The sequence below is a fragment of the Kryptolebias marmoratus genome, linkage group LG16 (genome assembly GCF_001649575.2).
Source record: "Kryptolebias marmoratus isolate JLee-2015 linkage group LG16, ASM164957v2, whole genome shotgun sequence".
Taxonomy (NCBI): domain Eukaryota; kingdom Metazoa; phylum Chordata; class Actinopteri; order Cyprinodontiformes; family Rivulidae; genus Kryptolebias; species Kryptolebias marmoratus.
Window position 1 is genome coordinate 5323513 of NC_051445.1, and position 70097 is coordinate 5393609.

Here is a 70097-nt window from a genome sequence, read left to right on the forward strand (position 1 = left end):
GGTTTTCTCCCAAACAACAGGATGACTTTGAGTTGTAGTGAGTTTACTGACAGTTCTGACAGGGTGTCGATCTGCTCTGTGTGGCTGAGAACATACATGTGTTGCAACAGTTAAGCCAAAAATTACAAAAAAAACCCCAAAAACTCTTGAAATGCACCCATCTTAAAGTTAATCTTGTCTCTGCTTCTTGGTCTGATGCAATATCACTGTGGAGAAAACAAAACAGACTAAAACCAAGTTCTTGCACTCTTAGCAATTGTTTTTGTGCTTTTAACTAGTCCACATTTTACCTATACAGGGTATCAAGGAAAACTGAATGGAAGCCCATCTTTATTCCCATAATACTTTAGGGTAGGGTGGAAGCTGCTTTATATCCCACTCAACAAACAAATATAGAAGAAATGGCAAAGTTCAGCTGGTAAACACGGTTTTGTTTGTTTCTTGTTAAAATATTGAATATGTTTATCTGTTTGAGCTGATCTCTTAAGGCATAGAAAGTATACCTTTGTGCTGTAAACAAAACATTGTTTTGATCCAAGTGGACTTTTCTTACTGTCACCTTATGGAAAGTGTTGAGTGGGAAACAGGCTTTGGAACAATGATAAGCCTTGATTTTACCGAAGCACCTTTTAAAACTCATAACCTTCTGCATCTTTACCAGATATGAAGCCGAGCTGAAGCACAACAAAGAGGAGAACGAGGGCGACTCCTAATCTGCACCCTTTAATAACATTTGGTTTTGTGTTCGCAGGGAAACGGTTTGTCGTACAGGGAGCTCCAGGATGGAAAAGGTGTACCTAATATTTCTAAGGCCAAGTGATTTGTTCTTTAGAAGATAAAAATATAAAATATATTTTTGAAAAGCAAGCCCAGCTGACACATAAAAGTGGAACAAAAAACATCACAGTATATGGAAATCTGCAAGCAAAGCGGATAAAAGAAGAAGAGGTTTCACAGAGGAGATAGTCTAATAAATAAGGGCTTTAATATGTTTTACAAAGAATTTGAAGGCATTTTAAAAATGAATGAACATATTTCAGGCTACAGTCATGGTAACATTATCCCCCATATTTTCCCCTATCAGTGTGATTCTAAGAGGTTGATCAGACCCGTCGTTAAAACAACTTAGCTTAAACTGCATTCAGATAGCATCAAAGACAAGTCTGAACTGCATCAATGTGCACTAATTTTTCCCTCAGATGACCTTTATAGGGCTGTACCCCTTTTATCCACATACTATTCTTTAGTCTGAACACAATCCGTCCTGAGCCAAGCTGTAGGACCTCCTGAACTTCTATGACCCCATGCAAGCAGCAGAGTGAAGGGCAGTTTACAGAAGAGACAGCTGTTTTGATTTTGTTTATAGTTTTTTCAGCTAAAAGTTCTAACGAACTATTTATCAAAACCCTTCTCAGTATATATGTCCATATTATCCGGATTTTATTAATCAAAATGAATTGCAGGGCACTGGGTGGATTTATCTTTGGTTTAAAGTTTATTCTGATTGTTTTCAGACCCACTGTGGTCACTGTAAGCTTTAATGGTTGTGTCAATCAGATGAGAACAGTCTGAGCAGCATTATAATCACCTAAATAAAAACTCTGTCTATAGGTTAAAATCATCAGTCTTTGCTCTGACACAGAATTAGGTCATTAACCTTAAGAGATGGCTCTGAACCAAGTTAAAATAATAACATAGTTCTGATTTGTGTTGTGACTTTTACAGAAGCACGAGCAGGTCTGCTCGGTCACACTGTTATGACAGCCCAGTGTGACGTGGCTGCATGTTTATCTGCATACAGAACAGGAAAATGACATCCAGTCACAGGGACGTTTTGGGGTCTGGATTAACTGCAACGTGTAAATTCACTCAATCAGAGATGACCAATTACAATCAGATAACTCAAAACAACATAACATCTGAACAGAACTCTGTTAGGTTTATATAAGTTTGTGAACACACCATGTGTCTTAGTTGAGACAAATGTTGATTCACTGACTGTAACGTCCACAGGGAGACCGGTCTGACTGTACTGGTGCATTTCTGCAGACGGCTCATCGAAGGTGCATAATGTATTGAATGTGTTCAAATATGAAATGTTTTGTTGATTTGATACTGTGTGAAGCCTGCACCTATATCATTTTATTATTTCCAGGTTTTGTTCTTCTTACTGAATGTCCTTCTTTCCAGCATGACTACATTTTTAATCAAAGCTCTCGGTCATTTTGTCCTCTGCAGCCTCAAAGGATCTGTGTGCAGAAGAGGAAAGAAAACAGAGAATACTTTGGAATGTAAACTAACAAAAATAAATTAAAAAATCCTACAATTTGTAGAATTTACAATCAGAATAAACTTTGATGAAACCTAATAAGCTGTAACAAAGGTTTGTCAGCAGAAAAAAAAGCAGAATTCAGTAATGACTAAAACCCTCATGTTACCATGACAACCACGACAGCAGTTTTTCCCTTATGGAAAAACCACACATTTCATATGTGATAAAACTCAAAATAACATGATTTCTACATGTGACACATTAAGACACATTTTGCACGTTTCCTGTGTGAAATTAGAAATCATGTTTCACATGTGACACATAATCACTAATAACCAAGACAAAATGTGTTTCACATGTGACACATAATCACTAATAACCAAGACAAAACACGTGTTTCACAAGTGACATCTGAAAATCCCACCGTTTCACGTGATGTTCGTGTGGTTTTTCTGTAAGAGTTCCCAAAGAGCTTTACATGTTGATCCATTTTTTCCCCCAATCCTTTAATCACCAAAACTGTCAAACTTAAGAGTTTGTTGCAGCGTAGCTTTCGTTTTAGTTGTTTTTCAGTGACGAGCATTAAGACAGTGAGTATGGACAGTTTATTCAGTTTGTGAAACTCATTAAGACCTGAAGTTTTAGAAAACCTTTTGAAGAGCAGTACTTCATTTATTGTTTCTCCTCCTCATCTTCTGGACAACAACTAGGTATACAACAGTTGGAAAAAATAAAAGTTAAATTAATGGCATGAACTGTAATAGCTCTGACATTGTCACTGTAATAAATGCAAAAGGGCAAGAGGTTGATTTGTGTTATAAGAAGCTCATTAAACTGGTTTTGAACAAAACATTCACAGGGTTTTTACTCAAATCCAATGTAAATTTTACAAAAAGAAAAACTGGAAAAAAAAAAATACTGAAAAATGGAAACTAATCTTTTATGTATTCAGGAATCATTTTTTCATTTAGGTCAGGCAATTCACCATGCAAAACAGAAAGGGGAGAATATCAGGTAAATCTCAAGTAAAAGAAAATAAATTGTGAACTTAACACAATAAAAAGCTGAACAGAGAACTTAGTTGGCATAAAATTGACACTTTGGAACATTTAATACAACATTTACTGTAAGAGCTCTTTGGAGACTTTAGTATCAGCCTGACTTCAATAATCATGGTTTCTGTACCCCACGCTACATTTACTGAATGTTTTACAACTAACACAATCATTCCTAATCTGTAAATCAAGTTTAACATCTCTGTCAGGAGTAAAGTTGCAAAGGATTAAAAAAAAAGACCCAGGTTCCAAATAAAAATAAGTTTTATAACCACACAAGACAAGATTTGTACAGTTTTGCTCCTTAACACATGAAAATCTTTTAATGGAAATTTAAACTAAATCAGGTGTGAAATCCAAAGGCTTAGAAAACGACAGTAAATAAAATTGTGGTTTTCACTGAAACGTTGAACTTGAATATATTTATAGACCTGATTCTGTCAGCAGAACCCAAAGAGGTAAAGACTCTCGCCTCTGGTTTTTCAGGTCATGGAGGCTCGGTCATCACACCGTAATGAAACGACGGGGAAGGTAACTGAATTCAGTAAGTCTTCTTCCAGGACCGCAGGTACAGCTGAAAGGGGAGCAGTGGGTTCCTGTTCTGCATGCTCTTATGGAAAACATCAAAATCAGCTTTCCTGATTCTCTGCAGATAGTCTTCTAACACCACCTGCAACACACAACAAAACAGATGGAGAGGCTGTTTTCATTTGCATCGGGTTACACTACGGGGAGTTCATCCTGGGCTGTTTTTATTTATTGTAGAAGAAGACAGTTCTTCAGTTTCAGACATGATGAGATTTAATCCTACCTTATATATATATATATATATATATATATATATATATATATATATATATATATATATATATATATATATAAGTATATATATATATACTTCTAAGCACATTTTCAAAGCAATTGCAAGTATGGATGACAAGAGAAAATCAGAAATTATGCATTATTTAATAATGCCATCCCTAAAGTGAAACATGGTGATGAAAACATTATTTTCTGGAGATTTTTTTCTACCAGAAACCAAAGAAGTAAACATTATAAAAGGGAAGATTAAGGTAAAAAATAATCAGAGTGAAAACAAAATCCCAAGATCTCAATTTCTAGCTAAAAAATATTTTTTTATGACTGATATATTTTCCTATACATATTGTGCAAAAATCGAAGCAGTGGTTTCGAGCAACAGTTCATGTAATATTTGTCCGGAGGCAGAGAATTTAAAGATCTTTTATGTTTTTAGCCACAGTTTGGAACAGAAAAAATGCTGCAAGAACAGAACTTTAATTAAAATAAAACTTACAGGAGAGTATTTTCATGTTGCCACAAGTAAATGAGCTAAATTAAGATTTTTTAGATGGTGTCTGTAGCTGCCTCATGAAATTCAATATTCAAACAAGATTTAGACTCCTTAAGTTCTGTGGCTGTAAAGTGACAGTCAACAACCTGCCTCGAAATAAACAAACAAACAAAACATTTTGTTTTTAAACTGGAAAATTTTGTTACTGGTAATCCAGCAGTGTGTTGGCCTGTGGTTATATCTGTAAGACGACTCGCTGCAGCTGTCTAACCCACATTATTCTCTGTTCTCATTTCATTTAGCTGAACAGTGAGCACGCAGAAAAAGAAACATGGTGATGACATTCTTTACGCTGCCTGCAAAGCCCTCTGATTAGATGCCTGTTTTTCCATCCCCATATCTCAGTGAAAAAAAATTGCTGGCAAATCAGAACAAATGTGATTTTCAAACGCTATACTGGATGTCTGGAGGCTTTTCCATTTGGGCACAAAGATCAAAATTCCACCTACACTGCTTAGGGAAAGTGAAGTTTTGTTGCCAAATAATCCTCCCTGCAGCAGACGCTGCTGTTTTATTCTGTACAATTAGAAAACTTGGTGAGATGACAGTTAAAGGCGATATATCATCAAAAAGGTCATACAGAACTTCACACTGATTGTGAATTTTCCTGAAAGCTTTGATATGTATCAACCGCTCTAATGGTATTACCATTCAGGAAGGTGTAAATAAGCCTTTAGTGTTAGAATGAAAGCGGCGCAGAGGCGAGTCGGTGTGACTCATGTCCCTCAAGCTTCACTGGGATCGCTCTGTCTTTTATCCAAACCTGCGATTCATCTGAACAACGTTTCCAGCATTCAAGTTGTATCTGCTTTCCCATGTGGACCAACATCACACACACACACGTGCACAAAGCCTGCACGGTCCACTGCAGCGTGAAAATCATTTTAATACTCCATTCATGGGAGAGAGTCTTTTATTGGTGCACTGACTGCAGGAGGGCTACGGCGCTTCTTGGGTCTCTATCGTAGTTGCAGCAGGTCAGTGTGGCATCGTGGATATAAATTCTAAAGAAGTGTTCGTCTTGCAGCAGAAACCAACCTCTGTGTTTGTGCAGAGACATGTTCTTCGTCACATTCTATTTAAATAACTGATTATAATGAACCTACGTTTGATTAAAGATCAATCTTGATTGGCTTTCTCCTAATTTCTGCAGTGACGAAATGCAGCCCTAAATATCCGGATGTGTCGTATCAGTTCTGTGAGCGAGATTTTTAAATGACACTTGCCCAAAACGTATGGTAATAAAAGCAGATATTTCTGCTTTTAACATTATTTCTGTTTCTGGTGATATTTCAGACAGCAAAATTAGACTCAAGAAAGCTTTCACATTTCTGAAGTGTTACATTGAAAAAGATTTCTGACACTGTAATTAAGCTTTGACTGCTGCTGGATTGACAGAAAAACCCAATAATTCAACTTTCATCTTCAAAGTTGATAAAGAGTTCTGCTTTTAAACGCTCCAATTTAAACTTAGATGATTTTTATGTCAAATTAACAAAGATTAGATCAGTTGAGGTATTTATAATATTACAGGAACATCTGTTGATGTCCCGTTTGTTGTTCAGGTGACAGATCGTGCCACAACTGTGTGTTTATCTGCATGTGGAGGGAGTAACTGAGATCTGATCACACATGTAGACAGGCACACACTGGGATGCCAGCTGTGATCTTAGAGCTGATAAAAAATGTCTTCAAGTAAAAATGAAGCTTTGAAAGTATCCTAACCAGAAAAGTTTCTTTTATTATTATTCAAGCTGCATATAGTATAAACAAAAGGAGAACTCGATGTGAGTAAGTTAACGTTTCAAGCTCAAAATTTTTATTTTATTAATGCTTTTTTATGAGAGCCCAAATTAAAGTTTTAGTCATTGTACGACATTAGATTTTTGGGTGTTTTCGTTCTGAAAACAACAGTGAAATGATGCATAGATAAATGTCATGTTTTATCCTTTAAAATAATAAAATATTACTCTTACTGTCTGAAGGAAGGCCGGCGTGGCAGCAGCTGGAACGTTGTGGTTAAATGATCGCGCCTAAAAGGAGAGAGAAAAATAAACCCCAAATTAAAAACAAACAAACAAACAAAAAAAGAGAACCATGAATAATCCTTCTTTCACAATATATTTTTAAAAAGGACCAACAACAAACTTTTGAGTTTGATTTCGGGTGTTTTCTGCATCTAGTCTGGTTAAACTCTTACTGTAATGTTTTTGACAAGGACGTATTTTCAGTTTTTTATTAAAAATAAACATAAATCACAATTCTGTTTTTAATGGAGTGGGACACTGTATAACTAACACCGTGTGTGACTAAAAATTGATTTAAAATTCTTAAATTTGATTGGCAACAAAAGAAACGTTTGAAACAAAATTAAATTCAATCTAAAAAAATAGTTTTAAAGATTGATAATTGGGTATTTTCTGAGACCAACATGGCAAAACACTTTAAGGCCTTTTACCTTCCTTTTTTCTGTTAAACCTCGTAACTGTGACCTATGAGTCACTCAAATATAAATAAAAATAGAAACAGAACAGATAAACCAGTGTTTTGTCAATACGTAACTGACAATTTAGCAAACATCTAATTCTGAATTGGCTCTCTTGGCACTTTAGGTACTCTCCTGCAGTTTGTAGCAAAAACACATAATTTGTTTTGATTTCTTCAGTTGAACCAAAAAAAAATGCCAAAGACAAAACAGTTTGAGAGACAATAAATAGTAGTTTTGCTTCAGCAAAGTGATACTCAGAAAGCTATAAGCTTAAACCGTGGCACACCTTGGCATGGTGGCAGAGTGACCTAAAAATGAGAACAATAAACATGTGGAGGATAAAAAAAGTATATAAAAATATCTAGAGTAGATGAACAATATCTGAAAGCTATGTCCTGAAAAAGAAAAAAAACTCTTGAATCTGGCTCCTTTAATTATACTTTTTTAGTTGACCAAAGCTTCATCACAAATACTCTCAACAGACACAGAAAAACATAGAGAAAAGATTTAAATATGGCAAATTACACAGAAACTGGGCTAAAAAGCAGAAACAGATCATATTCAAAATTTACTGTTCAAATTGTCAACATGTACGAAGCAACGCTGTGGAAGGTGTCCACACAGATGAAGATATAAACAAATAAAAGTTCAGTTAGATGATATTCTGACCTGTAGTACTACTCAGAAAGGGTCTAAAAGGGACAACTTTTATTTCTCAGCAATGGTCAACTATCCTATTTGCAAAGTTTATGTATTAATAGCAAATGAAAAGTGCACAAATGGAAACAATCAGTCATGAATTAGTTTTTACAGAAGGCAGTTATCAACATGACTGAAGTACTGTGGTATGATAATAAACACAGTATTCAAGGAAGAAATACTCCAATAGACTACTCAAGTCAATAACATGAAAGTCATGCTAAAAGATAAAGGCAATCATACCAAATCCACTGTATTTTCTTTTTATTTGCATATTTAAATAAATAGCTTTAACTGTTTTTATTTTTTCTGGAGCTAAAAAGGAACAACAGAAGGCTTAAAAGTGTTGCACAGCACTGTAGTAAAAGAGAAAAAATATAAAAGGTCAATAAATGATCTTGTTTACATAAAGAGCCTAAATGCTCAGAGATGAGTGGTTTCATCAAAAGTGCAAACGGACTTTAAGCAGAACAGGTTTTCTCCATTAACTATGAGAGGGAGATTTGTCCCAGCAGAAGGAAAACTCGGAGATGATTTACCTTGTTTCACTAAGTGGTCTCAAGATGGCGTCAACAGGATTCTGGATTCAGGTCAATAAACTGGAGAGCCGTCGAGAGCGTGTGTGCTTTTCTTGTTGTGATGAGTCAAAAAGTCTCCAGTAGAGAATAAATATTCAAATACAGGAAAAAGAATCTTATCATCCGCAGCAGATGGATAACAAGGATCAGGCTTCCACTTTTCCAGCTCTCTTCAAATGAAGCAAATTAGCTAATTAATTAGCAATGCTTTTTCTTTTAGTATTGTCATGCTTGTATACTTTGATGTGTACTTTGATGAATACAGTTGTTAAGTAAATGTTTCTCTCACTTTTATCTTTATTGAAATGAATTGATGAAAAAGTACCCTCTGATACTGTAGTGGTTGGTGGTCTGGATTATTCTGACAGGTTTGAATAATTTCTCTCTTCTAGATGTCAATAACGTGTTAAATTTTAATAATGTTGTGTGGCATGTACACACTGAATATGGTATACCAATCAAAATCAACACAGTCATCTTAAACAGTAAACAGGATAATAACAGAAGCCGTCTGCGGTCTGAAGTAGAGGCGCCTATCAGTTGCAGGTTTGGTTGTTTTGCAGATCGAATCTGTTCTTACACATTCACAATTGGATTTGGGATTTGGGGAGTTTGAAAGAAGAATAAACCTTTTGGGGTCTTTTATGTTTGCCGAGCTGCTCCTGAAAATCCTGGAAAATAGAGTGGTTTAACACTTCAGGGGAGGCGCTGCAAGGGTTCAGTGTTTAAGAGGGAGAAACGTCGACATGAGCACCGGAAAATAAAGTCTCTGTACAAGAAGCCACTGGGCCACCTGAGGATTTATTTAGTAATCCATCTGCTTTTGTACCTTATTGTTACAATAAAGTACAAACTTAAAGCAGAATAATCCATCCTCTCAACTTTAAACTCCACCTAGTTTTAAATCACGCTTCATTTGTTGCACCCTGGAGGTGGGAAATATAAACAGCTTTGTTGTTTTTTTTCTGTTACTATTAACAACTAATCATCAGCAGGTTTCCAGCTGACTGGACGTAAACTTGTAGATTAAACACTAAATGGATTTTCTCGTATGACTCTCCCAACAAAAATGTTAAAGTGATCACAATATTAATGAAACTGGTTGAAAAAAAAACAAGAAGTTCCAGTTATATTTTTTAACAACTACACTTGTTAGTATTTCCTTTCAGCTTGTAGTTTCTGTGCAGCAGCAGCATGTCTGACTCAGAAGCGTTCTCCTGCATAGAAAGACATCACCAACCCTGCCATACGGCTAACTGCAGGAAGCTAATGAGCTCCATGCACTTTAGAGCAAACAAAAAAAAAGGCCAAATAATTCTGTGATTTCTGGCTTAATATTGCATCCTTGTTCAAACAAAAGCTTTCTTTAACAAATTATCCTTTAAGTCTTTATCTTTACTAACAGCTTTTAGAAACCAAAGGGTTTATGAGTCGGACAAAACATCTGATGACTCAACATGTGCTCCATAAAATGTATTATTTTAACCCAGTTCCATAAACAGTGTAGTTACAGTAAGATTTTATTCAGAATGGGACTTACTAAGCTTTAAAAATGATTTAGTGTTAACAAATGAGATAATAATTTGCTACCAACATTTATTCAATACTTTATAAGCGAAGAATAACAAATGAAACATTTTACAAGCTAACAAACACAGAGGAACGACACGAGCATTGCTTGGAGGAATGCATATCACCCGCTTTCTTGCATGCCAAAGTTTAAATCGAACTTTAAAGCTTTGGCTGTCTTTTAACCTAGACAGCGTTAAAAAGGGATGCTATGGTTCTGTAATCCTTCGGTATTTTAACCAAATAATGTCCCAGATTTCATTAGGATCTGAGTAAAAGGAGACATTCACCTTGAGGTTTAACAGAGTAGCACTCTTCTAACTGATCCATGGCAAGGAGAGAAAAATCATCTAATGTATGCTGGACAATGAAACCTTCATTTATATTCCACTGTTGTTTTATTCAGTGTAATCGGATTTGATTTAGCTTTTGGCAACAGCTCTAACTGGTATAAACAGGGAGTAAACAAAAACATAAACACTGATGAGAGTTTGAATAGCTGCTTAATGAAAAAGTCTTCATAAGGACAAAAATCAATGACGCATGTAAGTGGAGACTAATAAATCTCCAAACAAATTAGATGCAGACTCTGAGGAGATGCATTAGTGAGTTAATGGTAACACATAAGACATTTGCAGGACACTTTCAATTACTCACAATGGTGCAGGTGCAGGCAGTAAATCACAGCATGCCAAAGCATTAACCATCAGTGGTGCTCATTTGCATTTTACAAATAGAAAACCTTTTTGTACCTGCTGTTTGAGTGGCTTAAAAAGTGTTCAAGAGTCTGAAAAACAACCGCTGTGGCTGTGAGTTTTCACCACACCTCACCGATGAGTGGGGTCATAATTTTAGCTGCAAAGGCATCGCACTCGAGTGAAATCAGTGATTTGAGATCATGCATCCAGAGCTTAGTCTAAACTTATTCATGAATGAGCCAAAGTTTGAATAGGTGTTGATTTTATAAATAGTTTTTATTTGACCAGGTTCCCTTAGACTGGAAATGAAAAAAGTGACAAAAGTCTGAAAAACATTGCACTGTAGAAGATAAAGAAAAAAAATAAACTACTTATTTTTTCCTAAATTGCTATGCTCTAAATGTTTTATAACTTCTCTCAGTAATAAATGTTGAATTCTTGTTTTTGCTGTTGTAGCAATTAAATAGTTAACTAAATTCAATATGGCAGCTGCAGCCAACTGCCCTTAAAAAACACAAAAATAGCTTTAACTCAGTCACATTTACAAACACTGACCTAAAATAAAAAGAAAATGTTAGCTGAGACTTTTCTTCAACACATATTTTGAGTGGAACAGGATCCACAACATCTTTGTTTAACATGTTGCCATGAAAACAGCTATAACTCTGTGGTTTCTCAAAATAAGATGATTATAATCTAAAAGGCGGCAGGAAATATGTTTCCCTTCTAGGAATACAAGGCCTTTGATTATAAATCTAAATTTGGAATGTTTTAAATTATTTTGTGTTGACTGACTTTATGAAAACAGATGCATTCACAATCTAACTGTGATCCATATACTGTGCAGATGTTTGCTCCTCAGATGTTTCATTTTCCCAGGACTTACCTAATTATAATAAAACATGCATTCAAGTGTTCTGTGCTCCAGCACTCATAATAACATTAAGCGTGTAAGTGAGTGACCCGGTCAGCGTTTATGATTTTAGATTCCCATGACAAACGAACATGAACAGATCAGCTGGTAGTTTCATCAACATTAGCGCTCTCATTTATCTGATCCTGAGGGCAGACAGGTTCCATGATGGAGACGGAGCGAATTTCAGGCTAATGATCCCTCAAGAGATGAAATATCTGGGAGTCATGACCAGTCACTTAGACCTGAAGCAGCCTCTTGGATCTTAGGTCAAATAGTGTTTAAGAATAAAATAAGTCATCTTCCTTTTCACTCATCCTCTTGAGGACACTTAAAATAGCTCCCAATAAAAGGCCTATTAATATTTTAAAGTATGCTTGAGCTCTTTTACATTCCCTCTGTGGTAAAACTGATTAACTTCAGAAGACCCACTTTGTTATCATAAGTACCTAATCTGTTACATTTCTCAAGTTTTAACTTAGAAATGCTTTCATGAAACTACAAGATGATAATGTTATTCTCGTATTTATCTCGCTGTGCCTTGATTTAGACAAAAGCATCAAGTGAATAAATTTCATTATGTTTGCAATTTCCTGGTTGTGGTACATAAGGAGTCTGTGGTTTTGTAATCCCGTAAAAGCAAGGGTCAGCCTCATTTTAACTGTTACCGTGCGAGTGCAGTACATACATGCTGCAGGTGTACATGAGTCTGACTAGCGATGTTGTACACGACATCCCGGACATTCTGCTCCCGGCTTCCACGGATAAAGTCCTCCTGAGAAGCACTGTGCTGGAGAAAGACACAAAAACACAACCCATGTTGAGGTTTTCATTTTGAGGCTACAGATGATGAGTCAGTTTAACAAGCAAGCCTGTCGCTGCAGTTCAGCTGGGTCCAATTTAGCTCCACTTCACACTGCGGTTGAGTCGTCCCTTTAATTTGTTGAAAAGGAAAGGAGAAAAAGTCGGTTCCTGATATGTTAGGAATGGACTGTGGCTCCTCTGCACTGATATACAACCAGCTCAGAATTTACATACACTTCATTTAACTAAGTCACCAAGATCAACCACATCTTTCATGTGCATCATCGTCACACTCATGCACTTTTATAAACTATCAAGTTTAACTCTTCTCTGGTGCCACTGTGTAAACAGTAAATTGTGTGAAAGTACATATTCTCAACAGGACTTAAGTTCAATCTAAAAAAATTGCACTGAGCTCCAAAATACACACAGCATATCTACAGCTTGTAAAAGTCATTTTCTGTTTATTTTTATTATCTAAAAATAGGAGCTATCATGGCATAATAATTTTTTTTTCTAGTTAAACCAATCAGAATCTCTACATTTAAAGATTTGTAAGCAAAGACTAACAGAAGTCAATCACTATTGTTTATTAAAGACATGAGCAAACGATTTTGACACTGACAACAATGAAAGGTGCTCCTTGCAAACTATAAAATCAAACATAAAAAGGTTATCTTGAGCTCTATCAAATGATGCAGTTTCAAAGAGTAGTTTTCCAGATATATTGATTTGCAATTCTGATATGCAGATATGCACTAAATGCAAACAAAACACTTTTATCTGCATCTTTATTCAACAAATCTGAGCATAAATACATACTAATACACCAACATCGTCTGACTTCTCCATCCTAAATAGCTCTTCCACAGAGGTCACTACTGTAGACACTTCCGCTGATTCTGCAGGTTAACAAACGCAAATATGTCATAGTCAGCAACTGTTCACAAATTTTGCTTACAAAATTTTAATTAAAGGACATTTTAACCATCAACAGGAGAAAAAAGAATTGTGCAGATCTTATTTCTTTTATTTTCCCACCAGTCTTCATAACATTTCAGTGAGAACCTTTATGTCAACAGAAAATGAAGTGATTCATAAAATCTCTAAGTTAAAACAGAAAAAAAATCCTTTTTAGCTTTAAAAATACAACAGCAAGAAACTGGAGCTCTCTAGTCATCTTTATCAAGGTCTCTGATTTTGTTTAGATTAGAAACTGTTAGACTTTGCCAAGGCAATGAAAATTTTTAAAATGTGTTTGTTTTTAATCAAAGCTTAAAAAGTACTCCTAAACCTTGTCCTAACTATAAACAGTCACTGATTTGATGAAGAAAAGGATTATAAGAATGAAATGTTTTCATATAGCCTTTTCTTCAGTTTATAAAATAGTTGCTCATCAAAAACAGTAAAGACATAAAAGTATTACAGTGCAAGTAAAGAAATTAAAAACCTCAATTTGTCTAAATAAGAGCTTCAAGAAAAGGTGGCCAACAGCATCTAATCCAGCATCAGTTTGTAAAATGAACATCTGAATGGAAACTAAATAAAAAGCTTTTGGCAGCAGTGAACAAAGATATCTTGAGAGAAAAAGGCTGGAAAATCTCCCCCGCCTGCTGTTCAGCCTGGGGACAAATCAATCTCACATTTTGGTTTCATGATGCAGCCAGTGGTGCTGGTATCATTTTGTGATCCTAAACACTCCTCAGCAGATGAAAGCTGAAAGTTTTACCATGAGCCTCACAGTCCTCTGAGCTAATGTCATCAAAAACCTGCGAATGGGCCTCAGAGGGGCAGTGCATGAAAGGCACCAACCTAACAGAAGCCTTTTGTAGAGATGACTTATTAGAGGTGAAAACAAATCTTACATCAAAATATATCACAAAGATTGACAATGACAGAGCAGGTTTTTCTGAGGCTTCATACATGTTTTGTAATTGGAGGATTTGGTACAAGCTGGTCAAACTCTGTACCGATGGGCTGACGCTGAAGAAAACAGTTCGTCTTTGGATCAGAAGTCAGCTGCAGTTTTGTTCATTTAAATGTTTTCATTTATTGAAAAACAGAAATACATACTAATCAGGTTAATTATAGAATTCAAAACATTGACAAAAGCATCAATCTTTATAAGTATAAAGCCAAACAAATTGGAAAACAAGCAAGGCCAACACTCCTTCTCCTACAATTCATTTTAAACCTTAGGGACATATATTCAAGCTGAACAGGTTTTGGTTAAACGACACCTTGTAAGAGCTCATATACACATTTATTTAAGCTCCAATGGATATATTTCTAGCAGATTTGCATTTTAAAGAAAATAAATTATGAAACTGACAATAAAAAATCCCTACATTTAAATCATTTGTGACATACTAAAGCAAACACTGAAATCTAGAAGGATGATCGAATCAATAAATATTATTTTTTATTCAAACTATTTTATCATATAGAATTAGGTTTTATGGCTCATACACCCTTCATAATCTCTTCTCCAGTGAACTGATCTGACTTCATCCGTCAGTCCAACATGAGACCAAAATAACAAGCAATTTCCTCACCAAGAACAATTCATCATGTTCCTCTAAGATCTAGTAAATTTGCCTGCAGGGTGACTTCGCTTTCAGCTCCCTCTCACTGTGAAATGATAGAAAAAATTGACATAGGTAATAATGGGCAGTTGAAGAGAAGAAATGTATTTCAGGAGAAGAAAAGACCCCAATGTTTCAACCAACAAAAGAAACAAACTATCTTTTTTTTGTGCCAGGAAAACTATTAGAAAACACTGCTGCCTTTTCTCTCAGCCACCTAAAATGCTTGCCAAACATTAAACTTTCATGGTTTTCCTGTTCTATCAAACCTTATCTATATTTCTAAAAAAAACTACCTGGATTGAAAGTAAATGAAGTGTCATTTCTACTTATTTTGAAAGATGAGATGTCTGTGATTATCTTTATAAATCTCACACGATATGAAAGTTGGATAAAATTAAGACAAAACAGCCATATCTTGTATGTAATTTGGCATTTACAGCACAATAATTATGTCCTGCAGTGAAGGTTTTGTGTTATCTGATTGACCTTTTCAAGCAAATCTTAAATGAATAAAGGATAAAGACCGTGTCTGTTCTGTGACTTGTTACGCCCTCCTCTTTGAGGGAAGCTGTGCTTTTAGTTCCAGTATTGTCTCGGGGACCAAACAGAATAAATGGTCTATCGCCATTCCCTCCCTGACTGCGTGCAAAGTTTTCATGAAGCCTTGATGTGCCTTATTTCACACCTGCAGCACACATCACAGCACAGGAGAAAGAATGGGACAATCCAGGCAGCAAATTGTCTCAAGCTACTCCTATTCAACAGATCATGAATCAGTGTTGGAAAAGGGCTGAAGAATATTCCAACACTTTCAGACCCACACACTTAAACAAAACTCTTTTGGTGCATCAAATATGTAAACTTTTTCCTGTATTTTTAGGCAGATGTTTATACATGACCATACACCAAGGATACTGATGTGGATACATTTATTGGTACCCTTCCACAATCATAAAAAAAAAAGAAATCCAAACTGATGTGACTGGAGCCAAAAAGCTCCACTTTTGTCTCATCAGTGCATGAGTTTTGGCGAAATCCAGTTGGGCTTTTTGTGCTTTTCTGTCATTAGTGGAACCCTCTGGGGTCTTTTCCCATGGAGTTTTTTTATAACTCAAAATGTGACGGATGACGTGATCAGAAAGTGACATTCTCTAACCTTGGAATTTGGCTTGAATTGTTTTTGAGGGTTATATTGGCTCTTTTTCTAGCAGCCACACTTTCCATCCGATTAACCTGGGGTTGCATTTCCTCTTGCAGCCATGTCCCGGGAGGCTGGCTACAGTCCCATGAAGGTTTTACTTTTAAATAATATTGTCAGCTGTGGTGACAGGAGCATAAAGCTGCTTGGAGTTGGTCTTGTAGCCTTTACCTTTAACCAGGATATCTACAATCTTCTCTCTGAGCTCCTGAGACAGCTCTATCCTTTGCTTTGAAAAAAGAAATGATAAATATATGTTTTGTGCAAATTTAATTATATTTGATACAAAATTAAGAATCAGGAAACCAAGGTGGAATAAAAGAGAAGCTTTAGTTCTAAACTGAATTTATTTGTTTTAATTTGTAAGGCTGTGATTTTTTTTAATGATTTGTTTTTTAAAACAAGCATGTCTTCTCTTTCCTAATCTTTTTTTATTTCCCTCCTCAGCTTGTATGTCTCCCCTGTGAGTTGCTGTTATTCTTGACCAGTGAAGTATTGCTGGAAAATGTGTTTCATTTGTTGTTTGTCTTCAATACTCTGGATAAAATATTCTGGTTTTGTTATTTTACTAAACATTACAGTTCATGTTGTTTTACTTTAAGGGTTACGTGTAAGAAGTTGTGAGTGGAGAACCTGATCTAAAGATCCCATGTTTATGAGCGCTGAGTGTTTCGGTACATCTCCAGCGCCCTCTTCAGGAAGCAAAGTGATGTGAAGATGTGAAGTGGATTTGTTCATAAATCCTGGGGTCACAGGGACCATCTCTGGAAGAGAAGGGAGACCTTGCATGCTTGACACAGCAGTGATTCACTCTTGGAAACTTTATTTTCAGGAGACAAAAAACAAAAGTTCTGCGCAGAGATCGCGTCAGTTTGATCTTTTTTTCAGAGCTGCCACTATTGTGGCAGCTGGCAGCACTGTGGGATAACTTTACTTAATTTAAGGATAAAAGAAGGCAGGTATTATCCATCAAAAATGAGTTTTCTACAGATTCTTTTCTGTGAAAGGTTTCTTGCTTGAACAAAAAGTGAATAATTTTATTTTCCCATGCACGGAAAGCGTTACCCGTCTCCCGCTGTGAGAAACGAAAACTTGTCAGAGTGAATAAATTGTATTACTTCAAAACCCCGCCTTTGTTTGAGTTTTAGGCTTTGTTTTAATTGGACATTTTCTGATCTAACAAAACAAAACCTTCAGTTACACACCTTGGTAGAGATACTCACATTTCTTTCATTTGATGATGTTTTTACATGTTGTCTGTTGACAATTCAGACTCTAATAGGCTGAGTTTATTCAGCCCACGATTGACCTCAAATGTCTTCTACAAAGTTGAACAGTTTTCATTCAACTGTCACAAAGTTAAATAGTTTTGCATTAAACCGAGTTTGACTCACCAGCATGCAGATGTCCATGGGCAGGTAAACTTTCCGCCGGCTGCTGTGGTAAGGAATCGCTCTCAGACACGTCACGATTCCCTGAGCTTTACCGATGTGACTCGCTGCGTGATCTGCGTGGACATTTTTCACACCTGTGAACACATAAAATTAATAATCACAAGCTGTAACTCATTCTTTGGATAGGCTTGTTAGATTTTGAGTTGGAAAAAAAAAACTGCACAATTCTTAAACAAAAAATCTGTTTTTAAAATGTTGTATCTAATTTACAAAGATGTTGTGTAAGGAAACAAACAAAGAACATATTTCATCTCGAAACAACAAGGGTCAGCAGGTGTTTCAATAAATGAAAGATATTTATGATAAAGATGCGCCAGTTTTTGTTTGGACTCAGTCACGATTTTGGTCACTAATCTCAGTATGTGAATTATGGATAAGCTGTAGATCAGTGGTAAATCAGAGAGCAGAGTTCAGTCTTGCAGAATGCCAAAGTGTCCTTCAACAAGACCCTGTGCACCCTCCTATTGCTCTAGATATGCTTATTGGTGTTCAATATGTCAGAAATCATTCAGGAAAGTTGCAGCAACATGGGTGGAATGATAGGAAAAACACAGGTCAGGAAAAAACTCTTCCTGGTTTGAAAGATGCCCCTTTGAGCCTCAAATCTTATCTTTGGGATTTGCTTGTAAAATCTCCAGTTTCTAATGTTAAATGTGTCACCTGGTCTTACCTAAACACTCAAGCAGCAGATACAGTAAAGAGGACTGAGTGTTCTCTGAGTATGTTTCAAGTTCCTGAATGTTCCTGTAGGCTCTGTCATTCAGATCCTTTTCCTGGTGAAACAAAGAGCTTTGATGAGTGTCAGCTTTTATATTAAAACATATAAATATCAACTTAATAATCAAAAATGACTTTTAATTATAATCAAATGAAAACCTGATAGAGAAAGTTTTTTTTCTTGTAACAACTCAGAGTATTGTTTATTTTATTATATCCCTGTTTATGCAACTGTCACAGGCTGTAAAAGGTAGTTTGTGAAATGCAAAGAAAACATTTCTAATAAGACTAAAACAAGGCTTAGAAATAATGCATTTAATTAATTGTGTGAATTCATCCTAACATTACAAAACACCATTTTAAAAAAAGATCATCTTAATATGTTTTTAGTTTGTCTCTTACTCTTTCTGTAACAATCCTTAGCAGCCACCTCTTTGTTAAGCTGTGTGTCCTCACTGCCTGCGGGACAAAAATAATAAAAATGAGAAAACTTTGTACATTCGTGTTAATTGCCCCTAAATCTATCAGGACCTAAATTAAAACTCTACATAATGACGTTTACCCTGCACAGTTCAGTGCTGATTGGTTGGTTTGGAGGATCGTCTCTGTAGATTTCCTCTATGGCTGTTTTCCAGAACTGCATTCGCATCAAACCAATGCTCTTCTGGGAAACGGAGTCCTTCACCTTGTCCAAAAAACAAATATAGGAAGTGTAATGTTAGACAAGCAAAAGGGACAATGATGGCATATCTACTTTTAAAAACTCTGGCGTTTATCCAACCTTTTTTATTGTTAAAACAAAGACTGCAGTAACAGCAGCAGCAGTGAGGGTGACAGCAACAGAGCTGTATCTGCAGATATTTGATATTTTCCCACTCAAACAGATGTAGGAATACCTGCCTGAGCCAGCTCCACATTAAACGCTCTCAGAGCCAGAGAGGAGCGCCGGGCTTCCACCGGGAGGAGGAGAGACGACAAGAAGCCCTCATAGTCTCTGGACCTGAGGAGGAGACGAGGAGCTCATTCTTCCCAAGATAGAGACATTTTTATCATTTGTTTATTTTAAAAACTTCATGTATACTTTCTAAAAACTTCTTAGCAACACCCTAATTTGGCCTGAGCTAATAAACTGCAACATGTGAAGTTAGATCTAGTACATTTCTGTCTAAAAACAGTTTAAACATGTGGAAATAAAGTTGTAATTTAATTTAAATAAAAGTTTATAGTTTCATTGGAGTGAATCAATAAAAAGAGACATGTTCCAGTGAGAAGAAAATGTTTAAATACTTATAATACACTTTTAAAATGCTGTGTTGTCAACCTTTATGCAAGATATTTGAATGAAGTCTGGCATATATGCTATACATATAGCTTTTAAGAATATGGACTAAACTGTGAGTTATGTATTTTAAATTGTTGTACAACAAGTGGGGCTTTACTATCTTTATTTAAAATAACACATTTTCCCAGGTAAACATTCAAACGTGTTAGTTCCAGTCTGACCAACCTACCTTACCAAATCCAGACAGTACTTTTCACTATGTTGAGACGCTACTGTTGCATTTGTAGACGCTCTCACACTTTGTATTTCAGCCGCTCTCTGGATACAAACACTACTTGGTGCTAAACTTCTGTGAAGCCTGTAAATCCGAGAGGTTTTACTGCTTGATAATCCATGTTTTGCACAGACGCAAGCTGCCATGTTCCCCTTCAACTTGTGCTGCATTCGCTGTCCCTCGGAGATGAGAATACGAGTGAGTAAACCACATCAGTTGCGACCACAGTGTGATAAATTAGGCTTGCCCCAGCGTTTGTGTTGTGCTTTTCTGCAAAACAAAAGTCTGTCAATAAACGTCATACTAATTCAACGGAGCAAATAAAGAGGCAGAGGCTAACAGTGCATTTATTTTGGGTTGCATAAGCTAAAACACTACTATATATCGAAAGTTGCAATTCACTATACAACTTGATAAAGTAAGTAAGTACAACTTGTCGTCCATCTCAAATAAATTAGAGAGACTGTCATAAAATTGTGATACGAAATGTAAAAATAAAAAAATACATGGGGCATTCTTTATTTATACCCAGACAACCAAAAATCCCAATTTTTAACCTACCTACGAACGCAGCAGACGCTCTTGCCGTGTGTTACATTAAATGCTTCCTCCTCCGACCATCCGGAACAAAAAGCGAACTTTAACTCTTATTTAAAAACTGTTTCTTCTAGTTTTTAAACAAATTCAAAATGTACATAGCTGTACATAGAAAAGTTAAATTATCACACACATACAAAAAAAATAATTTTGCGTTAAAGCATGCAAAAACAAATAAAGAAAAAAACACGTATTTTTACGGTTACAACACCGGAAATTAAACCATATTGCTACCAAAATAAGATTGTGCTATAAATAAGAACTGTTTTTTTTTTTTATCAGGGGCCCTTTCTTGAAATACATCATTATAGCTAAGCAGAGTCGGCATTATTACAATATAGATTTATCTAGTTATGTCTTTTTAAAATGAAGATTAATTATGACAGAAAAAACTGACTAAAAATGTAACTACACTGTTAACAATTTGATTTTATCAAAATCTGACAAGGCTGAAGACTTTACACATGGTATGATATGAATCTCACCCATAAACAGCCTTAAAACTCTGTCAAACAGTAAAACAGTAAGATTTACTACACATCAGTTTTAGTTAATTTGCTTTAATATGTAAACCACTATGCCAAATTAGCCGAAATCTACACAACAAAGTATTTTTAATTAGTAATTCTCATCTGCCACCTTCAACAATATGACTACGAATATTCAATGCTGAAGTTATACTCAAAATTATAAGCCCAAAGTCTACCGTCCATCAGTGCTGCTTTTATTTTGAAATCTAAAAGGAAGTGCTCCCCGCAGTGTTGACTTTGCGTGTTCGCCTCTTTTACTTCACCATGTTGAGCTCTACCAGGAAGATGTGGGCTTCAGCAGGAGAGTGGAGTTTGACAGGTTAGTTGTCCACGCCATATGGCAGCAGAGTCGGTGAAATGTTCGTATCTGTGGCTGCTGTTGTGGCTCTGTGTCCGGGCGTCCGAGACCAAAAACACCCGGTAAGACGGCTGGAAGGTTCTGTTTGAGCTAACGGCTAATTTTAGCCAGTTGGGTTATTTTTTAACTAAGAGTCCCGTGGTGGAAGTATTTAGTTCCGCCTTTTTTCGTCCTTTTAAGTGACTAATGCGTCTAGTTTATCTAAGGACATTTATGGTTGAGTCAGTCCACATTGGTGCCTGTGTTTTCTGTGCAAAAACCCCAACTTAATCGAAAGCTATCCTTACTTTCCATATCAGCAACAGCTTCTAGTCCTCAAACCGCTTGTCAGCATTTTTCAGGTTTCCACTTAGAAACGAGAAACCGAAAATAACTATTAAATTCGCGCATCTCTGAAAAGTAATTGGTTTGACTTTAAGGCTAATATTAAAGCTTTAAACGGCTGTAAATGATACTTTTATTGACCTTACATTTGGTCATAAGATAGCATGTGACGCTTTGCTTCAGTGTTTGTTGAAGTCTTTATGCACTTTGGGTTTTTAGCCACTAGATGGTGCTGCTGTACCGTAAATATTTTTAAATTACTTTAGCAAACGTACAAGTAACAGCCAATTAATTAATCAATTATTTACCAGAAAAATCACTGTTGACTTTTGAGCATTTTATCAGATTTATCCTACGAGCCTTCCCAGAGGCAGGAAATTCAATTTTGACACAGTCTTTTTATTTTTTACCAGTAAATTGAGTTTTCTTGCTTTTGAACATCTAGACGTGTTCCCTTTTCTTTAATATTCAGCAAGACTTTCACAATATTCTGGGCTTTCATTAGAGAAAATAGAAAATAGAGTGATGTCCTACGTCTGCTCTTAAAACAAATAAAAGAAGTAAACTCAAGCATTACCCCACATCACATAGTCTGTCATGGATTACAGTTTATAGCATTTAAATAGTGTTAGTGCCATAAAGCCTTCTGCTTTTTTCACTTATTTAGGTTCAGATTAAATAAATCTGTACAAGTCTGTCATTTGTCTGAATTAAATCCACCAAAAATAGTTGTTTTTCATACATGATAACAAATTTCCTTTAATTTTGGTGAAAATATGGAGTCATGGTTCATGTCAGGTTTGTTGATAATGCAGTGAAAGTGGTTCTTTCAGTCACTGATCTTTAGTTTTACTCTAATATATCTGCTGATGCGTAATGGTTTTACAACTAAACTGTTCTTGATATCACAGAATCCAGTTTCAGGATTTTTTATGCAGAATGACGTATAGTAAATACTCAAAGATTAAACTTTTTTTTTCGGCATGTTTAAAAATGAACCAAAAAGCTTAAAATAAGGAGACTGCATTATTATTTTTTAAAGAGTAAACAAATTTATTGGTTTAGTTTTTTCAGAAAGAGTTTTCCACATTCTTACAGAACATCACAGCTTTTAATCTTGTAATACAGTCAGGTTAAATAAACTCAGGCAATAACTTCTTTGTTTCAAGGGTTTTGACTTCTCAAGCCTTTTAAATCACAAAGCTTTTAAGATGAACTTACTGTACTTACTTTAGTGTTCAGTACAGTTTGTCCTTTGTTGAAGATTAGTAGTCTTTTCAAGTAGTAGTAGCTTTAAGATATTGTGGAAGCTTTTTAATCTTGATGAACCTATGTGGGATAAATAAGAAACTGTGGGGAAAATAACCTTGATTAATGTAGATGCTAAGAATTAGAATTAGTTTATTGTTCAAGGGATCAGAACCATAAAGAGCTGCTTTTCCAGTCGTTGATCAGATTGCCACATGGAGCAACTTGTTTCTTTAAATAATGTTAAAAAAAGCAACAAAAAGACACATTGTTTTTACACCAGCCTGAGTAGAAACCACAGCTCTGCTCTTCAGGAAAACACATTCCTTCATTTAATGAGAAAAGATTTCATCAGAACCTCTGGTATCATTCCCAATCAAAACCTAAACCCAACTGGAATTTCTAAAAACACCAATAAATATGTTATTCCTGATGAGTCCAAGTGGGGATGATGGGAAGGTATTTGGTCTTATCTTTTTTATAGATGTGGGAATGTTTTTTTTCCTCGTAGCTAGTCGGTAAAATCAGTCATATCTAAAAACAACAAAAACAAAAGTGGGTTATATGTGTTTGATAAAGAAGGAATTATTTTATTTATGCCCTGCAAAACACTTCAATCATCAAATCTATATTTTCATCACTCATGTTTCATGTTTGTAGTTTCTTTTCTACATTTTAGGACAGTAACTATTTCAGTTGAAGTTCAGCTATTTTAACCGTTCATAAATCCAAATGACGGTATAGACCAGGGGTGTCCAATCCTGGTTCTGGAGGGCCTCTATCCTGCATGTTTTCATTGTTTCCCTGCTCCAACACACCTGATTCAGTGGTTAAATTACCTCTTCATGTTCTGCAGAAGCCTGTTAATCACACATTGATTTAAATCAGCTGTGTTGGAGCAGAGAAACAAGGAAAACATGCAGGATAGTGGCCCTCCAGGACCAGGATTGGACACCCCTGGTATAGACAAACAACAGGTCACTATTCAAAGCTTGCCACTAGTAGCTGTTGTGACGTTTCTGCTTTTGTCAATTCTAATTTTAAAAAAAAAACTGAACATCTTTGCAGACATTCTATGGACGATGACATCCTCCGACCGTATACCCACGGACACGGCCCCTCCCACTCTCACCGCTATGTCAGAGATTGTCAGCCCATCATTTACGGCAACAGCACCCATGAGAGTTGGCGCTCCAGTAGCAGCACTGGGCAGCCGGTCGCCGAGTCCAGGGTGTTTGTGACGGATGTGGAGGACAGGAATGGTGGCAGAAGCGTTTATGGTGAGTGTTCATGATCCGAAGAGCACATCATAACTTTATTGATCAAGTACAGAGTTTGAACAGATCGTAGTCCTTAATAATGTTGTTTCGATTCTGCAGTTTCTTCATTCACTCTTTCATCTCTCTGAATGTGTATAAATGTGGCAGGAAGGGCATCTGGTGTAAAAAAACGATGGCCAAATCATTTGTCCGAGTTTGCTCGCTGTGGCAACCCCTGGAGAAGGGAGCAGCTAAAAAAACAACAACAACATATAATAATAATAAAACCTTATCATTTGATAAACTAAGTAGTTTGTAGGTTTGGCTTTGGAGGGTACAGGGTTTTGTTTTCTGAAAGAATGCACCTCACTCATCCTGCTGCATCCCTGTTTCCAGGTCACATGACTGTGGTCCATGACCCGCTGAGAACAGTGTCTGTGCTGGAGCCGGGAGGGCCTGATGGCTGCAGCATGAATCACAAAGTGTCTGTGGAGGAGACAGCCAAAGCTGCTGGGTGTCTCTATGCCCAAAACGCCGGCTTCTTCAACACGAAGTCGAGCGAGTGTCTGGGAAACGTGGTGAGCAACGGCAGGCTGGTGCAGGACAGCGGCGGGCTGCAAAACGCCCAGTTTGGAATCAGGAAGGACGGCACGCTGGTATTCGGGTAAGACATTTAGTTTGACACTAAAAACAGTGATTTTAAGAAGCATTTAATGTGAAACCAGACATCACTTGTGAAATATTACCATGTATATGTTTTATTTTTCATATGATTTACTTCTTTGTTTGAAGAAGAAGAAGTTTCATTTATCAGTTCAAAACCAAAATACGTGAAGCATCTTCAAGAATTCAAGAAGTTTATCAGTTGCAGTTTTCTGGCTTCAGGCCACAGCATTAACAAATAAAACAGAAAGAAATGGTTCTAAGTCAGGCACTGATACTGAACTAATACTGGGACCAGTTCGGTGAAAATAAGGCCCATATGTGTTCCCTCTGGTATTATGATTTATTTAAATATACTTTTCCTTTAAAGCTTGGACTAAGATGCAACCAAATACTGTTAGCACTGTCAGATAACAGAGTATTAAACTTTACATTTAAAAGAGCATTTTACAAGACTTCTGTTCACAAGTCTGCCATAAAAAATCCTGACAGAAGAGAGAAGCTAACCACAGTGAGCTGCCACAGCTTCAGTTAAGCCTTGTTTGTAAAATAAAATAAAAAAAAAACACACAAGCCATCTTTATGAAAGCTATTATTAGCACTGGGCTGTATCTTTAAGCAGCCAGAAGCTGTTTTTTTTCCGACCACACTGTAGTTCTCTTTCTCTGCTTGTGTGCACCTGGCATCACCGTTTCTAAAATATTCTTTCTTCTGTTTGTGTCTGCCACTGGCCTCTCAGATTAAGTGTGAAGTAAACCAGAATTATAACCGAGCTGCTTCCTGATTGTGTGGCTGGATAGCTTACTGTGTAACCTCTGGTCCACTTTAATAAACAACTCAAAAACAATCCTCAGGTGAAAGGTTCATGTGTGGATGACTTACTGTGGCACCAGCTGTTTATCCTTGTCACTTTAACATGGCAACATGACAGTTGCAGGACAAACAATTACTGATAATGTTTTACAGATCAGCCTATTTTGATTAGTGTCTGCAGCTTCCAGAAAGCCTTAGTTAAAATGCAGGACACTTGATTATTATACTGGTAAAAAGCTAGAATTTATAATTTACTTTAAAACGAACATATTTTCACTGACCCATGTAAACAAAGCTCCTTCTGTTTATCAATAAACCAGAGAAAAGTGCGTTCAACTTGTTTGTTTGAAAACTGAGGTCAGAAATCCCAGGAATTTTTACATGATGCAACACTTGTTGTGGTCCGAGCGCCCAGAAAGGCCGGAACCAAAGCAGAAAAAGAACCAAATGGACCATCCATTGTCAGGAAAATACCTAACCTTTGTGTTCATGTGTTGTTTCTCTTTTGTGCTTCCAGGTATCTTTCACAGGAAGAAGTTTTGGATCAGTCCAACCCCTTCGTCCAGTTGGTCAGCGGAGTCATTTGGCTGCTGAGGAACGGTGACATTTATATAAAACACAGCCTGGAGGCCGAGTGCAACAAGACCCAGGAGACAGGTACAAAATCATCCTGCAAACAATCAATATCAGAGGGCAAGGTTTCTTCTTAACAAGCTGAAATCAGTCTTCAATCACAGACATATCTGGATGTTTTTGGTTCAGTCAATAACTCAAGATTCAACAGATGTTTTAGCAGAAATAAGGTTGTTCTTTCTGGAATATTTTCCTCTCCTGCCCAGAATCTGTTCCCCTGATCCCAGCTCAGGTTGGGTGACAGCTTTTGGAGCAGCTCCAGTTGTGCAGTAAATAAATAGTTCAGTATCTCAGCTGGTGCCCTTCAGTGTTTGAGTAACACAGAGGCTTGTCTGCGACCTGATGTAAACACAAAGCTCCACTGTCGTGTTTGATTAACACTGTCCAGAGACTGGATGTGGACCTCCCTCAGCTCACATCGATTTCCTAACAGCACTGGACTTCAGGGGAACAACCACAAACATATTCAATAAAACAAGATGATCATTTTTCTCAACATTGATTTTTCTCTGTGGTTAAATAAGATGAGACCTGACCTATTGATACAATTTGTAATGACATATATTGTCTCAGCGAGCGAGGGAATTGATTTTTATCATTTTAGTACAACTTTCATTTTGACAAAACACATTTCTACGTATATATATTTTTACAAGAACATTATCTTTGGTAAGTCCCAACGACCAAACTAAAATCTGGTTCAGTAGATCTAAGTGAGTAACCACAGTTTGTGATTAGAGCTGCTCTTTCTGGAAAACAAGTCTTTTAACTACCTTCTTTGTGGCTTAGCGTTGCATCGAGCCACATCACGTCAACCAGCCACTGTTTCCTTTGTACATCTCTAAAGGGCCGTGAATATGCAACAAAGAGTCAGTCCTGCCTTGAAAGGGACTGTTCAGAAAGGAAACAAACTTTATTCATTAAACTTCTATGTAGAGTGTTGAAAACTTCACATTCGGTTCATGAGAACATATTCAGTCTATGTGGTTCTGGCCCCTTCAGCTATAATTAAATAAAACCACAACACAAAGTATTACAGGTGTATTAACACAGAAAGAGGACTGGAGAAACATTTAAGCTGGTGTCTCACTGGGATGCGACTCGTTGGCGAACAGCATCCATCAGGAAGTCTCCAGAAGTCTTGCAACGTTCGCACTGGTCCTAGACTTTCTTCCATCAGCCGCTGAGGCGCGTAGTCCTGACACTTGGGTTTTAAAAGATAATTTGTGCAACAACTTTTCTCTCAGATTATTTAACCTGTCAGAAAACATTCAAGGCAAATGTCCAGAACTAAGAAGCCATGCTGAAGATGAATAATCATTGAGAACTGGTCCAAATCTGCCTGTTTTCATTTCAAAAGTGTACTCCAGTAGATTAAATCATAAACCCGGTGGGTGAAAAAGGAGCTGAGGCAGGTATGACGTGAGTGGAGGTGGACAACAAAATAATGTGCATAGCCTAAAATGCAATTTTGCAAACTGTGCACACTAAAAATGGTAGGTCATAATTTTCAAAATGTTGGCTCAAAACACAAGCACACAACTCAAACACTGTGTTCAGTGAGTCTGCAAAGAAAAATGTACTTATTTTCTTGCAGTCCGGTGAGATAACCGTCTTTAAATGGAGTCTCGTTTGGCTTGTCTTCGACTCGGGAGGCTTCTCTCAATAATGAACCCTAAATCAGACCATTGTCTTGTTTTTTTACAGGATCATTACAGTATTTTGCAGATGTGGTGTCAGCCAGAACCGCAGTGGGTCACGACGCAGATGGAAAACTGATCTTGTTTCAAATTGATGGACAAACAAGAGCAAGAGGGTAAGAAAACAAAAGTGCTTAAGACTGATTTCTGTTCTCTAAACGTGTGGTTAGTAAGAAATATTGATAAGATAAACCTGGAGTTTTATAAATATATCACACAATGAGAGTTCAAGCATACAGACAGACAGCAGACACACAGTACGATAAGATAAAACATGTTTTATTTATTCTATTAGCTTAAAGGAACTCAATAACATAAAGTGTCCAAAGTAAAAAATCAGACATACAGGATTTGATATTTACATGCTTTACTGAAGCCTAAACCAGAAACAAAACAAGCTGCGTGCAAATTAAACGCAATCATGAAAACAAGTAGTTTTTTAAACAAGTTTTTTAAAGGCCTTAAAATTTTCAACAAACTGCATCTGTTTAGTTGTTATATAATAGTTCACTTTTTAACAGCTTCTGATAGAAAAAGAAAGAAAATCTACCTTATTCTTTTCCCTAACTAAGCCACTGATTCCAGCTTTATTCAGCATTCAGTCCTCCACAGACAGCTGGAAGGAATAACTTTTCTGCAAACGCAACAGATACTCAGTAAAAAAGCAAACAGAAACTCAGGCGTGTTTATCTTCACACAACCAGTCCTCTGTTTATTGTGTGTGTGTGTGTGTTTACTTTTGGAAAGTTTGTCACGACAAAGTAAAAGTTATTTTTGCCTTAATACAATTTTTAAAAAAAAAAAAAAACAACAGCAGTAATGAAATGAAACAAACTGTGCAAACCTTCATTTTATTTACTGCAGGGAAAATAATATGTTCAGTAAATTCCAAAACTAAATTTTTGATTTATAAGCGCACAAGATGTACCGATGCTGTTGGACCTGAATGACTGGTTGTGGGAAACAGACGCAGGTTAGCCGATCTTGTGAGGCTTGTGTCGCTTCAGTCCACTTAAGAGAATTCCACCAATCGATTGTATTGATCCAACTTTCGTTTTACCCTTGAATTAATGTCCCCGATACCCCGCAGTGACTCGGAGATGAATGTGCTGCTGTTAATGATCTGACTATGAATAGCCCAACACTCTGACATGTCTGAGCATTTCAGCTGCTTTCTGTGTATTCTCTGTCGATATCAGGACATCAGCCAGTCAATAAAATGTGTAAAAGTCAGGTCGAACTAAAGAGTGTGACTGACCTTCTGTCCCTCAGAAGCAATTAACTCCAACCTTCATATTGTCAAGTACTGGTGGCTGCTGCAGTGACTTCGCTTTAGATCACACTAAGCAGATATATTCATCTCAGATGTTGTTTATTTAGTACCTATGAGTAGTCCGTGTCTTATCTGCAGTAGATGTTGACCTACATACATTTGGTTTGAAGAAGCAGGAGGGATTTCAGACAGACAGGCTCAGTTAACAGGACCAGTGGACCAAATGTTTCAGCATCAGGCTTAAACTTACAGTAGCAGAGACCATCACTATGGTTAAAGTATGCAAATATTGCAAATAAACAAGGATATAATGACAACATGAACAGCTTTAACAGCTTTAAATGGATTCTTGATGGTGTTTGGTGGCTGCTCTGTGCTCTCTAATAAACTGCAGTCATGGTTTTATTTTCCATCTTTGCAGGATGAATCTTTGGGAGTTGGCTGAGTTTCTGAAAAACAATGGAGTGATCAATGCCATTAATTTGGATGGAGGTGGATCTTCCACATATGTGGTTAATGGCTCATTGGCAAGCTACCCATCTGATTCCTGGTGAGCAGCTAAATCCCTCTTGTGTCATACTTCACACATGGAAGGTTGTTTTTCTCCGTCATGAAACGTTAGGCTGGTTGTATGTTTTCAATTATTGTTTTTATAAATGTCTGGTGTTCTTTTTACTTCTATCTTTCATCCCTTATTACCCCCTCCCATTCAGTTCAGACAGCAGGTGGCGCTGTAGCCGAAATATCTCTACTGTCCTGTGTGTTCATGAGCGCCGGTGCCAGCCAGCGAACTGCAGCGGGCACGGTGAATGTGTGAATGGAAACTGTCGGTGTCAGAAGGGCTGGCAGGGAGTCACCTGTGACTCTCTGTTCTGTCAGCCCCCCGCCTGCGGACCCCATGGCGTCTGCTCTGAGGGTAGGTGTGGAGGCGTGGAGTTCAGTGTGGCAGTTTAAGGAGAATCAAACAGCTAACTATTGGAGTTTGGCTACATCCACATTATATTTAACACTTTATGAAAACGGCAGCCTCACTGTCATTCAGAAAACTCGTATATTAAAGTTGCTCTGGAAATTCACAGCTGAAAACACACAGCTTTGTGTTTGTGCTGCAGATGGATGCGTCTGTGATGCTGGATGGAGAGGGAAGAACTGCAGTCAAGGTAAAAAAGCATCATCTGGTCACATAAACTAAATATTTCATTTGGAGAATCTCACTTTTTTTTTTCCAATTTAACTTAAGGCTAAAGATCAATTCTTCCAGTACATAAAACCTTTTTTGTTAACTTCTACGAGTAAAGTTTCACAGATGACAAAGGCTAAAGTTTCTTATTTGGGGAAAACTGTTGAAATGAGTCCTGACTTGTAAACTAAAACCAGACTGTTCTAAGAAAAAAGCTCTGTATCTTCTTTTATTTTTTCTCAGCAGCTTAGATGAGCCTAAACACGAACTGTAATCCTGTACTCGTGTCACAAAGTTTCCTCGTCTCTAATCAGCCTCGACAAACGTTCTGCTTGCCTTTTGAACTTTCTTTTACCTGTGGTTATACGATTATAAGAACCACGTCACAAATTAGTGGAAAAAACCTTTTGGTGGAAGATGGTAAATAAAAGTAAATGTAAAAAAAGAATTGATGCACCTAAAGGCTATTTATTTATGAATTTAAGCAAATCTACAATAAATTCTTAATAAAATTTTCTTTGCTGATTGTCTTTTTTTGTTCTGTTTCTTTTTCAGCTAAGAAGTTAAATCTTCTTATATGAGGCTGATATTCTGTCAGATCCTGTTTAGTTTGCATATCCTGTGGTTTTTGCTCCAAAGGAAAAAAAAATGGTTGCCCATAAAAATGACCTGTATTTATTCATTACATGCATGTGTCTTTGTTTCTTCTCCAAAGAGTGCCTCCCTGGTTTCTATGGTGACGGCTGCAGACAGACTTGCTCCTGTGCGAACGGCGCTACCTGCGACCCTGTCCACGGACGCTGCACCTGCCCTCCGGGCTTCCACGGTGAAACGTGCAAACAAGGTACAGCTGTGTTACACTTGGACACTCACGCCACATCACCTTTTTTTGTTTTTTTCTTCCCAGTTGAGGATATCCAGGTACTCTGTTGATGGAAGTGTTAAAGTCACTGTTATTAAATCTGAAGTGACACTGTGAGGGGAAAAAATAAACCAAAAAAAGCACCTTTTTTTTCTCTCATTTTCTTTTTTTTTTTTAGATAAATATGTAAACTTTTTGAAAATTCTAAAGAACTGGTTTCATTCAAAGCCATAAAGGCCATATTTGTACTTAATGGTTTGACTATAATGACAGTAGAACAAGTATTAAATCTTGTTTTAAATAGTTTGAAAGAAAATCCCAAGTTTAACTTTTAAATTTAACTTCTTTTACATTTAGTTCATTTAGTTTCTTATTGTGTCAACATATATGTCCTCGTTTATGGTAAAATATTCTGTTACTTGAACTGGTTTCTCTTTCTTTTTGTCAGTGTGTCCCCTGGGTTTCTTCGGCCCGTCTTGCGCTCAGGAGTGTCTCTGTGACAACTCGTGTCCATGTGACCCGCAGACAGGAAGCTGTAACGCCACATTGGATGGAGAGACCAATTACACCTTACACAAAGGTACAAACATGTTTTTAAACCTTAACATGCTCAGAAACATGAAACATAATGAAACATAGATGGATGATGATAAAAACAACACGTCATTAATTCTTTCATTTGTTCTCATCTTGGCTGCAAAGCTGGATTTAAGTCTTCAACACTAAATGTGTACATCTGGATTGGGTTTCTTTAACCAAAGCGCACACAGAGCTTTTTATTTGCGCTCATTAGGACTTTGTTTGACTGTTTGCATAAAGCAGAAGTAGAGACAACTGTCCTTGTTGTTGTCTGATTTCACTGGCAGAACGAGAAAAACTTCACGGTAACATGAATAATAGAAGCGATAATAAAACCAAACACTCAATCAAATCTGCACTGAGTCCATACTTATTACCTTCACATGAATGCATTTATTTGAATTTTTATGTTTTAAAATTATACTTTAAATATTCAAGGCAGAGTCTGACACCCATTTATAGAAAGTGAAACCACTTGAGCTGTTTTGTTTTTGTCTTTGTAGGTCAGTGGCATTGCTTCGTATCATTAAATTACAGCTTTGAGCTCCCAGATTACACTGCTTATTACCTGAGGGATAAACACATCATAGAAGTGGACATAAACCAGGACAAAAACAGAAAAGAAATACTGAAACCTTTTCAGGGGTGCTTGAGATTAAAGCAAATATAGTTTAAAAACATTCAGTTATAATTCAGATAAATTTAGACACAAACATAAAACAAACATAAATGTATTTCAGTGTAGCTACTAATTTTGAAGAAAGGGAATTTCTTTCAAGTCAATAAAAACATTTTAAATTTTTATAGAAATTATTTACTAAGGGGAAAAAAGGTGTATATTTTTAGCTTATTTTACTTGTATCCATTTAGTTATAGCTGAGTGCTCTGTCAATAATATCTGGTGAAAGATGTAATTTGATGTACTTTCAAAAGCTTTTATTTGATGAAAACAAAAACAACAAAAACATGGAGCTCCAAGGAGGATAGGAGGGACGACTTAACAACAAGGAACCTGTTTGCTGAGTGTTTCACTGGATCCTGAACCCGCTGAAGGGCTTTTGTTCTGTCATCACAGAACGTTTTTCAGTCTTTCCCTTTTCTCAAGCATCTCTTCCACTCTTTCAATTATTATTTTTGCCAAGCAGATAAATAAAAATAGGCTGATAAGTTCCTCCTGTGCAAAACAAAACGGTTTCAATAGATTCACAGTCTGAATGTCTAAAAGAAGTAATTATTCCTCCTTTCTCTGCAGCGGGGCACTGTCTGGCTAAACAAATATTTACATCTTGGAAACAAGAGGAAGATGCTAACAGAGAGACGCCGTATTTGACAGAGTAAGTGTCAAAGGTCAACGTCCAACTTTTCCCCTCTGCTGTCCATATTTGATGCCTGTCTGTCGTAGCTTTAAGGTTCAGTGTGTCAGTGTGAAAACTAAAATCTAACTCCAGTCTTGTGTATTTAATATAATTAAGACGTTTGCCATCATGTCTGATGCCAGGTCAAGCTGCCCTTTTTACTGATCGAGCTCTCCAGCTCCGGTAGAGACGGGCATCCTCGTGTGACTGTTTCTGATAAACACTGGGACTGCATGAAAGTTTCCACTCACATAATCTGCTGCTGTTTAAAACGGTCTCAGTCCACTGAGAGTTTTACTTGACATTTCTTAATATTTACAGAAGTCCTCATGCTGAGCTTTTTTTATGTCTCAGTGTTTCTGCCACAACAGTTACTCATTATTTTCAGCTTTCCAAAATCAGCACTGACTCCTTCATGACAGGAATTAGACGGTTGTGTTTGTTGCAAACACATCAGAACCTTAACTTCCTCCTCATGGTAGTCGCTCACTGGGCTGCTACTGTTTGAGACTAGCTGGCAGCTCAGACTTGCAGGTTCATTGTTTTGAAATATTCTGGTTGACGTTGTCCTATGTCATGTTGTGTCTTTTCCAAACAAAGACATTTTAAGTACATTGTCAAGTTGTCTAGGCGATGTAACATATACTTAGCTGCTATTAAACTCCACCTTACATTCCTGTTTCTGCTGAGTAACTCCCTAACTATGTCTTTGTTACTCTGTCCCTTTTGTCTTCTTGTTCTTCCTCTCACTGCCTACAAAAAGTCAGACTGCAGTTGCACTACGTACAGAAAAAAAGTGATGACAGAACTGACAGTTTTAGTTCATATTGTAATTCTGTTGTTTTCACGAGGAAAGGTTTTACAGTCCAGAAATGAAAGCCAGTGTAGTTACAAACTAATGGCAGCATGTAAGGGAAGAAGAGAAAAGGATCGAATATGCACCCAGCAAACAGTGCAGGTTAGTGAGGATGATCCTGATTTAATAAGTTACTGTTTGCCTGCTCAGATGTAGCCAGAACTGTCTTTCTGTTGAATTCAGATTAGATTGACTAATTAGATTAGATTTGGTGGACACTGGATTTTGTTTTAGGTTTGAGCACTTATAGTATGTTTTACAGTGAGAAATGTAAGTTTTTAAAACTTTCAAGTACAATTCCAAATCATTCTTTCTTAGTTTTACTTACAAAGGTGCAGAGTTGTAAAATTGATCTGATCTCTTCTTCTCCTCAGGCGATCATGGCTGATCATCACTGCAGTCCTGGCTGCTCTTCTGGTTTTCAGCCTGATTGTTCACCTCGTTCAGGCGTGTCGCACCTCAGGAGCATCCCGCTTCTCAGAGCGTCGGGATTATCCCTACATACCGTTAGGCAACATGAACGGAGCCGATTCATGCGCCAGAGGGCCTAAAAGATCTGGGAAGGAGAGCTTTGGACTGGAGGACTCTGATTCTCAGGATGAAGTCTGGTCTCCACCTCGGTCAGGGAGGTTGTAGCTGCAGGGAGGACCTCAAGGATAAGTGAGAACACTGTTTTTGCACAAAGACACACTGAAACTGAAGTCATCTTTTGCTTCATTCATTCTTTAGTTTTGACTCGTCTTTAACCAAAGTTTTGCTGAAATGAAACCAGAGCTGAGCTCAAATGGCCCTGCTTGTGTTTTCAGAAGCTTTTTGCAGCTTTTCAGGAGGTTGCTTTACAAACGGTGAAGTAATCAAAGCTTTTTTTCGTCAGTCCTGTTTTCAGTCCACTCCAGCTCCAGGTACAAGGATGTTGTCCAACGTTTGCGCTGATAAGCTGTGAACTCTAACCTGTCACATAAAGTCATGTCAGTGGGTTCTCCGGTCTTCTTTTATATTTACTCAGCAGTCTGGGTTGGATCACCATAGTAACACAGTAAATTACTGTGGTAATTTATGGTGCTCTGCCAGCAACATATTTACTGAGCAATCAATGCAAGATCTCATCAGCAGCAGAATTTAATGTGTTGTTAAAATGCTTCATGCAGTGATTAAAAAGCAATGGACATGGAAATGTTTGATGCATAAATAAAGTTGGAAAAATGAAATTGATATTTTATTTAATATGGGCCGTTTGTAGGTCCTGGAAAACATTTTTCAAGTGTTTTAAGGTTTTAATTTTAGTAACAATTGTCTTACACAACTGATCAGAAATAACCAGCAAATCTTCTATAAGAACAGTGCATATTTTTTTTAAGTAGTTGTAGATTTAAGTTATTAAAAAATGAATTAATTATATACCATTTTAAAGTATTTTGCAGAACTGAGAATGTCTAAAAAGAAATAACAGTTCTGTCACCTGGTTATACACCATGTTTCCCTTTCTGATTCTTTTTCTTAATTATTATTTCATTCTTTTGCCTGTAAACTGAATAGGTTTTAATATTTTTGACTAAATTTATTAGACAAAGCTGCAGAAACAGAACATAAGTGTTTAAAACTGTGGAGGCCGGAAGTGGAAACAAACTGATAGCAGCACAGATTATAGAATAAACTTAACTTTTTGCTACTTAATCTGATGAATTTACAGCATTCAAAGCAAACCTTTGTAGCCATTTTTGAGGAAGGTTCAAACTGTATTAACTGTAAAGTATGTAGACTGCTTTGTTCAAATCTGAACATCTAAACATAACACAATGATCTTTGTTGTGAAATATTTGGTCTTCGCTTCTAAATTGGAAAATTCCTCTAACATAATTTAGGAAAGTTACCAATTAAAGTCTTCTTACCAGCAGATTTCTGACTGCCGTAAAGATGAAAATAAATATAAATGCCAAGATTCAGGGAATTTATTTATATTTTGTTTACTGAAGTGTAAACAAGTCTTTACCTACTAACTTTTCTAATATTGACAGATTTTTTTTTTCAGTTTCTTTTGGAACAAACAAATCTCTCTGGCTTGGTTCTGTTGTTCTCAGAGAATATAATGTAATCATTGCCAGCAGTGAGGCAAATATGAAAGTTCTGGCTTTTAGGGGGTACCAGAAGAGATGGTCTATTGTGAATTAACTGAGAATGTCTTTAGATCATTCGAGTTGAACAGAACGTTCTGAAAAAACCCAAATAAACCATGACTGTAGATTTATACTCATGGCTCATTTGTGTTTTTTTCTATGGGATCTGTGCAAGAGTTTAAGGTGGTTAAAGCTTGTGAATTATTACAGAAATACAGTCAGGTTTTTTGCATCTTCACATGATTCTGCCTGTCTGTCAAACACGGCAGGAAAGAGTCATGTTGAGGTCATGTGTCTGTCTGTCACTGCTCACAAAAATCAGCTCATTTCATAACAAAAGGTCTCAGAGGTCATTGTCTTTTTCAGCTTGGACTTCTTTAATTGTGGCCCTTTTTTGTGTCACTATGAGGAATAAATGCAAACATCCCATCTGAGACAAACAAGTTGAGGTTTATCAACCAGTTGAGGTTTCATCCACAGATTGCTGCAACTTTAGGGCTGTTTCTGTCAACTGGCAATTCACTGAGACATTTCCTTGATCTGAGACCTTAACAAGCTGCACACTTGGTACTATAGGTAGGTTTTTGTAAAATAATTATTTTTACTTCTTGAATAAACTGTCTAATGTTTTGGCTCTTACTTGAATGTTTGTGGGACACCTTCTACCACTATTTTTACTGACAAACAGGAGGGATATAGCATTAGCAGAGAGCGTTTTTATTTATTTTGCATTCAAATTTTATGACAACAAACTTGTAAAATAAAAAAGTTCAGAGTTTCAAAACATCCATGTATGACAGATTTTTTTTTAGGCCTTTCCAGACATGCACTGTTAAAATATTCATTGTACTGACGTATTCACACAACCTTCTCACACAAGAGCTGCAGGCATCTGTGAGCTTTGTTGCAGCAGCTGAGGATTTTTGTCGCAAGCTATTCAACACACCAGAATTTGTCAAAATAAAAACAAAAATTGCCACAGGTACATTATGTGCTGCAGTCTGTGTCATTTTTACATGCAACATCAGCTGATGTGTTAAAAAATAGGCTGAACTATTTTCTGCAGAGCATGTTCAGTGTATGAGTGTGAAGAAATGCTCTACTTTTAGTGCCGGTGTGGATGGACGGTCATCCAGGAGTTGGCGAATCTAAAGCTCCCTGGATGGACAACAAAATGTCTTCAAATACAGAATAAAAGTCCACTTGTTGTGTTTCTTTGTTTGTAGCGTGGTTTCACGGCTTTTTACAGGCCCACCTTATATGGTTTTATTCGGTCATTCTGACCGTGGAGGTTTGTTTTTACACAAATTCATAAAAAGATGGGCCATTTTTAGGCATGTTATTCAACTGCTCTATTTTTAAAACCCTTGAGGTGTTTTTGGCAAAGCTTCGACATGAGAAGTTCACAGGGTTCGGTGCTTGTACAGACTTGGAGTTATGTCAGACAGTATTTTAGTACATAATGGTGCCGCCTGTCTTCTTCTCAACACCTTTTCCTGTTAAGCAGCCCCACTGTTTGCTTCTGTCTTCAGCTGTGTATTAACTGTGGCGCACATGGCTGGGTTTAAGCCAAACACGAGGAGTTTTTTTTGTTCTCATCTGATCAAAGATTGTACTTCAAAAATCCATAAGATTTAACTTTCAGTATGTGGTGTTGTTTGCAGTGTCAGAGCTGTGTTTCAGAACCTGCTCTCCTGGTCTTCAAAGCTGAATGGTTCAAGTACTCGTTCAACTATGTTTTTATTCATTTAAATGGTTCCGCAGACTTCCTGTATCCTGTTTCAGCTTTAAAGTCTCACAGTTGCATTTTTCCCAGCATCCCAGAGAGATGCAGATAGATTTTAATCACGGTTACATTTTCCTTTGGTTTTAAATCTTGTGGGATGACTTGTGTTGATAATCATCTTGATATGTGAGCAGAGAAGGTACAGTGATGTCAAACTGGTTTTGTAATGGACAAGGAGGAAGGCCTAAAGTCTTTTTACTGAAAGGTTTTTGTGAGTGTGACGAAGCCTAACCGAAGCTCCGTGAAGAATCCGACCATTATTTCCCATCTCGTTTTAAGGGATTTTCCACACTTCATCAACCGGCTGGAAAACTGACCCTCACCTTGTGGATTATTGTGGCTACAAAGAGTTCCTTATGTGACTTCTTTTCTGGAGAGGAATCACTGACAGAAACATTTAATTATAGACCCCAAAAGCTCACATTTGGCCAACAGCTTATCTTTTTTTGTCTCAACTAAAGCAAAACATCTTTATTTAGTATAAGATCCAAACATAACAAGGGGTGAATAAAGTTCTTATTCATAAGGACCTTATTATCACACAAATCTTTGAGGGATATCAAATTTAAAAAAATCTACAGTGTAAAATGACGGTAGCTAATTCATCTCATTTAACAGGATTGGTGTTTTAATCTTAGAGTTTGACACTCAGTTAAGTGTTACATAAGAAACAAAAAAAACATCTGTAAATGATTAAAATCTTTAGTTATATAATACATTGTTTTAACTTCTCACTAATGATTTGCTTTAATTTATAATGCTTGTTATGAATCTTTTCCCACTTTTTGGAACAACGGTCCTGCTGACAGGAGGTTGTTAAATTTTCCCTGCCCGCTTGTAAAAAGTAATTGTGTAACTCAGATTATATGTCAGATAATTTGAACTGTATTTTGAACCTATTTCATGTGTCACTTGAGACGGATGTGAATTTTCAAAGTTAAAAAGTTTAAGGTTTTGTTTGCTGCCTTACAAAGTGCTGCATTATATTCCCAGATCCTCTCTTTTCCTTGTGAGTCACAGACAGTCAGATTTCTTCACATGCAGATATTTTTTCCAAGCTGTGAGTGAGTTTCTTTATGCGCTTTCATGGAGTTTTTTTTTGATGAAGAACGGAAACAGGCTGTTATAACTTTGCTGCTATTATTAACTCACTTTATGAGCTGCAGGAAAGCAGCTCAGCCAATACAACAAAGAAAGACTTGACTGACAGACTGAGGAGCCAATGGCCAGCTGGTTTCCTTTGACATGTCCCGCCCCCTCTGTCTGCTCAGCTCAGCTGATGCAACTCAAGAGAAGGATGTCATTTTCAGTTTTCCCTCCAGACTTTCCAGGCTAATGTGAAAGGATTTTCCTCTTCTTTCCTGTCAACAATAGCTGTAGGTTTCGGGGGGTTTTGGCTTACGGGATCAGCTTTTTACATTACAGAGTTTACATCTGATATCGGCTCATCAGAACCTTCACTTCTTACTGCATTTTTCTTCTGGGTGTGCTCTCATGTTTGTGTTTGTGGTCCTGCGTGTCAAAGCTTATCGTGACTTCAAGTGACACTCCACCCAAAATCTGTCTGCTATCAAACACTCCAAACACTTAGCTGCTGTAGATGTCCGAGTTTCCAAATTCATTATGAACACAAGTTTGACTTCAGTTGCTGACACTAGAATCGTCACAAAACTAACAGTTTTTCTCTATTGTTGCATTAGTACTGATACTCTACATGGACAGAGGTTTACATTTAAATGCATACAGTGTTTAAATAAATCCCACACCAGAATAAAAACCAAGCACATTGTGGTCTAACTTTGACCGTGATCATTCACTGTAAATATAAACCTCGTTGAAAGCATTCACTTGTGCTGATATTCACAGGTGAAGATTTGATGTTTATTAGAAAGACTTTTGCTCACATTTCCACTTTTTTAAAAGAGAAAAAGGAGCAAAAACTGGGACAAAAGGCAACATTTTGAGTGTTTCACTGATCCAGGAACATGCTAAATGTCTGTTTTAATGCATGTAATTTAATTGAAGCTTTCATGAAAAATATCCAAAACTATACTTGTTTTTCTACAAATCTAACAAGTTTAAACTTAACTTTGAATAAAACTTCTTTCTTGGACTTTGTTGTTTTTAAAGCTGGTGATTTCACTACATTTCTGTCTGATTATGCTGTAAATGATGCTGTCGGTTGTGAAGCTGTGAACCATCGGGGGTCAGTGTGTTACAGCCGGGCTCACATTCCTCTCTGCATGCTCGCCTCCTGAACCGACACATAAACCTATCGTTGAACCTTGACTAACTGCTCGTCTCCATGACAACAGTCAGCTGCTGGAGGAGATACTGCCATCAGGCTGAGTGTGTGCTCTAGATATTACAGGTCCAAATAAGAACAGGGAATCAGATCTAATCAGCTAAATGGCTCCAACACTCTGGTTGAGGTGCTGTTTGGCCTCTCCTTAATCCCCAGAAGCAGACAGGCACATTGTAGCTCCAAAACAAAGAGGTAGGACCATTAAGAAGAATTGGGATTTGGTCACAAAAACAAAAAACAGTTTTAATCATACATCGTAAGTCATTTAATGTTGGTACCAACACTCATACCTGTGGCTGTCCTGGAATTTCTAGTCTTTTAAAGATTTCGCAGTTGAACCTAGCAAAGGAACAAAGTTCCTCAAGCCCTAATTGGAATAAAAACATCCACATTTAGGAGACATTACAAACGGCAACTTTGTTTAGGTGTGAATCGGTGGCAGTAGAAAGCTGCAACAGAGCATGCTTTTGGATCATGGAGGAAGGTTTTAAGAAGTCTTTGTGAACACTTTAATCAATATTTTGGAAAATAATTAGAAATCCAAACTTTTCTTGGCACCTTTAAAATCTTTAAGGAGCCGATACTACTTGAAGTTGAGCACAAATGGACCAACATTTTCCCGGCACACTCGATGAGTCATCAACGAGAACAACATAAAGGTTGTTGACCCCTCTATCAACTCGCAGAGAACAGAGTTGTGCAACACAGACAGTAAACATTAGACTTATTACATAAAGACCCAACAGAATGAAAGCGACTTTTCAACCTTCATAACTGATGGAGGTAATGTTTTACGTTGGAAAGCGTGACGTTTATTTTCATGACCTTTTGTTTTACTCTACCTTTAGCAACCACACTGTCATGTTTTTCCAAGACTTTTCCTTGTGCTGTTCAGGAGAAAAGTCACTTCTTTTAGTCACAAAAGTCACCAATTTAACATTATCCTAACAACTGAAAGAGTAGGGGCATTCTCAGGTCTCCAAATTAGAACTCTTATAACATTATTTGTACGTTGTGGGTATTTTATCTAAAAACTCAAAATAATTTGCATTGCAAATTACTTTTTTGTCTTGTCAGAGGCTCATTAGCATTATCCGGTTTCATACCCTGAAGTCCACTGTGGTAATATTGCAGTGATGATGTAACATGCTGTGGAAAAGTTGTTTTTAAAAGTATAGGAAGTGTGAGCAGTGAAGCACATCTTATCAGTGCTGCGGTGTTAAGAGTAGTACAGGTGTATCTTTATTTGGCAATGGAAATTTTTCAAGGAACATGTTTTCCCTCTACTGTTTGTTTAATTTTTCCACATGGATGTTTTTTGCAGTACTCTCTTGTTTTATTAGCTGGAGAGATTCACATTGTTATTGTGTGACACCGCGCCTGTACACCAGGCACAGCAATAACACCATAAATGTTGACTGCTGAGCTGCGTGGTGTGACTGGTAACATTTCTTTGTTGAAAGTCTGTCTGCCAGCCACAGAAATAATGCTCAATGACATGAAATACACACACAATGACTTCAGATTCAGGTAAATTTGTTCATACCCTTCCACAATAATAAACACACACATAATTAATATGACTGGCCAAAAAGTTCCAGTTTTGTCTCATCAGTCCCAGAAACTTGCAAACATGCATTTTGGTCTTTTTTTTGTGTTTCTCTGTCAGTAGCGGAGCCCTCCTGGGTCTTCTTTCATAGAGCCTATTATGAATTAAAAGTGATGCCCCTTAACCTTAAAGTTCAGCTTGAATGGTTTTCTTGACTTTTTCTACCATCTTCACTGTCTGTCTGATCACCCTGGGGTCGCATTTCCTCTTGCATCCACATCCTGAGAGGTTGGCTGCAGTACCATGAACCTTTTACCTCTGAATAATGTTGGCAGCTGTGGTCAGAGAAACATGAAGCTAATTGTAGATGATCTTGTAGCCTTTACCTGTAACATGGATATCTATAATCTTCTCTCTGAGCTCAGACAGCTCTCACCTTTGTTTTCTCTGCTCCAGGTTCAGTTTGGTGCACACAAAGATACCAAACTACCCAGAAGCTGTTTGCTCTCTTTAAATAGACTGAATGACTGATGGAAAAACATGAAGGCACCTGTGATATTAATTAAGGTCAAACACTTAGTTTAAAACATGACTATATTGCAAAGATTAGTAGTTTCTTTCAGGGTACCAACAAATTTGTTCAAACTATTTTGGTATATTTTTATGAAACAAAGACATGCTAACATATGTTAACAAATTTCATTTAGCTGAATTATTTTCAAGAGAAATAAAGCATTGTTTCATTGAGCTGTGAGGGTACCAACAAATTTATTTGCTTTTGTACATTTAAACACAGATGCAAAACAATCTCAGCGGCTGTTTCCCACACCAGCGGTCCTGCTTCACATTTCAGCTTTTCAAAGCTACCAGAACCTCTTGAGCCCACTGCTGACTCATTATCTGAGTTTGTCTTCAATAAACAATGCCTGAGATTGAAGCTGAGGTTGGGTTGTTGTTTACTGCTGCTTAACCTCAAAATAAATACCTGACCCAGGAAGAACCAGGCCACAAACTAAACAGGAGACCCACCGAAATGGTGAAGTGGAGGAGATTTTAGTTGAGCTGTCGTGAATATTTAATTTTTTGTAGACAGTTTAAGTAAAACAGCCAATGTTCTTTGTTTCAGCTTCACATGTACCAGATTTTTCTTTGGGGTTTTAGATGAAGCCAGATGTCCGAGTCAGTTGGTCCAGGACTGTTTGTGTCACAGTCCCAAAAACCAAGCAAGACTGACCCAGTTAATATGTATTACACTGACTGAATGTGAACATTATGAAACTGCCAAATAAGGGGATATAAAGGGCATCAACAAGTTCAAACTTTCACCGTGTTAAAGTTTGAAACTTGAAGGAAGTTAAAACGATCAGGTCTGAATGATGCAACCTTTCGCAAGACAAGACACCTATTAGATTCAGGGCGTTGATCTGAAATTTCTGACCCAGTTCTTTGTCTGCTCAGTGTTTATAACTAAATGTTGTAAGATCAGTAACTTTTGAGTAGTGTTCGACTAAAGTTGCAACAATAACAGTTTGGGTGGATGCGTATAAAACAGGAAACCCTGCAGCTTGACCCGGATGCAGGCCCGTTTATGTAACATTTGCTGTTTTTGGTGGAGAAGTTGGATTTCAGAGCCGCTCAGCTGAGCGCTTTGCCCAGTCATGCCCTTTTTTTCTCTGTAGAAGGAGGGGGGAGAGTCACGTGTGTTAGTGACAGCTCGTTTTACGCGCCCTGATTGGCCGATCAGCTGACGGTCCGTCCCCTACGATAGGCTGTCTTTGGTGACGTCACGGCGATCAGCTGTTGGAGCTCCACAACAACAACAAAAGAAGTCGCAGTTGAGAGACCGAGGAGGAAACGGGCTGAGAGAGAAAAAAGACAAGAAAAGAAGACTGCACTGTGACTCCCGATGAACAGTTTATAAGATAATAACTTTTATATTTTATTTCTTCCGCGAAGAAGCCTCAAGTTTTTCTATTTTTCGAAAAAGTAACAACTCTACCTCTCCGTTTTAAGGATTTTAACCGAAGTCGGTTCCGTCTCCTCCTCCTGCCGCAGGTGGGTTCTTTGTTTCCATCTTGGTGAACATTAACGACCCTGTTGTCTCTTTTATTCATGCAAAGTGTGTTTTTCACCCGCAGCACAGCAGACACACTTCCTACCCTCACTTCCACACACAATAATGGGTTGTTACATCCTGTTTTTTTTACATTTTTACTCGACTTGTGTGATTGCATATAAGGGTTTAGTTCCGCAAAACCTAATTTTATGATTATTATTTTCTAATTACTGTTTGATTCAAAATCTAAGAAGGCCTGAGTTTGCCCTCGAACTTGTTTTATGGCATATTTATGATGTGAAGGTTTTAGCAGGCAGTCTGTCTGTGAGGTCCAACCCTGCCAGTGTAGGATTACAGCCTCCTCCTCCTCTTCCTCTTGTTTAACCATCAAAAGCTGCAGCACATTATCACTGGACCACTTTTACATTTCCCTCTCAGGCTGGTGAACAGATCCCACTAAGAATACCCGGGGAACCAGATGCAAAGAGCTGAATAGGTTATTGGGATTTCTTTGTGTTGTCGTTCATTTTGGGGTCGTTAAAACAGCTCAAAGTGCTGATCTGAGGGGGGGGGGATCACGACTCAAATCCTTTTCGGACTGAACAATAAGAGGCTTCAAGGCTCAGTTGGATCTTAAAAAAAAATAAAACAGCAATGATAACTCTTTGCAGCTCTAAAACAGCCTGTAGGAGCAGGAGTTTGATTTGAGCTGATCAGTTATTGGGAGTTCTGGTTGTGGAAAAGGGGAGTAAACCTCTGTTTGCTATTCAAACGTGCATAATCTGTGTTTTATCCTCTTTTATCCCTGATTATGGGGCGTCCATTGTGGGTTTTTTCCTAATCCTGCAGCCTGCTGTACTTGTCCCACATCATTTACTTCTCCAAGTGCTTTTCATGAATAAAGGCTGAAATAGAAACATTCAGTTCCATTCAACAAAGCAAATATGATCAATTTTGAAGTAATAATGAGCCCGTTGAGGAGCTTTTTTGGTTTGGGGTAATAATCCTGTAATTAAAGAAATGCAATTATCTTTTATTCATATTTATTTCCTAAACTGTAGCTCCAGGAGGAGAGGAGACAGGTGCAGCGGATTATCCTGCCTCAGTCAGTCGCTTTCAAACCTTTTTTCCTGTTTGCTCTTCGTCTCAGCTGCTGCCTGTTTACTGACTCAACTGGTTCCTGAAACGCAGAGCCCTCTCCCGCTGTTTCTTGTTCAGTCAAACTGATAATGAGAATTCCGAGTGCACTCGAGGGAACCTTAACGCGTCACGGCTTTTCCACACAAAAGGGACGCGCGTTCAAATGCGGGTCGAAAAAGTCGGACATTTCAGTTTTGTTGCTCGCGTGAGTGGAAGGAAGCAGCTCTTGAGCTCCAGTTCGGTTTGGGTTCAGGAGGGTTGTTCTGTCAGCCTGGGCCTCCTAGCGGTGATTGCAGATGTTTGTAACAAAATATTGTTTTCCTGTTTGGTTTTTGCAATCTATCTGTGTTTATTCAAGTAACTTTTATACTTTTCAAATTATTCTTTTTTTTCACAAATAAAAGTACATTAAGATCTTGTCAAATCCTTCCAAAACATTGTTTCTTCTTTGAAATTTGCTCCAGGATACTTTCAGGTCTGTTTTCGTATTCTTACGATGCGTTAAGCTTTTTGCCACTTTTAACTTTTCCTCAGCCGTTTGCTACTTTTAGCTTCTAGCTGCTTTTAGCTAGCCTTTTGCTACTTCAGGCTTTTAACAACTCAGTTTCAGCTTCTTCAGCAACTTTTAACACCAAGCATTCACCCTGCATTTTTGCAGAAAATGCAGTTTCTCTGGTGTTAATGCTGCAGGGTAATCCGTGATTTGGAGCAAAGGAATTAATTGTTTTAATCCGCATGTATTCCAGAAAACAGTAAAGGCCACATTTTTACTTTTTTTTTCTCCTAATGTAATAAAGACTAGGTTTTGTTCACATGAGTTATTCTATAAACACAGTCAGGAAACAATGTTTTCTTTTACTTTTTTAAGGAAGTCAATATTCAGCAGCTAATAAAGTCAGCGTATGCTCTCTTGGGAGAATAAGTGTCTCCTCAAAGTGGTCAAATGTAAACATTGCATGTTTGGCCATTTTTATTTAACACATTAGTGAACAGATTTGTATTTTAGCAGCTGTACAGACAGACTTTTATTGAGGTGAAACTGTAATTTAGGAGACAAAAGGGGGATTAAAAGAGGGAGTGGAGTATTGTTGTGTTGGCTTGAATGCACTAATTCTTTGCCAGTGGGTGTCATTATTACAGCAGCTGCAGTGGGCCGGTTACACTGATCATTTTCATTTTGTCCACTTTCCTAAAGTGAAATGCTGCCAGCCAGCTGTGTCTGCATGTCCTCCGAGGACAGCAGAGCTCTTTATGTACAAGCAAACATGCCACAGACAGGACAGCTCCTCTGTTTGCTTCCATCAGATCAATAACCCAGCTGCTGTTTGCATCCATCGAGCCTGACAGGAGGTGTAGCGATGGTGATTCACTTTACAGCCCTGATAAGAGTTCAACAACAGGCGCATTCTAACAGAACATTTATATTTCTGGGTTACCTTGTGTTTTTACCATTCTCCTAATAAACATAGTTTTAAGTAGCATGAAAAAGTGATTCCCAGCGGGAAAAGAACAACCGAAAATGTTTGCAGTCATGCAACTTGTTGTCAACGAGTACAAAAAAAGTGAAATCAAAGTGACTCATCTTTAATAAATCAAAATAAGAAGAAGGGATAAAATGGCTTCTGCTGAAACTTTTTTAACAAGGGAAACGTTCCAGGTGCAGTGTGTTTTATGCAGCTCTGCGTGTTCTGTGTTCAGAATATCTATTAGGGATGATAAGGTTACTTGTAACTCAGTAATGACTTGGCTGGCTGCTCAGATTCTTTACTTTCATAAATACCCTTTGACCCATATTTTATTTCTGAACAAAATAAAACCTATACTTAGCTAATTTTATTCTACTCTCCACTTTAAAAGGTGAAGACGGTTTGTTTTGGATGAGCAGCAGCTTCTATAAGGCTCTAAAAATAAAGTCAGTCTAGGCAACAATTTGGACACCATTAATAACACTTTCCAGCCTCTGCCTTTGTTTCTTGGTATAATTCTGTTCAAATGATTAAAATTAGACTTATATTTAATGAATAATTCTCATTTTTGTTTGTTTGTTTTCTCCTGTTAGGACTCTTGTTTTTGTACTTTTGCACTCGTGGAGCCTGACTTTCTGAGCGACGTCCAGCATGTCTCTGCTGACCCTCAGATGATCTGTGACCACATCCTACTGATGCACTTTAGCACCTTTCTGGAGCCTTCCACCTACTGTGCGGCCTGCAGCTGATGACCAAAACGACCGCCACGTTTCCCCGCCGTCGCCTCGAGCCACGCGCCGCCCTCAGCCTCACACGCCTTCAGGACGTCCCGGGATGTTCCAGAGGTTCGCCAGCGCTCTGTTCGGCGACGATGCGGGAGAGCTGAGCCGAGGCAGCAGACCTGGAGATGGCAAGGAAGAAGAGGAGGACGACGAAGACTGGATCCTGGTCAACTACCTGGGTAACACGCTTATTAACAGGGTTTTATCTTATCTTAACTATCAGATAGTTCCACTTATTTTTTAATGAAAAAAGTTTTCACAATTAAAAAACAAGAAAAAACGAAACAATATTGATCAGAAAATCATTACATGCTATTGATAAAACAAGATAATTTATAGATATTCATATTATAAATGTATTACATGTTTAATCTTGCCATTATTTTCAGTGAGTAGCTTTCCAGATTTATGTTTATGATCCAAAAAGAGTTTAATTTTGTTAAATTTTGTTCATAGCTAAATTGAAAGTGTTGTAGGATATAGTTAGAATCATTTTTCTTCAAATGATGTCTGATTGAGATTCAAAGTACTCATATCCTCTCTAAAAGTTTTGTTTGCCATTCAATAATCTGACTAGTTTTTATTGCAGGGATAAAAGAAAGAAAGGCTTACTATTTTGTGTTCAAAGTGGCTTTTTTTACAGAACCTGTTGGTCTGATAGGTAAAAAAAATCCAAAATATCTTCTAAAACCTAAAAGAAGAATAAAAAACTGATTGGTGTCAAATCTTAAATTAGAAACTAACTGCCAACTTGTTATTTTCCTATTTGTATGTATTTCTTTTGTTTAACATACATAATTGATATTTCCTCTTTCTACTTTTTTGCTTCTATTTTACAATAAAACAGTAAGAGGTACTGAAGCTCACTTCTGTGCTCTTGTGAAGTCACCTCTTTTCCTGAATAATGAAGATTGGTGTGCAGTTAAATGATACATCCCGTTTTTTGTTTGGTATGAATGAAACTCTGTTTGCTTTCCACATTAAAAGTCTGCAACAGTCTGTACACGTTCATCCAGAAACCATCAATTATCCTCGAACACATACCTTGACTGTTAAAATTCAGCTCACACGTTAGTGCAGTTATATCACAATAACCTCTGACTGACTTCCTTTTAGGAATAAAACACGCAACAGGTGTCAAATAAAAACTTGTCATCTGTTGTGTGTTTTATCCCTTAAAAAGTCTTAGTTTAGCTAAACTTCACAGCTGGTTTTGAGATTACACAACCAGATTTTGCAGATCAGCTTTATTGGTAAATAAAATCTATTCCTCTTGAATACCAGTACTGTAAATATTAGAAGTCTCTGATGCAGGACTTTCTTGGCAGCTTGTCATAAAAATGCAAGTTTAAGTAATACTTCAGAAAACAATAAAGTTCAAGGAAACCACCTGAATACAGAAAGTGAGAATATTTGGAAAAGCTGGTGAACAGAGTTTGATTTACGCCACTTTATGTTCAGAGAGAAAATAAACTGACACGGAGCTGCAGGTTGAAAAAAAAAAATACTGTTTAACTTCAGAGTTTTGTAACAGCAAGTAAAGCTGAGCCAAGTTTCCAGAGCTGCCCGAGACCAAAAACAGATCCCAGACAAAACAGACGCGACACCCAGAGTAAAGTTCAACAAGTCTCACATGCTTACACGGCAACACGACACACTGCATGGTTTCCAAAAGGCTCCGAGTCAAACTTGGTCCACGGTTCGACCCCACCCAGTCGTGACTTGACTTGTCTCCGATTCTGCATCCGTGTGAAAATTTCAGGCAGGAGGGGCAGAAACCTGCTGTCAGGCCCACTCTGGGCTGTAGGGGAGAGAGATGTTGGACCTCAAGCAGTTTATGGAGAACAGAACCTGTAATCAGGCAAAACAAAAGCATCCAAGGAACCAAAGGTGTTAAAAATAGATCCTGGAGGTTCCCATTCTGGACCAGCAGAGGCAGACCTGTAAGGGTTCTGAGCTGCTGCTGACACCCTTTTATTTAACACACCTTGGAAAAATGTTTACCTTTTATCACCAAGTTGCTCTGACTTCAATGCGACTTTAAAACTAATAAAAATTACCATTTCGGTTTTTCATAAAAACAGAAATATTGCTGAAATCATTAAAAAGAACGAACTGAGACAAATGCATTATGAAATTCCCTTTTTACACACACCTTAAGGAACTTATCTGCATACTTAAGCAACTCAAGTGGTTTAACAGGAACTCCATGCACATCCTTACTTTAAAGAGAATAAAGGTGTTGAGCCCTCAGAGCCCAAACCTGCAGTACCTGTTTGAAAATTAGCTACAGGATTGTGTTCAAAAAGTGATGTAAACAGTAGATAAATTTACCTCCTTTAATTTAATGCATGAGAGACGTGGTATTTGTTAAGTTTTGTGTTAAAGTGTAATTTTGATGCAAAAACACATCTGTGTTTAAATGTTGAGCAAGTCATTAGATCTGCTTCAACCATGCACACTCAGAGCATTTTTAGTTTTGGAGACAGGATTGTGAAGAGGGGTCAGCTGGTTCGTTTGTAATCCAGAATGACCTCATTAACCCGGAGCACAGCTCGTTTTGTATACAAATCACAGTTCGTGATAAGGGTAACCTGAGAACTCCTGCAAAGGTTGTGAGACATTCTGGAGACTGTCTTGAATAATGTTTGCCAACCAGTTGCCAGCTGTCGCAGCCCAGTGAGATGCTACCTTCTACCAAAGATGGTGCCTTATATTTGAAGTCCAGATGACACTCCATACTTGAACCTGCAGCTTCTGCAGAAGAAGATCAGCTGCTGATAGATTTGGACAGTGAGGGTTGAGCTGCAGCTGAGAGGATAAAGTTTGCATATCGGTCTCTTGGCACTGAGTCAGCACTCTGCAGCTTTTCTGTCCTGTTGTGGGTAAACAAGGATGCCTTTGTGAACCGGGAAGGCTGGAAATGAGCTTTAAACACTAATTCACAAGAAATTTACATGCATACGTTCAAAAGCGTGAGGTTGAAGATCATTAATGAAAGTATTAAGGCCTTAAAGCTGAAGCATTCCTATGTGTGTGTGGTTGTGTGTGTGTGTGTGTGTGTTTGGTGAAACATATTACAGGGTCTGATGAAGATTAAATATAGCTTGCTATTTGCAAACTTTATTTGGCCTTAGGTGAAAATAGCATCTCCCTAAAAGAACTGGATCCAAACAGACATCTGCTTAGACTGCTATTTTTTATTTTTTTTTGCATCTAGTCTGCTTGCATTCAGATTATGTTTCCTTATCATAACTTCCTGTTTCTCAGTTAATCATTAGAAACTGATGCTGAATAAAAAACAGATTCATCCCCTGATTTGCAACCAATATTTTTTGCATATAGTAGGTTTGGATGTTTTGCAGTGCAGGATTTTGACAGATAATCTTTTTGCAAAAGAATGCATGGTGGTTAGCTCTGCTGTTTCCAGTGGGGGGAAATAAAACTCAGGTAGCGTTCAGACTCTGAGACCGGTTTAGCAGCACACAGTTGTGTTTACAATCTCAAAGTGAAACATTTGTGCAGGTTGTGGTTTCAGTTGAACAAGCAGTGCTCAGATGTTGGGCTGTAAAATCCGCCTATGACTCTTCAGCTGCTCAGTGTTTAGCAAAAACATTCAGCAAAATCAATGTTTACATCTGATGAAGTCCCTCCTGCTGCACTGCCACCTGCTGGCAGACTGGTGTAGTTTCAGTTTTAAAGACAAAAAGTAGTTGAAGAAATTTTTAAAAATTAATTTACTACATTAGATTTTTTTTTTTTTACAACAATGCATAACAGACATTTCAGATTGTGGTCACTGAAGATAAAATGGGTACATTTAAACAGACCCACTATTATTTTTTAAATGATTTTAGTGATCTAATATATTAACATGAACTCTTTCTCTGTGCAGCTGAAGCTTGTTCCGCTCAGTGTGGCGATGGCCTCTCTGGGTCCTCCATCAATCCTGATGAGGAAGAGGAGGAGGAGGAGGACCTGGTGATGATCCCCTCTCCTATAGCCAGCCCTGCGATCCGCTACCCCTCCTGCACCTCCCTCAACTCCACTGCCGACACCGACCCAGACGGTGGCGCAGAGGAAGACGAAGATGTGGATGAGGAGGATGGCTTCCTGCGTCTGGAGGCCTGCTCTTTGGAAGAGAGCTGGTTTGTCACCCCCCCACCCTGCTTCACTGGCCACAGCAACCAGCCGGTCCTCCTGGAAACCAGCCCCCTGGAGAACCTGCTGATTGAGCACCCCAGCATGTCCGTCTACGCCCATCACGTCCCCCAGCGACTGGCCCTCGACCCCCTCCCACGACACCCGCTCGAACGCAAACTGGACTTTTTATCTGCCAGCCCGACGGCCTCAGGAGGAAAGGAGAAGACGAGACTCACGTTAGAAGAAGCTCGACACAGGTAACACCCTGAGGGCCGGCCACTAACCTGCCTTCACCTGAGTATCATGAATTTATCACTGAAGTAATGACTTTCTCTTTTATCATTGCTTTTGTCACTTTGGTTTTAGTATAGTTGCAAATTTTAGATTTTAGGGATTTATTTAGGGCTAAAAAAACAATTAATAGTTCAGTCTGTAGAAATAAAAGATTAAATGGCAAAACTCTGTTAGTTTTCTGTCAGTCAGTTAATGTGCTCCGTGGTTTTGTTTGCGCTGCCCCCTGCAGGCCAGAGGTGGCAGTTGTGCAGCACCGCTCCAGCCTCCACTCCACCTGCTACGCCGCGGCGCTCTCTGCTCACACCGGCCTCCTGCAGCAGCGATCAGGTAACACCACCCAACGCACCCAGTCCCTGTCCCGAAAGGCCCTCCGCCGCCTCAACCTGCTGCGGCCCCCGAAGCCTGGCACCGTGCACCTGCATCAGCCCACCCAGAGGCACCTCAACTTCTGATGGCTCCTGGTCTTCATCAACCTCAGTACAGCTTGGGAATCTAACTCTGGCCTTTCACAAACACTCACCTCTTGTTCTCTCATTTTTGTCAAGAAACAAACACCAGCAGCCAGCTCATCCGCCACAGACGACCCACCGGATCTGCCCCGGAAACTTACCGGACAGTGAAACAGGGAATGTGGCTCTTTTTCTGTATCAGGTTTTGAGGCCAGTGAACACCTTCATCTTGCTTTTCATCCATCTTCTCTTTATAAAGTTGCTACGAAGAAGGGATGCGAAAAAAAAAAAAAAAACTAACTCATCGTGTACACCCACTCCGTCTTTCACCAAATTGTTTCCTCCCTTTTCTGACTCCTTTGTGTCCAATCACAGAAAGGAAGAGGCGTCATATGACTCGTGACCTCTCCACACCTTTTCTTTTCTTAACTTGTTCTTTACAAACAATTTTGAATCAACGCTGTAGGTCACTTTATTCAGAGGTAGGTTCATGGCGTGGCAGGACGGTCCAGTGGTGTCATTTCAGGGACACGCAGAGCGATTGTTGCTTGTCCGGCAACTGAGACAGGCAGTTGAGACAATAATCATTTGAATATTTACAGCAAAAAAAACAAAAAACAGTGAAAAGTGTTTCAGCTTCATTGGTGCAGGACTGTTGTGATGAAGCTTTAAGTTTTAGAAAAGTGCCAATATCAGCTTGTTGAACACACGGGGTGTTGGTGCCGTGGGTGGGAATCAGAATCTTTAAGAGAACTTGCTCTAATCTTCTGACACTAATGCTATCAGCAAGATGGTTCATTTTGCTTTTTGTCTTGGGTGAGTTTGTGCGTTTCACAGGAGAACAGGGTACATTCACAGGTAAAAAGTTCAAAAGTACAGCTCATGTCTGAAACTCTTTCAAAGTGCAATACTAAATAAATCACTGCCTCGTTTCTTTTCTTGTTGGGTTAGAAAAGTTTCATCAGGACATTTTACTTTAGCTCTCATTTAATAAACCTAAAACCAATCCAGGTGTCCGGATGCTGCATCACAAGCTTTCCTGTGAAATTAGAAGCTGAAACCTGAAAAACAAAACGGAGAGTTGACACAGATTCACACTCGTACTGAAGCTGCTCTTTCATTTGAAACTCTTTTCTGCTTTGGAACAGACATGTTGATTTTTAGTTTTTATATTTTTTTATAGGTGACAATATTGTTTTTTTTTTTTTTTTTACTTGACCTCAGGTTTTCTTCAAATTAGTTTTTCCTAAATCAAAAAACATTGTTACAAATTAAACCAAGAATGCCTAACTAACTTCAGATACATGTCTCTTTAAGTTTCTGCCTGTTGAAATCTTCAGCACCACTGTTCTGTGAAACCTTCTGCAGCACAGACTGAACCTGCTTCTGACATTATAATTCAGTACTTTTCACTTTTTTAAAACAGTTAAAAATACTGTAAGAATTACTGGGTTAAATATCACTAAATGCCTTGTTTTAACAGTAGCTTTGAGAAGAATAGAAGTGTAAAAAAAATAAATGTATGTAAAAAAAAAAAAAATAAATAGACTTCCAGAATAGTTTTTTGAAAAATGGAAAAAAAAAAATTACATATCAGTATGACGTTGTTCTTGCTTTGGTATGTTTGGTCATGATAGTGTGCCGTTTGTTGCATGGTTTGTAGAGATGTGTTAATGTCCTGATGTTGGGAAAAGAAAAAAAGGAAAAATGTTTTTTCTTTTTGTTTGTTTCAAAAATGAATCTGCAGTCCACTTCTCAGGGTCACAACCAATCACCTTTTCACTTTAGAAAAATGCAGATTTACTTGACGGCTAATGATTTGATTTTATTTGTTTTTGTTTTTTTTTATGTGCACGCTCGGACTTTTCCAGCTCTGTCCCTCTGAGCTTCTCCTCGTGAAAATGTTTGTGAGAATGAATCATCTTCAGTTTGAGGACTGTGAAAACTGAACTTTCTCTCAGTTGTTGGGAATCTATCAAGACACAGAAGAACTCTCGGTCTTTTTCAGAGATGTTTATATGTACATTTTTTTTTCTAACGTGTACCTAACAATGTGTTCAAAATGTACTTAATGCTAATACTTTTCAGCTGTTCTGATTTCCATGATAAAATAGTTACATTTTTTGTTGAACTTATATTTAAACCAAAAAAAAAAAATAACAGTAGTGATTTAAACTTTTTTCTAGTGTGTAAAATTGATATTATTATTATTTTATGTGTGTTATAAAAGTGATTGTTAGCAGCTCTTGGCCTCATGGCTCAGAAACGGTGAACAGTTTCATGTTTTTAGGGAAAGCTGAGGAAAGACTAACGTACCACACTGCAGAAAGAAAGATTCAAAATAATGAAAAGATCTGACAGAAGAAAAAGATCGTTTAACCCTCTTTAACACTTGCATGTTTTTACGATCTATTGAAACTTAAAAAAAAAACCTTTGTTTCCTGTATTTTTGAAGAAAATAATTGTTTACTTCAAACAATTATTTCTGGACAAGGGCTCTGTCTTAACATTTTTTTTAATTCGCTTAAACAAAATGTTATTTGAACGTAGTTCGAATCCAGTACAGCTGAAGAACATCGAAGATAAAGTCAGTCAGATTATTTTGGTTCCTTTTTGCTGCGACACAAAAACACCTTTTTGGTGTCAGAAAATAGCCAACAGCTTTGAATACAAACTTTTTGCAGTGTGGCCTGTACTTTTTGGTTCGTGTTGATGAAATTGTAGCATGGATAAAAGAAAAAAAGAAGTGCACTAACAGTGGTTAGGCGATTGTACGGTTTGCTGTAAATAATGCAACAGTTGAGTTGGCCTTTAGTGTATTTAAGCTTTTCATTTCATTCTCAAAATGTCCGACCCGCTCTGTAATAACTTCTGAAATTCAGTAGTGATGGGTTTTTTTTTATGTTACTGCAATGTTTGTTAAAAAACAGAAGTGATTGGAGTATATGTTGGAGGCTCCTCCTGCTGGCAGGAGCCTTAAATGTTTTGTGTTCCTGTTTCTGTTCTCGGCTCATCTTTCATCATCACCCTAACAGGGATTTCTAGTGTTTTTGTTCAATGCCTTGAAATCTGTGGATCACGTGCCTTCCAGGTTGAGATGTTGTAATGACAATGCATCAATGAAGAACTTGAACTTTCTCTATTTTTGTTTATATTCCAATCAGACGTAGTAGATAAAATAATAAGATAAAGAGACATCAGAAACAAACTATGCATCGCTCAGAAGAAGCTTCGTCACTTTCACCGCCACCATCCGCCCAGCCTGAGAACAGCTTTTTTTAATGACTCGACGAACCAGACAGAATGATGTAGCAGAACCTTTTCTCTCCTTTTTTTATTTTATTTGTTTTAAGTGTGAAGAATAAGGATATTTTGTGGCATTCATGTTTTCTTTCACCAAGTGTTAGACATATTTGTTTTGTGTAGTTTACTGGAATAATACAGCACTTTGCCAAAAAGAGGAAAAAAAAAGTGTAGTAATTTTAGGATTAACTTTGTATTTATCTATATAACTGTTCTGCTTATTTGTATATTGGCTCTATAACAAATTAATTAACTCTGTTCTGATGTCAGAAACAACAACAAAAAAAAACAAAGTTAATGAACGAGCAGGGTCATCTGTTTTTGAACTGTAATAGTTATTACATGTGATCTCTGATTAGCCTTTAATAAATGGTTTCATACACAAATTTCTGTCTATTTTTCCTTTTTTTTAACTTATTTGAAGTGACAAGCTCATAACAGAAATAAAACGTGCTGCAAGACTTTACAACTAAAACTTTGCCTTTCACTATTCAGCTGTGTCTGTCTGTTAGCACAATATATTATAAACCAAATTTACAAATTTAAGTGAAACTCTAAGTAATCATTGATTGATCATCTAAAAGTCAATAACATTTGGTGTCAACCTAGTTCAAGATGGCCGCCACAGACAACTTAAACATGGCTACAGCTCAGTCAGTTTTGTAAACACTGAGGTGAAATCTGGTGTGGTGGTAGCTGAGAGTCATTCCCAACACATACTCTGAGCGCCGACAAGTCTCTCACGTGACATCATGGAGTGTTTGGGCTGCTACTTGTCATTTTATTATTATTTTGACATTTTTTAATGAACTCTTCTGCCTGCAGCAGTTTCCCCGCAGGTCCGTCTGACAGAACCTCCCACGTGCTCGCCGTGTTTACATTTTTTTTGAACCGGGCACGCGGTTGTCACTGCTCGGCGCTCTCATTGGCCCGATGCCGTGGAAACCCCGCCCACGGGCGGGATCGGCGGGCGGAAGGGGTTTCGGTATTGTTTTAAAAAATCGCGGAAATTTCCGCGGAACGACCGAAATCTCACGCGCCTGAGGTGCGTGGACATTCCTCGACGCGCGTCGAGTCGTCAAAAGTCAACCGCAACGGGCGGAAACGGCCGTTTGCCTCCCCTGAAGGCGGCGGCGGTCCGGTGTCCGTTGGAAATGAATGCAGGCTTTACGAACCCGTCGTAAATAACCCGCAGAACGGCGCCTTGACGCTTACAGTAACGCATCACAAAGCAGAGAGGTGTAAAGCAACCCCGTTTAAGCCGCTCCGCGCGGACCGTTTACAATAATCGCCGTTCAGATTTGAACAGTTAGCGCGTTTAGGTTAACCGGGAACGAGCATGCGCAGTGGCGCCCGCAGGCAGATGCGGATATAAGGATTGGCGCCGGCGCCACAGCTGATGCAGTCATTCATTCTTCATCGAAGAGGTAAGACCACCGACCTGTAGCTGACCGCATTAACTGCAGACCTAACACTAATCTTCGTTAAATCGACTTTGCACGAGCAGAACAAGGTGCTATGTTTATATCTGGGTTGTATTTTTAGCTTGGTTGAGTGTTTTGTTGGGAACTTTTTCTGTTTGTGTAAACATCCAAGTTTCAAAATTATCTCCTTCTTTGTCAAACTGATGCTTAAAAGGGGTAATGAATTCAGATGTTTGCGTGCTAATGCTGAACACGATCAGTTTATTTGTATATTATAGGGACAACTAGTTACTGTCGACCTAGTTAGCAGTAACTCTGCTTAGTTTGCTAATTACAGTAGCTCCCCAGCATACTGTAGCTTCGCTTTAGTCCCAGTTTAGTCGACTTTATTGGCGCTCGGCGGGTTTTGAAACGGTTCCCACTGAGACCTGTGGTGTTCGTGAGTGTATCCCAGCAGTTGATAGCAGAATAAAGTTAATCTGACTCGTGTTTGTCGGTCCTGTTTGCTGATTTTTCCCTCGCAGACTTTGGGGCAGGCTGAGGTTCTGAGAGGCTGGGCTCAAATCCTCCCGCTTCTGCGTTGTGGAAATTGGCGCGCCTTTGAGTTTCAATCCTCGATAAAAGCTCTAAATTTCAAGATTTTACCTTTTGAAACCACGCCGAAGACTCTTAAAGACATGTGGCACGTCGTTGAAGTCGCGAAACTCTAGTTAAAGTGTTGTATTTTTTAACTTTTTTTGTCTGAAATCCAGCGAGTTCGCTGCCCCCCTTTTCTCCGAGGCAGCAGCTGCCACCATACTAGCTTACAGAACCTGGCTGGCTAGTTTTGCCTCCATTTTCTTACTTTTAACACTTTCCCTTCTCTGTTATGAGCTGGAGAAGTGTATTATATTCCCATGTGGTGTTCAGCTCGGGTTAGGAGCCTAACTTTAGTTTTATTGAGTGGTTTTATGTCCCTGTAATGCTGACAGGCTAACGCTGCATATTATCTTAAGCTAGTCACAGTTTAGAAATCATCTGGAAGTTGAGCCTGAAGATGAGATGTTTATATGCCTGAAATCATCAAAAACCTACCGTGGCTTCACCACGACATTCCAGGAGAAAGTTTAGCCTTTTCTAAAATTATTTTAGTCCTATTTTAGGGCCACATCAGGCTTCTAAATACCAATCAGTAACTTCATGTAATAAGTTGTTAGTTTTAATATTGGCTCAAATTCTGTTAATATGAGCTCATAATTTCCATTTTACTGTTTTCTTTTGTGTGTGATGTTACAACTGTGCCTAAATCTGATCATTTTCTTTTTCTCTTTGCAGGGAGCTATAAACACAGTCAGCACCATGTCCAGACGCAGGTGAGCAGCTGATGGTTGTCTCTGTAGTTAATAGGAATTTTAATCTATAATTAGACAGCATTTATATGACACTGCTGGACATTATTTCCCGTCATGAAAAGGTGAAAATGGACAATAATGTTTTTGCTTGTGTATCTATCTTCAAAATATCTCATGATTCACTGGATGAATTTTAATGACGGTATCAGGGAGTCAGGCTGTACCTCTACAACTGATTAACCCAATTCAAGATGGCCACCGCAGCCAACTGACTTTAGAAAACACAAAAATAGCTGTAACCCAGTCAGTTTTACAGACACTGGGCTAAGATTTGGTGTGGTAGTAGTTGAGTCATCCTCAACATAAACTCTGAATGTTCAGATTAATGTTGTTTTCAAGGTTGGTCCAAGATGGCTACAGCTGTCATTTCTTTACAAAAACAACAAAAGTTGTGAATTGATAAGATTTGAATTTTCAATGATAGCCCGGCCCTGAATGTTTTCATGTTTTTTTTTTTTTTTTTTTTTATGCCTAAAATCAAAGATTTATTTATTTTCTGTTTCAGTGTTCGCATGACACTTCAAGCCAGAGATTCAAACGCACCTGAGCCATCAGTCAGACCCCCACTGAAGAAAAGAAAGTCAGAGGTTTGTCCAGCTTCTCTTTTTATTATAATCTAGTTAGTTTTTCATTTTTACACCAGTTTGCCTTAATGTTGATTTAACTAATAATTAATCTTATTCTTTAGCCCAAGAAAAAGCTTCAACCTGCTGCCAAGAAACAAAACTATGAAATACAGGTAAGTGTTTCCAGATGTCCTCGGCTCTAAACGATTGTGTGTTTCGACCTGATAAGACTTTATTATCTGTGGTCTGATGGTCCACCCTCCTGCTTATGAATGCAATGTTTTTATTTATATTTTTATAAGACTATATTTAACTGTAAAGCCTCCAACCTGCATTTTTTTGTTTGTTTAATTAGATCAGTCTCAAGTTACATTTAGGGAGTTGTGTAGTATTGAGGTCATGCAGTACTCCTTTTTCAACACAAGGTGTCACTGTTTATCTGAGTTAGAAACAGCACCTCAAGGTGAAATTTCTCTTTTTTTTTGAAATATCACATTTATTACACATTATGCTGTCCTGTATAATATATGTTTAAAGTAGCAATCATGATGAGTAAGAGATAAGAAAGAAGACCAAGAAAAAAGTAACTTTTACCCAAAAGAAGGGCTGCAGAGACTTTACGTTTAACTTACAATCATTGGCTTTAAAATGAAGATGTTTAAAATTGATTGTTAAGGCTTACAGAAGCAAAAGTTTTGATTATGTATAAATTTCTTTTGTCAGATTAGTAGCAGGACATCATTTTCTTTATTTTGAGACTCCATTTTAAGTTCGGTGTCTGTTTTTCCAGAAGTGCTGGTTGGAGGATGGTACAAGTCCGTGCATTCTCATCGAAACTCCCCACAAAGAGCTGGAGCCCTCCGACTCATCCAGTTTCAAACAGTATAGATTCAAGAACCTCTTCATCAAGGCTTCCCCGATTCCTCGCCTCAGGTGAGACGAGGTTTCACACCTCAGATATCTTATCCTGAGTCATTCTTTTTTTTTTGTTGGCCATCTGATACTCCAGCCATCTGCTTTGAATTCAGCACTTAATTTTAGTCAAATGTGAGTTGATCAAGGTTCAGGGGAGGCAGGTTCCTGTTCTGTAGCTGCAGTTTGTTATGAAGTGATCAACTCTTGTCTTTTAATCACTGGGCTAAAGTGACATGAGAGATGATTCAAACAAATAAAATGACTGAGAATGAAAATCTTGAGGCTTTCTGCATCTCCACTAGGGGTAAGAGTTGGTCTTTGTTTTGCAGCTGGGCGAGTTCAGATGATGTATGGATAAAAATGCTCAACAAGGAACTGAAATATGTTCACGACAAGAGCTACCTGCAGCGGCACCCCAAACTGCAGCCCAAGATGAGGGCCATCCTGTTGGACTGGCTCCTGGAGGTGGGTTGTAAAACTAAACTGGAAACTGGTTTCAGGTTTTCTCAGCTTTTTTAAATCTGTCTACAGAAACTGTGTTAACACCACCATGTTGAACCATTTGCATCTTTGTGCAGGTGAGTGAGGTGTACAGCCTCCACAGACAAACGGCGTACCTCGCCCAGGACTACTTTGACCGCTTCATGTTGACTCAGGAGGACGTCAACAAAGATCACCTGCAGCTCATCGGCATCACGGCGCTCTTCATCGCCTCCAAGATCGAAGTGAGTCTTGCCTCCAGATACGCTCGGATAAGGCTTTAAAAGAAGCAGATTGTTTTTTGTCATAACTCATCAGATATGTCTGAAACTGAACCTTATCAGTTCTGCTCAGTTACATTTTTTTCTGTTTGCCTCTTTAGGAAATCTATCCTCCTAAAATCTACGAGTTTGCTTACGTCACTGATGGCGCCTGTGACATGTGGGACATCCAGCGCACAGAGCTTCAGATATTAAAGGTACATCAACTTTTCTCTGAACCAGTCATACATACTGAAACATGTTTATTGGTCACATGTTCCGGTGTTGGTTTGGTTTAGCCTAAGTTTGTGTGTTGTGTTGACGTGACGTCCATCCTGCAGGCATTAGACTGGAACTTGTGTCCCGAGACGCCGATCTCCTGGTTGAAGTTGTATTCTCAAGTGGAAGCCCAGAAAGATGGAGAAAACTTTCTGGAGCCTCAGTTCTGTCAGGAAACGTACATCCAGATTACCCAGGTACCCTGACAGATTTAAACTCTGCTGTTTGTTTTAGATCCTTACAAACCAGCCTGTTAAAATATTGAAGCGGTAATGTTGCACAGCGATTTTAAAAAGAGGGAAGATTGTTGCTGATCTTTGTCTTTGTCTCTTCCAGCTGTTAGATTTGTGTATGATGGACATCAGTTCGTTGGACCACAGTTACAGTGTCCTTGCTGCTTCTGCCTTTTGCCACTTCTCTACTTTTGACATCGTTCATAAAGTCTCAGGTCTGTTCTTCGCCTTCAGTGTCTGATCTAAATCTGCACCTTTTTAACTGGATTTTATTTTAATATCCTAGCAGAGAATAGTCGTTAACCTTTTATGGCATGTTTAAGCTAAATATAATTTAGTTGATAATGTATATTCCTGTGTTTGTTGCAGGCCTGACGTGGGAGAGCGTGTTTCCTTGTTATCAGTGGATGACTGTCTTCATGGAGACGCTGCGTTCTGAAGCCAAATCTCAGCTCAAGAACTTCTCCAAAGTCAAAGCTGACGACAGACACAACATCCAGACACACGTGGCCTATCTGGACCTGCTGGTGAGACAGGAAAACACAACAGTTTTATTGTAGTTAGTTTTTTTTTTTTTTTTTTAGAGATTAAAGGTTTGTTGTTTATATTGTGATTTAAATTATACCTGAATATCAAAAAGTGGTGAAGGATGGTGCAAAACTACAGTACTTAAAATGATTTATTCCATCTTTAAACAATCTGTGATGATCCAGCTCTCAATTGCTAAAGAAAGTTTTCTTTAAGGCCCCAATTAGGAAACTTAAAAAAAAGTTATTTGTCTCAGCAGCAAACTGCTTCACATTAGAATAATCCTAAACTTCGTCACTTCTCCATGTCTCCTGTTAGCAGCATTTAAGTTTTTTTTCTGTCCTGCAGAGAAAAACTCAGGAGCGTCAGGTTGACACCACAGACTGTCAGCTGTCGCGGTCGCCTGTTGCCGTGGGAACAGTCCTGACCCCGCCCAGCAGTGCGGAGAAATCAGCCAGTCCCTGAAGAGGACGCCGCCAGCAGGACGCACTACCTCTGTCTCGCTGAAAAGGACGCCATTTTGGCCAACATCAAACAGACCAAAAGTTTTGCTTTTTTTGAACATTTTTTTTTAACTTTATTTTTACAACACTAAGCTCAGACTTGTGGAAACGGGACGTGAGCAGACCGTAAATCTGTTTAGTCTGAACTCAGCTCTGAAAAATCTGAAACGTCTAGTTTTTATATTTTTCTTTGAGATTTTTTTTTTTAAAAAAACTCAAAGGCTCAGATTTCAACGTTTATTTTATAATTTGTGTTTTTAATGAAGTATTATATTGGTCTGCAGCAGCAGCAGCTGTCTCCGTTTTCCCCGGCCGGCCTCTCTGTACGCTGGTGCTGAAGCCGGCTCATCAGAGACGTCCGGTTTGTGAGGGAGACCTGGGAGGTTTTATCTGGGAATTTCACTGGTGCTGTTCATAAACTTGAGGCTTGGATGCTCTTAGATGGTGCTTCGGTTGATTCTCAGGAAAAACAATTTTTATTTTTTGGTAATGAAAATTCACCAGAAACTAAATCTAATAAATTATAAAGCATTTCATAGCCACATAGGAATGATTTGGTTCAGACGTGCAGGTGTTTTTATGCACCTGAGCTGCCTGTAGCTGATTTTCTTTTCTTTTTTTTTCTTAGCCTTTGCAACTTGATTGCAAATTTTGTTTTTGTTACATTCCTGGAAAACTTGATAATTGTGCAAAGTTGGTTTTGCCTTTTCATTTTAAGAGCTTGTATTTATTGATAAGCCTTAGTACGTAAAAGAAAGTGTTCATGTGTGAAATCTTTCAGTGATTGAGCTCAGTCTGATCACCCACTGCCAAAGGCAAACAGCTATTTATGATCTTTGTTTTTTCCTCCATAACACCTGTTGAATTACAGTTTTGCATTAAATATTGTACATTAGCTTGTATTTAGTGCCTTTTTTCTTTCTGGAGGAAAAAAAAAACAACAACAAACTGTACATGTACTTAATTTAAGCTGGAGCGAGCCAAAAGGAGGAAATCAGAACAACCTGTGACTGGAAACGTCTGCAGTGAATAAATAACCATGTGAGCTGTGTGTCGATGTGAATGAATGTATGTTTCTGTAAATATACCAATTCATAAATGTGTAATTTCCTCTTCATATTGGAATGATTTAAAATAAAGTGAATTGTTTTAGTCTTGTGTGTGATTGTTTATTTTATTTTTTATAATAGTAAGAAGTTTTGTCTTAAAGTACAAAATCAAGGGCCCAGCGTTCTGTAAAGGACTGCATATCACCCGCTGCCTTTCATTTCATTGTTTTAGTTTACTCTTATGTTGGGAAATAACATTGCTTTTTGCCACTTTGACATCTCATAATAGGTTTGACCAAACTTAGTGTGTTGTGAATGACAAATCTTTAGCACAATATCTGTAAAATTGACTGCGATATAACGATTGTAGTTTTACAAAGTTGGCTGTGGCAGCCATCTTGAATTGAGTGAACTCCAAATAATAATCAGTTAGAGTGAAGTAAAGTGAAATTTATTTATATGTAGATATAAACCCACTGATTACTTTCTGCAAGTTGCATTAAAATTCGTCCAGTTGTTCATCTTTCTGTATATAAAATATATAGTTTCTGTACAGTAACCAGGATCACCAGATGGTGGCAGTGTTGGACTACAGGAGGGACTTTAATGGTTCCTTGTCCTCAAACCACAAACAGAAGAGGAGACAATAAAATATCCTGTTAACTGTTTTCATATCCACTGAACGCAACAATATTAGAAAAGTTAAAACTTTATTTACACAAGCTAAACACTAATGTTCCACTTTTTTCTTTAGCGTTGAGTCGATTTAAAACCTGAGAGTTAAAAAACAAGACAAGTGGACTTCTTTTCTCGTGGCTGAAGACATTTTACTTCTCATCTCAGGAGCTTTTTCAACTGAAATTAAGGAATTTCTTTTTTTCTTTTAGAAACTCTTGCATGATTTTGGCAGTATACTTTAAACTGTAAGACTGAATATTGCAGCACAATGTTTTTAGACAGTATTTCCACAAATTCAGAGGAAAACACATACAAAGTCACATACAAAAGGATTTATTTATGATAGGCTGCTATAAAATGTTTATATGTACATCATATTATACAGATCAACACGGCTCAGAACTGAATGACACTTTAAATCTACAGGATAACAAATGTGTTTGAGTTAAACAACACATTCACATTTGTGTTACACGGCTTCAAAAGCGCAACAAACGCCAACAGATGTTGCACACTGTACAGGTCAAAATCCACGCAGCATCTGCTTCAGATCGGTTTATAAAAAGACACCTGTGTTGTTCCATTTGGATGCATAGCTTTGAGCAGTTCTTTCAGGGCTCACTACGAATTTGTGTTCAGGCACCAGAAGAGCAAGAAAGACAAAATAATAATAATAAAAAACAGGTTTAAATGAAAATCTTTGATTGAGTTGTTGTAAAAATTCTGCCATGTTAGATCCAAAATATTTTCGGATTTAAAGTTTTGCTCTACGTTTGTTTCTGGGAGAGAACTGTGACCTGAAGTGCAGCCTGGAAATCATCTGTGTCACCAGTTTGATGGCAATTTAAGCATTATCTAATGCTGTTATTAAAAGGCTAAGTTTTCTGTTTTGATTGTACTCTTGCTTGTTCACACTCAGCCTCCCTCTTCATAGAAATCTACATTCATCAGGCAGTGGAATGAAAAGAAACATGGCTGAGAGGAAACCATCAAAAAATGATCCTGGTTAAAGCTGCCAGCAAACAAACTGTTTCACATTTTATTACAAAAGCAGTTCCATCCTGACTGCACAGAAAAGGAGACAAAAACTGGGAAAAATCCTCAACTTGGTCAATGCTAGGTCTTTAATTTATTTGTTTTCTTTAAAGTTTTATTTGTGGCTGCAGGAGGAAGTTTTATTTGTGGCGCCCCTTTTGCCCCACATGCTGCTCATCATCTAAAACTTTCATTTAAATCAGTAAAACGTACATCTCCCACCTTTATGCACCTCATCCTCTACAAAAATATAAAACTGGAAGTGCCACTGGTCATTTTCAGATAGATGAGTGAATATCACAGCAAGCGTTTTCTTTTAATCCACAACAAAAAAGAAGATAAAGAAACAGTCAAAGTGGTGCCAACCAGCACTTTAACAGCGCACAACCAACAGCAACTGGAGAGGATCTTCAGAAAGGTTCTTTAAGGGAGTAGAAAAATAAATTCTTTTTTTTTTATGTACCAGCAAAGTTGATTTTATCAGGTAGAAACTCTGCGTTCCACCCGGTGAGCTCACAAAGCTTTAGTTTTTCTGACTCTTGCCTCCTGAATAATTTTCTAGTGCAATAAGAAGGTAGAAAAGAGTTGGTTACTGAATGTTTTGAGAGTCCTATTATTCTAAAAATTCAGAAAGCACAAAACTGAATATATATCTCTTAAGAAATATTTTTTGTTGTTGTAGTTTGTTTAAAAAGCAGCTAAATAAAATGTTGAGAGGATTTCTTTCTGAAGCAGATTCTCTTTTTGTTTTGAGTCGTGAGCGAAGGGTCAGAATCAAACCTGTCTGGGTGGAGAAATAAAGACTAAAATGTTCCAATGTAGTACTCTTTAAGGAGAACTTTGAGTTCTCTTCAAGGCCTTAATGTTGTTGAGATTTCAAGTGTACCAGATTCATTCTTCCACACTGAAGCTCCACTCACCCTGAACACTTTCACATCATTTGATGGTAAAATTTCCTCAGCAAAACATCATCCTTTGACCCTGAAAGTCCCAATTTGCAAAGGCAAAGCACAGCGACCCACAAAACTGCTTAAAAATTGAATAACTTCAGCACAAAGAACTGCTTTTAAAGGGGGAGAAAATAAATAAATAAAAACACAAGTGATGCTGGGTGACATATTCTTGTGTGAAAATGGGAAATGAACCAGTAACAAGTTCTCTTTGTGCTTTTTGTCCACTTTAAGCTTCTGAAACACAACTTCTCTTCTACTTACAAAACAAACAAAAAACACACAACAAACCCCCAACCCTGAAAATGTCTGATTCACTGTCGTTGTTGACCGACACGCTGGAGAGGAGCTGCTGCATTCACACATCACATTAAGCCGTTTTAAAATAAATAAAGATTGGATAATTTTTTTTTATACTTTAGAGCTGAATTCACAATAAAAATGCTGCAAAACTGCTCCAGAGCACACATAGTGAGAGATCAGTGAAAGTCCAACAATGTGACAGTAAAAGCAAAGATTTTGAAGTTATTTTCACCAAACTTGTCCATAATTATTTAACACAAAAGCAATCCTTCAAGTAATTGTAGGTGTTTAATTTTGTAATTTATGGGCTTTATTAGATGTTTTTTATTGGACAGTATGTGGGTTTTTAATCAAATTCTTCCTTAAAGACATCAATATTTCGACTTATCTATTTATACATATGCCAGTTGCATGAAGTTTAGCATATATTACACATTTTTATGCTTGTGAAATCAGTGCCTGTATTTGTTGTCCATGTTTCTTAGATTATTCATTTATAAAAAACACAGCTTATTTGTTTCTTTGATTTTAAGGGGATATTTTTATGCCTCAGTTAAATGATTATAAAACACGTACTTACGAAAGTCACCATCTTCAGACGGACATTTTTAGTTAAAAAGAACTACATTTAAATTTGCACGTGACATCCAACCATAGCAGATCATTGGTTTATTATACTAAAAGAGGATGGGGATAATAAATACTGATTTAAATCAGAATGCACAGCTCTGAAGGATAATGCTTTTCATTCCTGTGTGAATGCAGCTCTGATCTCCCTTCTGTTTGATGGTGGAGTTGGGGTGGGGGTGGGGGTGGGGTGGCTCCTCCTAGTGGTGCTGAGGCAGCGGGTCATGGCTGTGGCTCCTCTGTATGTAGGCTATAGCGTCTCTGTACGTGAGGGCCAGCTGGGGCCGGTCATACATCTCACTCAGAGCCTGAAACTTGGGGCCCCACCGAGACAGTCTGTCATAAACAAAACGTCCTTCATCGTTTTCCTCCTCCTCCTCGTTGCTGGTACTCATTTTTCTGCAGGACACTGCTGACCCCAGAGAGCTGAGGCTTCCTGCTGAGGACCCAGAACCTTCGACGCACCAGACGTGGTAGGCGTCGGGTGGAAAAGCGTCACTGTCATTGTCTGCCTCCCAAATGATTCGCGTCACGTAGCTCTTAAAGTCTACATGGGAGCGCGACCTGGATGGGGCATCCACGTAACTGCCGGCGTCGCTCGTCTCTGTGTCTCTGCTCGCATGAGATGTGAAGTTAGCGTAGGTGACGTCGCCATTGTAGGCGGCGTTGACTGCGTGCTGCTGCTGGTGGTGGTGGTGATGTGGGATGCTGAGGTAGGGAGCGCCTGAGCTGCAGGAGGAACTGGATGGATGGACTTCCTCCTGGGAGCCCGGTGAGGATTTGATGAGCGGGGCTGTGGTGCAGGAGGACGACTGGGACAGACTGGAGCAAAGTGGACGCTTCAGCTCTGTGATATCATAACCATTCTGATGGGATGGAAGAAACAAAGAACACATTCACTCAATAAAAAAGATAGATATATATTGCCATATTTAATCTTTTAACTCTGTTCTGAATCGTTTAGCTTTAACAACTCAGATCCAGATTTCAGCTTCTTTAACAAATTTCCTTAAAGTCATTCAGGACAATTCAGGAAAATTTGGGTCGAGCTCAACTTTGAGGCCTATTTGATATAATATTTTATGAATCATGTTCCTTTAGCTCATCAGTGATCTTAGAGTTCTGCTGTGATGTGACTTCTAAATCAACATGTATTTCTCTAAAGTTCGATGCAAATAAAGCAGAAGCTCATACTTTAAAGGGTAAAAATGTCATTTTATCTATAGTCTTTGTTTATCTGCATCATTTGTTTGGGACATAATCTGTTATTATGCACTCTTTTCCTGTAACTTGAATAAAATGCTTTTTCCCAAGTGGGTACAAAACTTATAGAGGGTTGTAAACATGATGCATCTTCAAAAATTAAGTGGGAATAAATTAGCTTTTTGCAGGGAATGATTTCATAAATGTCATAATTTGAGTTGTGTTGTCAGTAAATGAGCTTTTTCTGTCTGACACTAAACCTGCCACTGATGATACAGAGAAGATGATTAAAATGTACTAAACTCTGTCTTTATGTAAACATTTTGGTCATGGTTGGGTTTGTCAGTTAGATTTTTGAAGGATTATTCTAAAGGTTTTCAGAGGTTTAGGATGTGGAGAATAAGCATTTCTATTCAAGCCTGCTCCTGCTTCACATAAAACTGTATTTGTGTAGATGTTTTGAAATTCGTATTAATAACAGCATTGTTGTTTGGTCAAATTTTCTAACAACGCTCAGGCCACGTACTACAACTCTTAGTTGTGTCTGAGTACCTGGTCCTGCTCTCCTCCTCCTTCCTCGTTGTAGTTGAGGATGTTTTCTCGAATGTCCTCCCAGCTCTCGTGCTCAGCAGGAATGTGATAAACTCCTCGTTTCCTGAACTTGTTTCGGCTGCCTTTCTGGTTCCAAACGGTCACTGCCACCAACACAACTACACACACAAACACACAGCAGGGAGGACAATATAACTTTGTGATTTAACACTTCCAGATTTGGCATTTAAAGCTCCTCTGTGGAGCAATTCTTTCCTAAAAATCATAAATATGTTAATTAAGAAGCAAAAGAAGAATGATAAAGAGCAGGAAAACAAAGTAGTATCAGCATCTATACTACAGTTTTCAGTGCTACAAGACTGGATTTAGAAGGAAATCGAAATCTATAAACAATTCTTTTATAGTACAGTTGTATGCTATAGTGCCTAAAGGTGGAAGAACATTAAAACTGATTTAACTGCTGCTTTAAAGCTGAGGGCAGCAGATGCTTACTGTATGGTTGAACAAAATATGTCACCTTTTATGTAACCCTGTTCTCCCAATGACAGCACTCTATTTACTTTTGATCTAATGGAAAAACCATTGATCTGCAAACTGTTACGCAAGCTAAAACTAAAGGTTTTTTGAGGTGATGGTTAATTTGGCCATATATGTGTGTGTTACATGGTATTAATAAACACGGCTGTGGCTCAGAGATTAAAGCAGTTGTTCTCCAATGAGCGAGTTAGAGGTTCGATTCCTGGCAGCAGTCGTGTGTGAAACTGTCCCTGGGCAAGACACTGAACCCCTCCGATGTGTGCCTCATTGTTTAAAACACTGATTAGACTTTATAGAATGATTTATTCAGGTTAACTTTGCAGAGATTCAGTAGAGTTCTGTGAGGATGGGTAAGTGAGGACAGATTGTGTTGTAATTTGTTAGGGTGTTTTTTCTGAGCTTGTAGCTCCGTCCAGCAGTTTACTTTACCCTGACTCGTCCAACACAGTTGGGTTTCTGGTAATCTGAGTCGTAGACACCTGATTGATGGGATGGCTCAGACAGACTTTTATAATGCGTCAACATCTCTCTTAAAACACTAAGCCAATATATTTATTTATTTTTTGTATGATTAACTAAATTATTGCATCTAAGAGTGACAGAAAAGTTAACTTCAGTTTGGTCTCTTACCAATGAAGACAAGCAGACACATGCTGATGGCGAGGATGGAGCTGGGACTGAGAGCGGCTAGCCGGTGACCTTTGACCTGTCCAAGCTCGCACCGCTGACCCCTGAAACCCTCCTGACATCGACACTGGTAGCTGTCAGGAGACAGTGCCTGGCACGTGCCACCATTCCGGCAAGAGGAAGGTCCACAGGGCGATGGAACACACCGCTGCTGACCGGAGTCATCCGTCACTGTCACCTGAGCACCAGGACACCTGGGGCAGGGTGGAGATCAGGAGAATTGACAAGATGAGTTAACAGCAACATTTTATAAATGACATAAAGTCACAAAAGAGATCGTCCTGAATCAGTGTGAATGAATCAAATGGCAGTGCTGCTT

At 38.0% G+C, this 70097-nt stretch overlaps 5 protein-coding genes across 10 annotated transcripts in view; 3 read left to right on the forward strand and 2 right to left on the reverse strand.

Annotated features, from left to right (window-relative positions):
- Positions 1–963: 963 nt before the first annotated feature.
- ndufaf6 (NADH:ubiquinone oxidoreductase complex assembly factor 6) lies at positions 964–20597 on the reverse strand. Of its 4 annotated transcripts, none has more exons than XM_025007542.2 (10): positions 20523–20597; positions 19917–20231; positions 19302–19405; positions 18968–19090; positions 18808–18864; positions 18359–18461; positions 17629–17762; positions 12333–12434; positions 6676–6732; positions 2859–3997 (listed from the first exon to the last, which is right to left on the reverse strand). In XM_025007542.2, exons 3-10 carry the CDS (start codon positions 19320–19322, stop codon positions 3869–3871), a joined length of 726 nt encoding a protein of 241 aa, XP_024863310.1. In that variant the 5' UTR covers positions 19323–19405; positions 19917–20231; positions 20523–20597; the 3' UTR covers positions 2859–3868. The 4 variants fall into 4 exon arrangements, 3 of the variants coding, with proteins under 3 accessions (XP_017279150.2, XP_024863310.1, XP_017279149.2); XM_017423660.3 differs by having other exon boundaries at positions 19306–19405; positions 20523–20596; XR_005234244.1 differs by having other exon boundaries at positions 3934–3997; positions 8426–12434; positions 19306–19405; positions 20523–20596.
- Positions 20598–21290: 693 nt separating this feature from the next.
- Positions 21291–37295, forward strand: nagpa (N-acetylglucosamine-1-phosphodiester alpha-N-acetylglucosaminidase). Of its 2 annotated transcripts, none has more exons than XM_017423682.3 (12): positions 21291–21407; positions 24087–24298; positions 24674–24941; positions 26271–26410; positions 28094–28202; positions 29781–29909; positions 30073–30275; positions 30472–30519; positions 31255–31383; positions 31850–31981; positions 33233–33314; positions 34566–37295. In XM_017423682.3, the coding sequence occupies exons 2-12, from the start codon at positions 24094–24096 to the stop codon at positions 34825–34827; spliced, it is 1707 nt and encodes a 568-aa protein (XP_017279171.1). In that variant the 5' UTR covers positions 21291–21407; positions 24087–24093; the 3' UTR covers positions 34828–37295. The 2 variants fall into 2 exon arrangements, with proteins under 2 accessions (XP_017279171.1, XP_017279170.1); XM_017423681.2 differs by having other exon boundaries at positions 21345–21508.
- A 6461-nt stretch (positions 37296–43756) lies between these two features.
- Positions 43757–55960, forward strand: tp53inp1 (tumor protein p53 inducible nuclear protein 1). The gene is made up of 4 exons (XM_017423778.3): positions 43757–44000; positions 47201–47568; positions 51285–51789; positions 52056–55960. Exons 2-4 carry the CDS (start codon positions 47442–47444, stop codon positions 52276–52278), a joined length of 855 nt encoding a protein of 284 aa, XP_017279267.1. The 5' UTR covers positions 43757–44000; positions 47201–47441; the 3' UTR covers positions 52279–55960.
- A 956-nt stretch (positions 55961–56916) lies between these two features.
- ccne2 (cyclin E2) lies at positions 56917–63137 on the forward strand. 2 transcript variants are annotated; one of them, XM_017423723.3, is made up of 12 exons: positions 56917–57005; positions 58317–58354; positions 58899–58980; positions 59082–59132; positions 59750–59892; positions 60204–60339; positions 60453–60599; positions 60737–60832; positions 60956–61090; positions 61230–61341; positions 61496–61653; positions 62003–63137. In XM_017423723.3, exons 2-12 carry the CDS (start codon positions 58341–58343, stop codon positions 62117–62119), a joined length of 1191 nt encoding a protein of 396 aa, XP_017279212.1. In that variant the 5' UTR covers positions 56917–57005; positions 58317–58340; the 3' UTR covers positions 62120–63137. The 2 variants fall into 2 exon arrangements, with proteins under 2 accessions (XP_017279212.1, XP_017279213.1); XM_017423724.3 differs by lacking the exon at positions 56917–57005 and adding an exon at positions 57034–57091 and having other exon boundaries at positions 62003–62139.
- Positions 63138–64214: 1077 nt separating this feature from the next.
- si:dkey-22o22.2 (neural-cadherin) overlaps positions 64215–70097 on the reverse strand; it is a 122234-nt gene continuing 116351 nt past the window's right edge. Inside the window, exons 32-34 of the mRNA XM_017423770.2 lie at positions 69722–69972; positions 68555–68712; positions 64215–67665 (exon numbers count right to left, since the gene is read on the reverse strand). Coding sequence (XP_017279259.1) covers positions 67000–67665; positions 68555–68712; positions 69722–69972 — 1075 coding nt within the window. The 3' untranslated portion in view covers positions 64215–66999. The remainder of the gene's footprint in view (positions 67666–68554; positions 68713–69721; positions 69973–70097) is intronic.

Excerpts from the sequence above, each read along its gene's own strand:
- nagpa (XM_017423681.2), top strand. The coding sequence starts at position 21,426 with ATGGCAGCAGAGTCGGTGAAATGTTCGTATCTGTGGCTGCTGTTGTGG. Across the intron at positions 24,299-24,673 it reads TGGTGGCAGAAGCGTTTATG|GTCACATGACTGTGGTCCAT; the intron begins GTGAGTGTTCAT and ends CCCTGTTTCCAG. Across the intron at positions 26,411-28,093 it reads CAACAAGACCCAGGAGACAG|GATCATTACAGTATTTTGCA; the intron begins GTACAAAATCAT and ends GTTTTTTTACAG.
- ndufaf6 (XM_017423660.3), bottom strand. The coding sequence starts at position 20,131 with ATGCAGCACAAGTTGAAGGGGAACATGGCAGCTTGCGTCTGTGCAAAA. Across the intron at positions 19,091-19,305 it reads TTAATGTGGAGCTGGCTCAG|GTGAAGGACTCCGTTTCCCA; the intron begins GCAGGTATTCCT and ends TTTTTGGACAAG. Across the intron at positions 18,865-18,967 it reads TCAGCACTGAACTGTGCAGG|GCAGTGAGGACACACAGCTT; the intron begins GTAAACGTCATT and ends TTTGTCCCGCAG.
- ccne2 (XM_017423723.3), top strand. Across the intron at positions 59,893-60,203 it reads TCCCCGATTCCTCGCCTCAG|CTGGGCGAGTTCAGATGATG; the intron begins GTGAGACGAGGT and ends TTTGTTTTGCAG. Across the intron at positions 60,340-60,452 it reads TGTTGGACTGGCTCCTGGAG|GTGAGTGAGGTGTACAGCCT; the intron begins GTGGGTTGTAAA and ends ATCTTTGTGCAG.
- tp53inp1 (XM_017423778.3), top strand. The coding sequence starts at position 47,442 with ATGTTCCAGAGGTTCGCCAGCGCTCTGTTCGGCGACGATGCGGGAGAG. Across the intron at positions 47,569-51,284 it reads GATCCTGGTCAACTACCTGG|CTGAAGCTTGTTCCGCTCAG; the intron begins GTAACACGCTTA and ends TTCTCTGTGCAG. Across the intron at positions 51,790-52,055 it reads TTAGAAGAAGCTCGACACAG|GCCAGAGGTGGCAGTTGTGC; the intron begins GTAACACCCTGA and ends TGCCCCCTGCAG.